The sequence below is a fragment of the Coregonus clupeaformis genome, chromosome 16 (genome assembly GCF_020615455.1).
Source record: "Coregonus clupeaformis isolate EN_2021a chromosome 16, ASM2061545v1, whole genome shotgun sequence".
Taxonomy (NCBI): Eukaryota; Metazoa; Chordata; class Actinopteri; order Salmoniformes; family Salmonidae; genus Coregonus; species Coregonus clupeaformis.
In genome coordinates, this window is record NC_059207.1 from 45189363 (window position 1) to 45261451 (window position 72089).

At 44.6% G+C, this 72089-nt stretch overlaps 1 protein-coding gene across 1 annotated transcript; it reads right to left on the reverse strand.

The window, feature by feature from the left end:
* Nucleotides 1-35186: 35186 nt before the first annotated feature.
* LOC121584998 (alpha-2B adrenergic receptor-like) lies at nt 35187-41799 on the reverse strand. Its single transcript, XM_041901295.2, has one exon. The coding sequence runs from the start codon at nt 40338-40340 to the stop codon at nt 38715-38717; it is 1626 nt and encodes a 541-aa protein (XP_041757229.1). The 5' UTR covers nt 40341-41799; the 3' UTR covers nt 35187-38714.
* Nucleotides 41800-72089: the final 30290 nt, after the last annotated feature.

The window sequence follows — 72089 nt, forward strand, 5'->3', positions numbered from 1 at the left end:
GTCAAATCTGTCAGGAGCCACAGTGTTCACCTCGCTAGATGCAGCTATTGAGTTCTACCAAATCCCTCTACACGAGGAGAGTAGCAAGCTGACTACTTTCATCACCCCTTTTGGGAAAAACCACTTCAAACATCTCCCGTTCGGGATAACCAGTTCCCCCGACATTTTTCAAAGGAAAATGATGGAAAGTCTGCAAGGGCTCTAGGGTGTGGCTCAGTTGGTAGAGCATGGCGTTTGCAACGCCAGGGTTGTGGGTTCGATTCCCACGGGGGGCCAGTATGAAAATGTATGCACTCACAAAAAAAAATATGTAAGTCGCTCTGGATAAGAGTGTCTGCTAAATGACTAAAAATGTAAAAAAATTTATATACATGGACAATGTACTGATCTATGCCAACTCTGAGCAGGAACATGACGAGTGCCTGGGAAATGTGCTCCTAGTCATTGAAGCAACAGGCCTCAAGCTCAACAAGGTCAAGTGTAAGTTCAAACAAAGCCATCTTCGCTTCCTGGGGCACATCATTGACGCAAACAGTGTTAGGCCAGACCCGGAAAAGGTCATGGGGATAAGCAACTTCCACCAGCTCCAGAACGTCAGCGAGCTGAAGCGTTTCACAGGATGGTACAGTATCTGGGGAAATACAGAACCAGTCAAAAGTTTAGATACACCTACTCATTCCAGGGTTTTTCTTTTTCATAATAGTGAAGACATCAAAATTATGAAATAAGACATATGGAATCATGTAGTAACCAAAGAAGTGTTAAACAAATATATTTTATATTTGAGATTCTTCAAAGTAGCCACCCTTTGCCTTGATGACAGCTTTGCACACTCTTGGCATTCTCTCAACCAGCTTCATGAGGTAGTAACCTGGAATGCATTTCAATTAACAGGTGTGCCTTCTTAAAAGTTAATTTATGGAATTTCTTTCCTTCTTAATGCGTTTGAGCCCGTCAGTTGTGTTGTGACAAGGTAGGGGTGGTATACAGAAGATAGCCCTATTTGGTAAAATAACAAATCCATATTATGGCAAGAACAGCTCAATTAAGCAAAGAGAAACTACAGACCATCATTACTTTAAGACATGAAGGTCAGTCAATCCGGAACACTTCAAGAATTTTGAACGTTTCTTCAAGTGCAGTCGCAAAAACCATCAAGCGCTATGATGAAACTGGCTCTCATGAGGACCGCCACAGGAATGGAAGACCCAGAGTTACCTCTGCTGCAGAGGATAAGTTCATTAGAGTTACCAGCCTCCGAAATTGCAGCCCAAATAAATGGTTCACAGAGTTCAAGTCACAGACACATATCAACATCAACTGTTCAGAGGAGACTGCGTGAATCAGGCCTTCATGGTTGAATTTCTGCAAAGAAACCACTACTAAAGGACACCAATAAGAAGAAGAGACTTGCTTGAGCCAAGAAACACGAGAAATTGACATTAGACCGGTGGAAATATGTCCTTTGGTCTGATGAGTCCAAATGTGAGATTTTTGGTTCCAACTGCTGTGTCTTTTTTGAGACGCAGAGTAGGTGAACGGATGATCTCCGCATGTGTGGGGCCCACCGTGAAGCAGGGAGGAGGAGGTGTGATGGTGTGGGGGTGCTTTGCTGGTGACACTGTCTGTGATTTGTTTACAATTCAAGGTACACTTAACCAGCATGGCTACCACAGCATTCTGCAGCGACACACCATCCCATCTGGTTTGTGCTTAGTGGGACTATCATTTTTTTAACAGGACAATGGACAATGACCCAACACACCTCCAGGCTGTGTAAGGGCTATTTGACCAAGAAGGAGAGTGATGGAGTGCCGCCCCTCGCGAAGTCGCGAAACGAAGTCTCCAGGACCTTCGATTTCCGGGATATAAATTTTTCTTTTTTTGGGAAAATTCCTGCAGTACCGGACAGTTCCACAGTGTGGCGATGAGCGTCATATTGCAAATGGACGTTTCATCAGCCAAATGGACTTGGCCGTTTCTCGTAAACGGTACCGACTTTGAAAGCGAAACTCGGTGAGCGGGGGGGCGGCCAGATGTGCTTTTAGCCTGAAGACAAGATGGCGTCGAGGACGCGACGCTCTTCGGGTTAATGCACATTTTCTGGGATTAGATTTCGAAAACGGTCATGCAGCGCTAATTTGACCGCTGCGCGTCAAAGTACACGACCCTACGGAGTAAGGAAAAATGGAACCAGCAATTTAACTGTCGTCGTTTACGAGAGATCGTAAAACGTCACATTGACGTTTTTTTTGTAGAAAACACTTATAGGCCCATTTGAGGCGTGTTAAGGCGTATCCGTTAAGGCAGGTTTCGGAGCTCTATGTGATTTCTGTGATTTTATGTGATTTTCTGGGTAAAATTTGTCCATCTTTAACTAGTTATGTACATTTGCAACACTGATATGTACGTGTCCATTTGCCATTACGTATATTGCCAGTGCCAATATGTTGTAATGCAATTGGACAGTGCCAATATGTTGTAATGCAATTGGACAGTGCCAATATGTTGTAATGCAATTGGACAAACTAACACAAGTACTCTTTTGAGACCCAAAGAACCACCCCAGAAGCCCAGGACACAGAGAAAGCACCCATAGAGACATGCTGTAGCCTGACAAGCGCTCACACTAGCCATCAGACCTCCGAGAAAAACTCACACGCACAGCCAAGCTGGAGTGATACAGTGTGGGGCTTACAGACGCACAGAGCCTGCAATAGTTACCTGAATTGGAACCGTCAAAGAACCGTCAGACCTAGAGCTCTGAAACTTTTAAAAACGGTCCTAGAGCTTAAGCCGGTCCTGCATAGTGAGTTTCGTGGCCGAGAAACAGCCTCGTACATTTGCAATAAGTTCCATTCATTTTTATCATCACGAATATTACGACATTTAGAAAAGTCCCAGAATCACAAGGCTGGGTGCATTGAAACCGGCCCAGCCCATAGAAACGGAACATAAAAGTCTCTGGCCGATAGCTCGTTCAGGGACCCCGTAGCGACCCCTGAAAGAAGTGATTTTTCAGCACTAATTAAGGTCGCTGCGCGGGCTCCGAATGACCTTCAAGCCGAAACTCTGGATTCCGGTTCGCCTCAGCTGGGCCTACACATAATGTCAGAATCGGACCCGCAGCTTGAACGTAACTACGTGTTTTATGTTTTTTTATGGTTTCGAACAGAAGGCGCTATGTGTTTTGGTCCGGCTCTGACATATGTGATAGGTGGCTTCTAAACGAGTTGGACAAAGTGAGTTTGGTGTCAGATTGTATCCGTTTGGTGTCAGTATGACATTTTTTTGGAGTGATGGCTGAGTTGATGGCTGACAGTCCAATTGCAGCAGAAAGTATTGGCAGTGGCAATATGTCATTTGGCAAATGGACACTCTCCATCACCCAAACAGGGAGTTACCATCACCAAGTTGTCATGCTGAAACCATCACTGAAAGGCAAATGGATGGCATCACTGTAGTCTCTAGGCCGTTCCGAGTTCAACGAGGTGCCCCACTTGACCGTAGCTCGCTCGGGCTGACCGCAGCGTCAGTGCAAATAAGTAGGCCCGGAGTGAAGCCTGACTAGTAGTGATTTCAACATGATTGGACATTTTGCGGCCTCTAGGTCTCACAGAGACGCGCCGTTTTCGACTATCTCATCGGGGGGAGGTTGGTGTGGACAAGCCACAGAGTTATTCTAGCTGCGTGCAGCGGTTCATTCAGTCTGACCCATCCGAGTTGTTCCCCCACAGGATAACATGGGTATACATGTAATGCTCTAACTCTGCTCCTGTTTATGCAATTTGCAAAATTCCTTTTGCCACGTGATCAGGGTCACATGTAGCTCCTCTGATATGAATATGAATACAGTACATGGTCCCCTTCATATACTAAAACAGAAGTATGTCCTGGGGTGAAATAAAAAAAACTGGCTTTCTGAAATCAACATTGAGAGGCAAACGGATGGCATCACTGTAATCTCGAGGCCGCTCTGAGTTCAACAAGGTGCCCCACTTGACCGCAGTCGCTCGCTCGGGCTGACCGCAGTGACTGTGCAAAGAAAAAAGGCCCAAAATGAAGCCTTGACCTCAATTTATATGCTTTTGGGCCACAGCGAGAGAACCGTTGAGGCTAGAAACACAATTAAACCACAGGAACGCTCCTAAGGTCCTCCCGATCCGTGCAAGCCTACCCGTGACCATGTGGAATTAACCCTTAACAGTGACAACAGCGTGCATTTATTCACACTCATTTCCCCCCATAGAAATACATTGCCTGCTGCCCTAACTTCAACTTGATGCCTATGTGGGTTTTGATTGCCATATCAAACTGTCTTCTTTGTCAACCCATCAGGCTACTATAAGGATTACCTGTGTTGAGTCTAAGCTTCCTGGAGCAACCGGAAGTGGTAAGATTGACCCTAAACATGGTTTAGATTGACCCAACCTGCAGATTGTGAAAACACTACATTCAACCCTCTGTAAAAAATTCAGTTTTTCTCGGATTGACCTGAAACTCAGGATTATGTATGTGTAATTACAGCTTCCTGTGACAACCGGACGTGCCTTAAAATGGGGTCATAGGTGCAGGTTTCGAAGGGTTAAAAAGGTCACATCCTTCCAAAATGTCACATGTGTGATTAGGCAACCCTCATGAACCGGTAAATTGCAGAAAACCGGGTTTTTATTCATTTTTTTTTGAGAGCACAGCCAACTCTATGGAACTATAGACCTCCAGGCTTCTAGGCCTACACCCCCTGCCCGGTCACTAGGTGCACTCCTGGTAACCCGTCCATCACCAGGTGTACTCCTGGTAACCAGTCCGGTCACCCATGCCTGACAGCATGGATGTGTGTTTTAGTGAGAGTAGTGTGTTTTGGAAATAGAATGCATTTGACTAGAGGCTGACAGCATAGGAGGGGTGACATCATTGGGACTGTTTTTGAAACAGAATGTGTTTGACTAGGAGCTGACAGCAAGGTGAGAGTTGGAGGAGTATTTTAGTGGGAGAAGAGCTTTTTTGAAATAGAATGTGTTTGACTAGAGCCTGACTGCATGGATGTGTGTTTTAGTGAGAGTAGTGTGTTTTGGAAATATATAATGCATTTGACTAGAGGCTGACAATGATGGCCTGCATGGAAGTCAGCAGGGCCACAAGGGTGCAACAGCTTTAACAGAATCCACTGTAACATAATGGCATTGGTAATGTTTCATATGGCAAACGTACAAGTCCATTTGCAATACATTTCAATGGGCATTTATATCACCAATTGGACTTGCTGTAACATGCTGTTAAAAAGCTTAAAAGACACATTTTCAAGATTATTGAAATCGGGCTGGCCAACGAATGATAGTGGAACCTCTCCCTTACTCATTGGTGTTGATTTCAGCATGTCCATTTGGCTGATGATAAAGGCCCATTCAAACATATTGCAAATGTACTTGTACGTTTGCCATATGAAACATTGCCAATGCCAATATGTTATACTGGCATTGGCTGTATTTCATATGGCAAATGGACATTGTACATTTGCCATATGAAACATTGCCAATGCCAACATGTTATACTGGCATTGCCAATATTTCATATGGCAAACGTACAAGTACATTTGGAATATGTTTGAATGGGCCTTTATTATGAGCCAAATGGACATGCTGAAATCAACACCAATGACTAAGGGAGAGGACCCACTATCACTTCTAGGCCATCACAAGTTCAGTGAGCTTTACATTTGGGCAATTCAGCTTTGTAATAACAAATTACAGCAGGTCCAATTCATGATCCATTGTAAGATATTGCTATTAACCATAAATCATTGCCAGTCTTAACATGTTATACTGCTATTGGACAGTGTCCATTTGTCATGTGATGTATTGCCAGTGCCAACATGTCCAGTATAACAGGGATATGAGGGGATTGAGGGAGTGGAACCTAACATACTGATATATATATACAATTTTGTCATTATACAGGCCATTTGGACATGGTTCACTTACTTTGGCTTTGGAACTGACTTCCTATGATCATATCTGGCAAATGGACATGACATGCTGATTTGGTACTTTCAAAACTTACATATGCCATTTGGACATTTAATATGACATTTGGACATTATATATATATAATTTGTATGTTTCATATTCCATTTGGACGTTTCATATGCCATTTGGACATGGTTCTGACTTTTGGGTCCAGAACCCAACTTCCTGTGATCCGATGTGACAAAAGTACACTTTGTCCATTTGCAATATAATGTTTGACAAATGAACAACTTGTCCATTTGGCAGTGTAACATGCCTGATATGGACATTCCATAGGCCTAATGGACAAACCAACATATAATAAAACAAATCTATATCCATACGGTTCTTTAATAATGTATAATTGAGAAAAAATTGAAAAAAAATTGAAAAACTGTCAAAAACGCACTTTCTACAAAGTTTTTAGGAACACTCATTTCCACCCTTAAATTTGACGTAAGAGTACATTTGAAATATGCTCACGAAATATTAATATTGCTTGCCCCCTTCAGGATTTTTGAGTTACTACACTGGCATTTGTCATATGAAATTCGCAATAAGATATATGGCAAATGCCGGCATTTGAGTGGTATTTTTAATTGTCTGTATGTTTCGCCCATTGCCAATAAGATCCCATGTTATTTTGTCCAAAAAACAGGTGTTTTCCCTTCCCTAACCTTAACACATACCTTCACTAATTTCAACTTCAATAGTGTAGGCACTTCCCAAGGATCCCAAAAGATTACCTATCAAAATGCGAGCACTTAATTCATCACAGATAAATAGGGAACCCAGTATCTTTGCAGCATGCTCAAGGTAATAGAAATATAAAAATAAACACCTTCATTTTTTAAATAAGATGATAAACAGAATATATTTGAACATAATAATAAAATATAATATATATTTCGGCACACTAAGTAGGCATAGGCTATATATACAGTGGGGGAAAAAAGTATTTAGTCAGCCACCAATTGTGCAAGTTCTCCCACTTAAAAAGATGAGAGAGGCCTGCAGTGGCGGCTCCTGAAAAAATTCTCAGGGGGGGCAATTTTTCTGATGATTTAGGTGACCTACACACATTTTTAAAAAGATATGTCCAGCAACAACATGAAGACAGGGGCAGCATATAAGTCAATACCAGAAGCATTTATTGACTGATCTCAAAAGTGTTGGCTTACAAAATCAAAATAAGTTATCACAGTAAAAATAATCAAGGGTGTTCTTTCACATTCCTCAACACTGCATAAACAATATGCATTTCCATAAACAAATGAAATATCAGCTGAAAATACAGCATCTTGGTATTTGTTCAGATTGCAGGATCAACAAGAGCTTTTACCACATTTTTTGCCTCATGGTTGAATTGGAAATATGTGCACCTGAGCATAATTCACAACAAGCAAGCAGGAGCTTTTGATAGAGGCTACTGAAAACATTGATGCAAGTTATTGGTAATAAGACATTTTTATAGACTTCCATATTCTGCCCTCTTGTATAGATTTGTGAAAATGAACAGTGATAGACATTTTGCCTGAAAACAGAATTTGAAAGTAATTTCTAGAAAAGGTAAACACAGCTATCTGTATGGCTTTGTAAAAATGAACAACCATATTCTGGCCAATTGTATAGATTTGTAAATATGAACAACCATATTCTGGCCAATTGTATAGATTTGTAAAAATGAACATGAACAGATTATTATTTTTTTTTACTTTTTTTTAATGAAAAATAACTATTTTAAACAACATCAACTGTGAACTGATTTGGGCGTGTGTGTGTTAAAGAGACAGACAGGGAGGGACAAAGAGAGAGAGAGGCTACATTACTTGTACTGAAACTGTTCTCTTCTCTGTTTCAATACAGCAAAGCGTTCAATGACTTTCTCATTGAAATCAGGCATGCTGAGGACTAGTTCCCTCTCCATGGAAAGCATGGCCAGTGCATTCAGACGTTCCTGGCCCATTGAATTTCGCAGGAATGTCTTAACTCGTGTCAAAGTTGAGAAACATCTCTCAGCTTCAGCTGTTGTCATGGGAGTAGTTATGAGGATGTTCAACAGAGTCACAGTCTCAGAGAACGTCTCCTGGAGGTTGTAGCTCATGAGAACCTGGTACAGTGCCAGTGCACCACAGCATCCCTTGAATTCAGGATTCTCATAGATCAGAGATAGTTCTGTCTTGAGCTTTGCCTTGCTCAGCATGGGGTATGCATTCACAGTGGCATTCAGAGCCTCATCAGGAAATGAATGGCAGTACCTTTCAAACATGTCTGCTTGCAGTAAGGTAGCACTCACAAGGTGGCCAAAGAAAGAGAACCTTTCTTTGGTGTGATCCAGGATGGTGTTGCAGACCTCTTCAGACAGCCTCTGCTTCTCCTCTTCTCTCAAAGCTGTTCTGGGTCTTTTGGCTCCTGTTGCTTCTTGCAGCTGCTGTTGAGAGGAGTCCCTGAAGGCAAACAGACCAATGTGTTTGTTGGCTTTGTACAGTATTGTTGTCTATGTGATGCACAGGTATATGCAATGTATCCATGTATAGTACAAATACTTCAGTTCCACTTAAAATGGGCAGGGATGCATAAAGTCTTTAGTGTTTAAGTTAGCCTTTGTGTCTCACATAGCCTGGATGTTCAGCACAGTATACAGTGGTGCTCATAAGCTTATGATCCCATGCTAAAGTTGACTAAAAAGAGGAATAAAAAAGAAAAGAAAATTGGTGTCCTTAAAGGTTGGATTTTCCAACTTTTTTAATTAAGTCATTAAGATCAATTTCCAAAAGATGATTTTTTTATTTTTGTATTCCTCTTTTTAGTCAACTTTAGAATGTGTTCATACACTTATGAGCACCACTGTACAGTACACATAGTATATAAAATAAGCTAGATTACACCACTGGCCATATATAATGAGAATAATGTAATTTCAAACACAAATGCAGTCTCCTTTCATGCATACATTTTCAAATAAAGCTCTGCTTTGAGAAAGATCGAATGATATTGTTTAATCTTACCTTATGGCCTGCACACTGCTTGTGAAGCTGTCGAGGGCACGTTTGATAAAGACAGCATCGATGTCCTTCTTCTGTAGCTTCTGGTACAGAATGTCGACGTGGGGCATGATTTTGTGAAAAAGCCGCAGGAAAAAAATAAAATCTTCATCATGTAGCATCCTCACGTAGCCAGATGCCTCTCTCACGGTGGGCTGGTCAAATGAACCCAATGAACCCGTCCGAATGGCTTCAAAACATTCTATGAGGTCGTCTCGATTCTCGTAGACAGTGTTCACGACTCTGCTTAGTAGAAACCTGTTGAATTATTAAATTTGGTCTGGGAGGTCCTAATTGTTTCGTTGCCAATTTATCTTGATTTGTTCGCCGACAAAAAGGAACTTCTTTCAAAGAGACAATCGAGTTGCACTGAGGGCTAGCCATTTTGACAGTAGTAGTGAATTGATTGATGAGGCTACCCGCTCTTTTCTTAGTTACGTTCATGGTTATGTTACGTATGACGAAAGCGCGTAAGTGCAAGCCCTCAGAAACCCATAGAGATTGTATTGAAAGCTCTGATATTTGAAAAAAATTGATTTTACATTAGAGGCTATGAGAGACTTCTGGGCGATTTTCAACCTGACTGAAATCGCCCCAAAACGGGCGGGGACATTTGAAGCACGACTTTAGCCTGATTGGACATTTAGTGGCAGATCAGACGTCTAGATTAGAACACTGATAACTACTGTTGCCGTGATATAATTGATTAGAAAAAAAATCCCTTCCTTTTCCCGTTTGGCAGTGCGTCGCCCATATCGCCCTAATGAACACACCGCCCCTGGAGGCCTGTAATTTCCATCATAGGTACATGTCAACTATGACAGACAAAATGAGAAAAACAAATCCAGAAAATCACATTGTAGGATTTTTAATGAATTTATTTGCAAATTATGGTGGAAAATAAGTATTTGGTCAATAACAAAAGTTTCTCAATACTTTGTTATATACCCTTTGTTGGCAATGACACAGGTCAAACGTTTTCGGTAAGTCTTCACAAGGTTTTCACACACTGTTGCTGGTATTTTGGCCCATTCCTCCATGCAGATCTCCTCTAGAGCAGTGATGTTTTGGGGCTGTCGCTGGGCAACACGTACTTTCAACTCCCTCCAAAGATTTTCTATGGGGTTGAAATCTGGAGACTGGCTAGGCCACTCCAGGACCTTGAAATGCTTCTTACGAAGCCACTCCTTCGTTGCCCGGGCGGAGTGTTTGGGATCATTGTCATGCTGAAAGACCCAGCCACGTTTCATCTTCAATGCCCTTGCTGATGGAAGGAGGTTTTCACTCAAAATCTCATGATACATGGCCCCATTCATTCTTTCCTTTACACGGATCAGTCGTCCTGGTCCCTTTGCAGAAAAACAGCCCCAAAGCATGATGTTTCCACCCCCATGCTTCACAGTAGGTATGGTGTTCTTTGGATGCAACTCAGCATTCTTTGTCCTCCAAACACGACGAGTTGAGTTTTTACCAAAAGTTCTATTTTGGTTTCATCTGACCATATGACATTCTCCCAATCCTCTTCTGGATCATCCAAATGCACTCTAGCAAACTTCAGACGGGCCTGGACATGTACTGGCTTAAGCAGGGGGACACGTCTGGCACTGCAGGATTTGAGTCCCTGGCGGCGTAGTGTGTTACTGATGGTAGGCTTTGTTACTTTGGTCCCAGCTCTCTGCAGGTCATTCACTAGGTCCCCCCGTGTGGCTCTGGGATTTTTGCTCACCGTTCTTGTGATCATTTTGACCCCACGGGGTGAGATCTTGCGTGGAGCCTCAGATCGAGGGAGATTATCATTGGTCTTGTATGTCTTCCATTTCCTAATAATTGCTCCCACAGTTGATTTCTTCAAACCAAGCTGCTTACCTATTGCAGATTCAGTCTTCCCAGCCTGGTGCAGGTCTACAATTTTGTTTCTGGTGTCCTTTGACAGCTCTTTGGTCTTGGCCATAGTGGAGTTTGGAGTGTGACTGTTTGAGGTTGTGGACAGGTGTCTTTTATACTGATAACAAGTTCAAACAGGTGCCATTAATACAGGTAACGAGTGGAGGACAGAGGAGCCTCTTAAAGAAGAAGTTACAGGTCTGTGAGAGCCAGAAATCTTGCTTGTTTGTAGGTGACCAAATACTTATTTTCCACCATAATTTGCAAATAAATTCATAAAAAATCCTACAATGTGATTTTATTGGAGAAAAAAAATCTCAATTTGTCTGTCATAGTTGACGTGTACCTATGATGAAAATTACAGTCCTCTCTCATCTTTTTAAGTGGGAGAACTTGCACAATTGGTGGCTGACTAAATACTTTTTTTCCCCACTGTATACAGCTGTGGAAAAAATTAAGAGACCACTGCAAAATTATCAGTTACTCTGGTTTTACTATTTATAGGTATGTGTGTCACGCCCTGGCTCTGGGGACTCTTTCATGTTGAGCCAGGGTGTGTAGTGTCTATGTTGTATTTTCTATGTTTCGTTCTAGTTTGTGTTTTCTATGTTGGCCAGGGTGGTTCCCAATCAGAGGCAGTTGATTCTCGTTGTCTCTGATTGGGAACCATACTTAGGCAGCCGGTTGGCACTAGTTCATTGTGGGATCTTGATCTGTATAGGTTTGTGGTGTTTAACCTTTAGACTTCACGTATCGTTTTGTTGTTTTGTTGTTCATGTATTAAGTACTCATTAAAAGATGTACGCCTATCACGCTGCGCCTAGGTCCGCTTCTTATGACGATCGTGACAGAAGATCCCACCAAAGAAGGACCAAGCAGCGTGTTCAGGAGCAAACACCGGGAAAGGAACTGGAGAAGTTGGCGATGTCCCAGGTGGGCGAATGGTGGTCTTGGGAGGACATGTTCGCGGGCAAAGGGCCATGGGCAAAAGTTAAAGGCCTGGCGAGAGAGGAGGTACGGCGCCAACCGTGCCGTCGTCGGACAGGCGAGAGGCAACCCCAAGAAATATTTGGTGGGGGGGGCACACGGCATGGACGACGTGGCTGCTGGAGTTAGCTACAGGGCGAGTTTGTGGACTAGGAGAGGAGGCCACCAGGTTACGGGGGCCATTGGTCATGAGGGGGAAGGAGAGTGTAGAGGCACGGCGAGAGGTACTGGGGTGTGTTACCAGTCCGGTCCAGCCCGTTCCTGATCCAGGCACAAGGCCAGTGGTGTGTGTTCCCAGTACGGTCCGGCCTGTTCCTGCTCCCCGCACCAAGCCAGTGGTGCGTGTCGTCAGCCCGGTCCGGCCTGTTCCTGCTCCCCGCACCAAGCCTGTGGTGCGCGTCGCCAGCCCGGTCCGGCCTGTTCCTGCTCCCCGCACCAAGCCCATGATGCGCGTCGCCAGCCCGGCCCGGCCTGTTCCTGTCCCTCGCACCAAGCCTGTGGTGCGCGTCGCCAGCCCGGCCCGGCCTGTTCCTGCTCCCCGCACCAAGCCAGTGGTGCGCGTCGCCAGCCCGGCCCGGCCTGTTCCTGCCCCTCGCACCAAGCCTGTGGTGCGCGTCGCCAGACCGGCCCAGCCTGTTCCTGCCCCTCGCACCAAGCCGGTGGTGCGCGTCGCCAGCCCGGCCCGGCCTGTTCCTGCCCCTCGCACCAAGCCTGTGGTGCGCGTCGCCAGCCCGGCCCGGCCCGTTCCTGCCCCTCGTACCAAGCCTGTGGTGCGCGTCGCCAGCCCGGCCCGGCCCGTTCCTGCTCCCCGCACCAAGCCAGTGGTGCGCGTCGTCAGCCCGGTCCGGCCCGTTCCTGCTCCCCGCACCAAGCCAGTGGTGCGCGTCGCCAGCCCGGTTCGGCCTGTTCCTGCTCCCCGCACCAAGCCAGTGGTGCACGTCGTCAGCCCGGTCCGGCCCGTTCCTGCTCCCCGCACCAAGCCAGTGGTGCGCGTCGTCAGCCCGGTCCGGCCCGTTCCCGCTCCCCGCACCAAGCCAGTGGTGCACGTCGTCAGTCCGGCACGGTCCGTGCCTGTTCCACCTGTGCCTGGTCCGGCACCGGTCAGCTGCTCCACGCCGGAGCCAGAGCAATCCGCTCCACCGGTGTTCAGTCCAGCTCCGGCCAGCAGGGCCAGATCACGAGGGCGAGAGAGAGAGTGGTGGTCCCGCCCGGAGCCGGATCCGCCTCCGAGGCGGAATGCCCACCCGGCCCCTCCCCTGTTGGGTTTAGTCCGCGCCTTTGGGGGGGGGGGGGTACTGTCACGCCCTGGCTCTGGGGACTCTTTTATGTTGAGCCAGGGTGTTAGTTTCTATGTTGTAGTTTCTATGTGTTTATTCTAGATCGTTTAGATCTATGTTGGCCAGGGTGGTTCCCGATCAGAGGCAGCTGTTGCTCGTTGTCTCTGATTGGGAACCATACTTAGGCAGCCTGTTTTGCACAGTTACTTGTGGGATCTTGTTCTGTATAGGTTTGTGTTGGTGAACCTTTTGACTTCACGTATCGTTTTGTTGTTTTGTTGTTCATGTATTAAGTACTCATTAAAAGATAATATGCCATTTAGCAGACACTTTTATCCAAAGAGACTTACAGTCATGCGTGCATACATTTTTTATTTTTTTTTGTGTATGGGTGGTCCCGGGGATCGAACCAATTACCTTGGCGTTACAAGCGCTGTGCTCTACCAGCTGAGCTACAGAGGACCACAAGATGTACGCCTATCACGCTGCGCCTTGGTCCGCTTCTTATGACGATCGTGACAATGTGTTTGGGTAAAAATAACATTTTTGTTTTATTCTATAAACTACTGACAACATTTCTCCCAAATTCCAAATAAAAATATTGTCATTTAGAGCATTTATTTGCAGAAAATGACAACTGGTCAAAATAACAAAAAAAGATGCAGTGTTGTCAGACCTCGAATAATGCAAAGAAAATAAGTTAATGTTAATTTTTAAACAACACAATAGTAATGTTTTAACTTCAGAAACCAGTGAAGTTCAGAAATCAATATTTGGTGGAATAACCCTGATTTTCAATCACAGCTTTCATGCGTCTTGGCATGCTCTCCACCAGTCTTTCACATTGATGTTGGGTGACTTTCTGCCACTCCTGCCGCAAAGATTCAAGCAGCTCGGCTTTGTTTGATGGCTTGTGACCATCCATCTTCCTCTTGATCACATTCCAGAAGTTTTCAATGGGGTTCAGGTCTGGAGATTGGGCTGGCCATGACCGGGTCTTGATCTGGTGGTCCTCCATCCACACCTTGATTGATGTGGCTGTGTGGCATGGCACATTGTCCTGCTGGAAAAACCAATCCTCAGAGTTGAGGAACAATGTCAGAGCAAAAGGAAGTACGTTTTCTTCCAGGACAACCTTGTACGTGGCTTGATTCATGCCCGATTCCAGCCTTGCTGAAGCACCCCCAGATAATCACCGATCCCCAAACAAATTTCACAGTGGGTGCGAGACACTGTGGCTTGTAGGCCTCTCCAGGTCTCCGTCTAACCATTAGACGACCAGGTGTTGGGCAAAGCTGAAAATTGGACTCATCAGAGAAGATTACCTTACTCCAGTCCTATACGGTCCAATCCTTATGGTCTTTTGCAAACCTCAGCCTGGCTCTTCTTTGCTTCTCATTGATGAAGGGCTTTTTTCTAGCTTTGTACGACTTCAGCCCTGCCCCTAGGAGCCTGTTTCGAACCGTCCTCGCCGTGCACTTCACCCCAGCTGCCGTTTGCCATTCTTTTTGTAGGTCACTTGATGTCATCCTACGGTTGTTGAGTGATATTCGAATGAGTTGGCGGTCATCCCGGTCAGTAGAGAGTCATTTTCGCCCTCTGCCTGTCTGTAGCTTTGTTGTCTCCAATGTCTGCTGCTTGACCTTGTTCTCATGAACCGCCGTCTTTGAAATTTTAAGGATGGAAGCAACCTGACGCTCACTGTATCCCTCTGCCAGTAAAGCCAGAATTGAACCCTTCTTTTCCTCACTCAAAACTTTCCTTTTCAACTCTTTTGGCATGGTCAATAGTTATGTTTTGATTAATATTACTTTTGAGGTACTATTAGCACTGTTTTTGCCATCCAGCTGGTCCTATTGCAAGAGGATAGTGATGACCACAGCAGTGGTTTTTATACTTTTCCTCGTTAAATAAGATTTGGTTCATGTGATCACCTAATCAGTACCTAATTCAGTAGAATGAGGTGTGCCTGTGTTGGAATTCAACAGACACTGGAATGGAATGGCTGTCATACATGTAGAGATGCTGATTTAAGAAATATTTGCAGTGGTCTCTTAATTTTTTCCACAGCTGTATATACCCTGGCCTGTCCTCAAATACAGTAGAGAGGAAGCGATAAAAAAGTTGAGAATGTTCTTCTTGATGAAATCAATGGTTGCCAGTGGGCGTTCATCTGCCATCCATACATACTGTGAATAGGGTATTTAGTGGGCTCACCCAGGCAGGCCAGTGAACAAATTAGATGTCTTACCTCCTACATAAACACACACACACCGTCATCAACAACAACAGCATAATCGCTTTAATTAGAAACACCAATGTTCCAGCATTTGGATCATGCCGTTTGAGTGATTGTAACTTATTATTCGATGTTAGCTCCCCAGGGATTGCCTTGCAGAAGAAATACCAGCCTGCGCAGAGAAGCACGAGAATGAACTTCAGTCGTTTCCCCCGTCAGTTAACACTATCAACGTTTCCCTCTACGGTGGGAATTGTGATCGAAGCAACATAATATTAGTCACTTTCAATGCAACATACCGAAACAAAACTAACTATGCAAGAGATTTTGCAGAGCGCATTGAAGTAGAATTATATTGCCACTGACAGGCACTAGCAGTCCAGTAGATGCGCTTGTTTTGATATCAAAGTGAGAGCTGCATGTAGCCAAGTGTGCACATTATTTTGTTCATATTCTTTGCTAGTTAGTGAGTTAATAGCCCAGTTATAGCTAATTTTTGGTCACCATTGTGGGAGTGATTGCTTCCTACAAGAGCACAAAACGTATACATTTCTAGCCATCTTTGAAAAACAAGTCAGGGTAAAGAGCTTTTTTGTATGTCTTAAAGGGCCAGTGTTGTTTTTTGAGACAGGCTTGAATAAGCTACAGTGGGGAAAAAAAGTATTTAGTCAGCCACCAATTGTGCAAGTTCTCCCACTTAAAAAGATGAGAGAGGCCTGTAATTTTCATCATAGGTACACGTCAACTATGACAGACAAATTGAGCATTTTTTTTCCAGAAAATCACATTGTAGGATTTTTTATGAATTTATTTGCAAATTATGGTGGAAAATAAGTATTTGGTCACCTACAAACAAGCAAGATTTCTGGCTCTCACAGACCTGTAACTTCTTCTTTAAGAGGCTCCTCTGTCCTCCACTAGTTACCTGTATTAATGGCACCTGTTTGAACTTGTTATCAGTATAAAAGACACCTGTCCACAACCTCAAACAGTCACACTCCAAACTCCACTGTGGCCAAGACCAAAGAGCTGTCAAAGGACACCAGAAACAAAATTGTAGATCTGCACCAGGCTGGGAAGACTGAATCTGCAATAGGTAAGCAGCTTGGTTTGAAGAAATCAACTGTGGGAGCAATTATTAGGAAATGGAAGACATACAAGACCACTGATAATCTCCCTCGATCTGGGGCTCCACGCAAGATCTCACCCCGTGGGGTCAAAATGATCACAAGAACGGTGAGCAAAAATCCCAGAACCACACAGGGGGACCTCGTGAATGACCTGCAGAGAGCTGGGACCAAAGTAACAAAGCCTACCATCAGTAACACACTACGCCGCCAGGGACTCAAATCCTGCAGTGCCAGACATGTCCCCCCTGCTTAAGCCAGTACATGTCCAGGCCCGTCTGAAGTTTGCTAGAGTGCATTTGGATGATCCAGAAGAGGATTGGGAGAATGTCATATGGTCAGATGAAACCAAAATAGAACTTTTGGGTAAAAACTCAACTCGTCGTGTTTGGAGGACAAAGAATGCTGAGTTGCATCCAAAGAACACCATACCTACTGTGAAGCATGGGGGTGGAAACATCATGCTTTGGGTCTGTTTTTTCTGCAAAGGGACCAGGACGACTGATCCGTGTAAAGGAAAGAATGAATGGGGCCATGTATCGTGAGATTTTGAGTGAAAACCTCCTTCCATCAGCAAGGGCATTGAAGATGAAACGTGGCTGGGTCTTTCAGCATGACAATGATCCCAAACACACCGCCCGGGCAACGAAGGAGTGGCTTCGTAAGAAGCATTTCAAGGTCCTGGAGTGGCCTAGCCAGTCTCCAGATCTCAACCCCATAGAAAATCTTTGGAGGGAGTTGAAAGTATGTGTTGCCCAGCGACAGCCCCAAAACATCACTGCTCTAGAGGAGATCTGCATGGAGGAATGGGCCAAAATACCAGCAACAGTGTGTGAAAACCTTGTGAAGACTTACAGAAAACGTTTGACCTGTGTCATTGCCAACAAAGGGTATATAACAAAGTATTGAGAAACTTTTGTTATTGACCAAATACTTATTTTCCACCATAATTTGCAAATAAATTCATTAAAAATCCTACAATGTGATTTTCTGGATTATTTTTTCTCATCTTATCTGTCATAGTTGACGTGTACCTATGATGAAAATTACAGGCCTCTCTCATCTTTTTAAGTGGGAGAACTTGCACAATTGGTGGCTGACTAAATACTTTTTTCCCCCACTGTATTTCCATGTTAAAAGGAAATTGCTATGCATTTTCTCTATTGTTTTCTATGGTAGGCCACTCTGATAGGCCTACATTATGATCAAATAGCCACAGTAGTCTACTTGGCCACTGTTAAAAGTTTTAATGTCACATGCACAAGTACAGTGAAATGCCTTTCTTGCAAGCTCTAACCCCAACAATGCAGTAATCAACAACAATGTAATACTAAAAATAACAAGGCAGAATAAAAACACATGAGATATAAAAATAAGAAAGAAGAAGAACACGATAAAGTAAGTAAGCATACTATAAACAGGGTCAGTTCTAGTACCATATTCACAATGTGCAGGGATACTGGATCGATAGAGGTAGATACAGTGGGGAGGACAAGTATTTGATACACTGCCGATTTTGCAGGTTTTCCTACTTAAAAAGCATGTAGAGGTCTGTAATTTTTACCATAAGTACACTTTAACTGTGAGAGACAGAATCTAAAACAAAAATCCAGAAAATCACATTGTATGATTTTTAAGTAATTAATTTGCATTTTATTGCATGACATAAGTATTTGATCACCTACCAACCAGTAAGAATTCCGGCTCTCACAGACCTGTTAGTTTTTCTTTAAGAAGCCCTCCTGTTCTCCACTCATTACCTGTATTAACTGCACCTGTTTGAACTCGTTACCTGTATAAAAGACACCTGTCCACACACTCAATCAAACAGACTCCAACCTCTCCACAATGGCCAAGACCAGAGAGCTGTGTAAGGACATCAGGGATAAAATTGTAGACCTGCACAAGGCTGGGATGGGCTACAGGACAATAGGCAAGCAGCTTGGTGAGAAGGCAACAACTGTTGGCGCAATTATTAGAAAATGGAAGAAGTTCAAGATGACGGTCAATCACCCTCGGTCTGGGGCTCCATGCAAGGAATTGGAGAAGGTCATGTGGTCTGATGAGACAAAAATAGAGCTTTTTGGTCTAAACTCCACTCGCCGTGTTTGGAGGAAGAATAAGGATGAGTACAACCCCATGAACACCATCCCAACCGTGAAGCATGGAGGTGGAAACATCATTATTTGGGGATGCTTTTCTGCTAAGGGGACAGGACAACTGCACCGTATTGAGGGGAGGATGGATGGGGCCATGTATCGCGAGATCTTGGACAACAACCCCCTTCCCTCAGTAAGAGCATTGAAGATGGGTCGTGGCTGGGTCTTCCAGCATGACAACGACCCGAAACACACAGCCAGGGCACCTAAGGAGTGGCTCCGTAAGAAGCATCTCAAGGTCCTGGAGTGGCCTAGCCAGTCTCCAGACCTGAACCCAATAGAAAATCTTTGGAGGGAGCTGAAAGTCTGTATTGCCCAGCGACAGCCCCGAAACCTGAAAGATCTGGAGAAGGTCTGTATGGAGGAGTGGGCCAAAATCCCTGCTGCAGTGTGTGTAAACCTGGTCAAGACCTACAGGAAACGTATGCTCTCTGTAATTGCAAACAAAGGTTTCTGTCCCAAATATTAAGTTCTGCTTTTCTGATGTATCAAATACTTATGTAATGCAATAAAATGCAAATTAATTACTTAAAAATCATACAGTGTGATTTTCTGGATTTTTGTTTTAGATTCCGTCTCTCACAGTTGAAGTGTACCTATGATAAAAATTACAGACCTCTACATGCTTTGTAAGTAGGAAAACCTGCAAAATTGGCAGTGTATCAAACACTTGTTCTCCCCACTGTATGTAGGGGTAAGGTGACTAGGCATCAGGATATATGATAAAACTGGAACTTAAAACGGGTACAGCCTCAGTGTTCACAGTAAAAGCACGCCAGAAGTTGCACAGAATTTTCACAAAGTTCAAGTTTGCGCATTGCCGAAGGGAACATTGGCCATTATCCAACTGGGGATGCTTCAGCATTTAAACCAAACCATGCATCAGACCAGAGTAATTATATCATATTTGTTAGCTTTGTCTCTCTCACTCTCGCACTCTCACACTCACACTCACACTCACACTCACACTCACACTCACACTCACACTCACACTCACACTCACACACACACACACACACACACACATAGTCATCATGACTTGCATTAGAAACATCCCTGTTGCAGTTCGTCAAACCAAACCAGACATTAGAGGAAATGTAATTACAGTCCTTTGTGTGAGCTCTGCTTATCTCTGCCTCCAGCACCATGCTTCAGTAGAGTATCCTGCTTCTGGTGTCCTAATAGAAGAAACATGGCTGATGAACGAAACTAATGCATACCTTCATGAGTAACCTTGCCTGAGATTAACATTTTAGTTCCCAGAGCAAATGTATTGACTATAGATCAGATTAGATTAGATTAGATGAGTTTATTAGTCACATGCACAGGGTCGCAGATGTAATCGCAGGGTACAGTGAAATTCGTATGCTCCGAGCTCCAACAGTGCAGGTAAAAAAAGAGAAGTGAATGAGACAATAATAATAATATGTACACATTTACAACTACAATAATATATAGACATTTACAACTCAGCAGGATCATGCATTCTTGAAGCATGCAAAGACCCGGTTTCGATGGTTGATCACATACTTAGTAATACAGGTGTTTTCCTCAGTGAAGGATGATTAGTAAAGTCGCTGACAGAATGCTAATAGTGTGTGTGTGTGCACACAGATACTGCAGTATTATGCAGTTGTGTGTTTCCATAATTGCACTTTTCTCGCTCTATTGCTCCCATGGCTTTTCCATCCTTCTGTTCAGTGTGTGCATGTAAATCCCGTCCTGGCATATTTAAACCACACCCATATGCACACATACACACACACACAGACAAGTACAAGCACACTCAGAGACTCAGCCTAAAGCCTCGTATGGTATCTTTTTCCGACTAAACCCTCTGCCGTCTCTCCCGTAGAGGATTCATTCCGTCACTCACTCTACACTAAGCTCAAATAAGCTATTTGCAACTGTTTACATATGTGAACTCGTGACACTCATACCTAACCTCTTCTGCCATATTTTTCGCCCTTTCAAACACATACACACACACAGGCCCGTGCACACACACAAACACACACACACACACACACACACACACATCTCTAGTGCCCTCGTCAAGTTATGATACTTCAACCATCAATATTCATGCCTCTCAAACGTCCTGTATTGTACTCAAAATGCTGTGCCGTGCAGAGAGCGCTGAGAGTCTTTGAAAAGTATACACACACACACACACATTCACACACTATGGCAATCTTTTGAAAAGATATGCAGAGAAATCTGTGCACTTGGCACGAGTTCAGTGGCTGTGAAAGTCTGAAATATGCAGCCTGGTGCTACTGACCTTCAGGGACTGTGATAACAGTAAACAAAGACACAGTTTATCACCAACACTTCCTTCTACCAGATTCTCCACCAGACTCTCCTTCCACCTAGGGCTGTGGCGGTCACGAAATTTTGTCAGCCAGTGATTGTCAATCAAATAACTGCCGGTCTCACGGTAATTGACCGTTAATTAACATAAACACATTTAGTATCTCCTGGCTTACACACATAGCATACAAGCCACTGATGCATACCTTTGGAACATCTACATTTAAAAAAGTCAAATAAATCCATTATTTATTTTAGACAGTTCTAAAGAAATATGATATGAAGAAAATGTAGTCTATTTCAGAAGAACAGAATAGCTGAGATGTCCTTATGTTAGGTCTTAATCTGGCTATGCCATATAGCTGTGTGCTACACTAGTTAATTTAGCAGACAAGATTTGCTTAGAATTCCGTGGCATTATTTATAGTATGAAGAATACAATTAAACAAAGTTGAATAAAATAGAACATATATTTTATCCAAGAGTTTTGAGGGTGTGTGCACATGCAGCTATTCTGCGTTGAGCAATTAACAAATAAATATGTACTCCTATATGCTTAATTTAGAGTTATTAATGTAACTTTAGTTGTTCTACAAACGTTGGGCAATATGTTTTGATTTTTAATACATTGTCAGGCTACATGATGCGACTCTAATGATTATTTGAAAAAAGTCGCATGAAAGGCATGAGCTCTGCTTTGTTTTTTTGCGCAGGCTGTACACACTTCATCAGTCTCTCTTTCACAATTTGACAAGCACTTGATAATGCCTCGAATTTCCCAGTGGCATCCCCTTTGTGTGTCCGTAATGCCCCCTAAAAAAATCCATGCCTTTTGCGGCCAGTGGCCGTTGTTCCCTTGGGCTGAACATAATAATTATAATTCCCTTCTCCCTGAGTGCTGCGTGCACCGAAGCACCTCTCACTCACATGGCTCTCCATCAGGTGATCGGTTCTTTCTCACTGGCTACAAGTGAAGACAGACACATCGGGGACGCAACTGTGCAGGTCCTTATCCAATTCCGAGGTGCATATTGGAAGAACAGTCCACATTTACTTTTTGTCAGCCAACAAGATGAGTAGGCCTAACGAACATCAAAAGCACTAGCCTATGTCAATTTACTATCCCCCATATTACAAAAGTTGACCTATTCTATTCTGTGCGATAAATATTCCAAACATAGTCTGGGATAGTTGTGGGATGCGATAGATCCCAAATTAATACAAAAAATCAAAAAACATTGTTTACGTAATGAGGCTGACGCAACAGATCAGAACATTTAGCTTAAAATGTTGATAAACGAAAAGGCTATTTCTTCACATTATAAGCGCAGCAATGAGCACACCGCAGTAGGCTATAAGCGCGAATGTTCCATTAGCGGGAAACCACCATTATTAAAAGTGACCGCAAATGCGATTATAAAGGTGCAATTTTATGGTGAAAATTATCTTCCCCAAACTTGAAACTCACACGCTGCTTATGCATGTCAGTTAGGCTCTACACCCCTTGTAAAGCGGATTAATGTGCTTAATTCTAAGAAGTTATTTGGTCACTTTAGTTGTGATACAAACCTTATAGGCATATGGGCTAGGCTAGATGAGATGTGCGACTATGATTAGAAAAAGTCGCTAAAAAAAGGCATTGTTTCTTGCCTCACGCTGGGCATCATTCACAAGTGATAATATATAATTCACAAGTGATAGGCTAATGTTGTCACCCATCAGACTATTCTTGATTTAATCTTGTCTTTAAATATACTAAATAATATATGTGTGAAATTTGTTTTGATTTAGAATGGACCATTATCCTGTCCCTGTCTTGAAACAGGGGCAGGGGGAAAAATACATAATCTATGCACTTAAATAGCGAATGGAGGATGCTTTTCCCGTGGTTCATTTTCATGCCAGCCAGGTAGGCTATACTCCTGTTGTAAAGAGAAGCAATGTGCTTAATATTAGGAAAGTTGAGAAATAAATATAGTAAGCCTATAGAAAGCTGACATGATCCTCCTATTTTTAATAGAGGCCATGACTGTTTTCTCATACAATTGCATAGCCTATAGAAATGTTGTGTAACATGAGCTCATGGGCTCTCATGAAGTGTTTGATTAGATTTTTGATTACAATAATAAAGAAACAGGGAGAACACTTCTCAAGTACCTGAACATGTGACACTAATAGGATCATGATTAGTCCAGACTGTGAGTGAGGAGGTGCCTAAGGTTGTCGGCGGAGGACACCTAGTGGATCGCTCCGGAACTGCGAAACCCCTCCTGTAACAGTGACCCCCCCTCCCCCCGACGAACGGCCCCTGCCGTTCACCTCGGCGCCTCCAAAAGGAATTTTGTTATCAGCCCTGGGTCCAGAATGTCCTTCTTGGGCACCCAGGACCGCTCCTCAGGCCCATAACCCTCCCAGTCCACCAGAAATTGGAGACCCCTCCCCACTCGCCGGCAGTCCAGGATCCGGTCCACAGAAAAAGCCGGCTGCCCTCCGACGAGGCGCAGCAGGGGAACAAGACGAGGAGGGGGAGCCAGGGGACAGGTGGCGACGGGCTTGAGGAGGGACACATGGAACATGGGATGCACCAGCATGGTAGGGGGAAATTGCAGGCGGTAGGCCACTGGGTTGACTCGCCGGACCACTCTGAATGGCCCGACGAACCGGGGGGACAGTTTCCTGGACTCCACGCGGAGGGGAAGATCCCGCATGGAGAGCCACACCCTCTGTCCCGGGAAAAAAAACGGGGCCGGACGACGCCTGCGGTTGGCCTGATGTTGAGACCTGACCGAGGCCCGCTTAAGCGCCGCCCGTACCTGCCTCCAGGTGCGGCGACAGAAACTGATGTGGGCCTGGACTGACGGGACCGCCGCCTCCTCCTCTTGCTCGGGGAATAGGGGGGGTTGGTACCCGTATTGGCACTGGAAGGGGGACAGGCCAGTGGATGAGCAGAGAAGGGTGTTGTGGGCGTTTTCCGCCCATGCCAGTCGCTGACTCCACGTAGCTGGGTTGCTGGAGGCGTAGCACCTCAGCACCCCCTCCAGATCCTGGTTGATGTGCTCCGTCTGCCCGTTCGACTGGGGATGGAAGCCAGAAGACAAGCTGACGGAGGCGTCGAGGCAGGTGGGGAACGCCTTCCCGAACTTGGAGGCGAACTGTGGGACCCAATCCGAGACCACATCTTGGGGAAGGCCGTGGACCCGGAAAATGTGCTGCACCACCAACTTAGCCGTCTCCCGGGCCGACGGGAGTTTGAGAAGGGGAATGAAGTGGGCAGCCTTCGAAAACCGGTCCACAACGACCAGAATGACTGTGTACCCATCAGAGGGGGGTAGGGCGGAAATGAAATCCAGCGAGATGTGGGACCAGGGGCGCTTGGGGATAGGCAGGGGTCAGAGCAGCCCTGCCGCGGGCTGAAGTGAGCTCTTCGTGCGCACGCACCTCCTACGCAGAAACTCCAACGTCCTGGCACCCCCCAGATGGCTGGTGAGTTTGGACGTGTGCGCCCACTGAAGCAGTCATGAGCGCGCAGCCTTGGGTACATACATCCTCCCCGATGGACCTCCACCCGGATCAGGCTCCCGCCGTAGCGATGCTCTGACCAGCCTATCGATTCCCCAAAATGGGGTCGTCCCTCTCCACCAGGTCCACAAGGTCGAACTGTCGGGAGAGCGCATCAGGCTTGATGTTCTGCGACCCCGGACGGTATGAGATCGTGAACCGGAACCTGGTGAAGAACAACGCCCACCTGGCCTGGCGCGAGTTGAGCCTCTTGGCCCCCTTAATGTAGGCTAAGTTCTTATGGTCAGTCCATACGATGAATGGATGGGCGGCCCCCTCTAGCTAATGCCTCCACTCCCCCAGGGTGAGCTTGACCGCTAACAGGTCACGGTTCCCCACATCGTAATTCCGCTCCGCCGGGGACACCCGACGGGAGAAAAACGTGCATGGGTGAGTCTTACCATCCGTGAGGAACCGCTGGGACAGGATTGCTCCCACCACAACGTCTGAAGAGTCCACATCCACAATGAACGGCAGGGACAGATCAGGATGCCCTAGGACCGGGGCCGATGTAAAGCGTTGTTTCCCGATGACAGGCGAAAGAACGCATGCTCGTCTGAGTGAGGGCTGTCAGGCTAAGGAGCTAAAATTGCAAATAAAATGCCTATGAAAATTAGCAGAGGGAGATTGTGTTTCTTCCATTTGCGAATAATCGCACCAACTGTTGTCACCTTCTCACCAAGCTGCTTGGCGATGGTCTTGTAGCCCATTCCAGCCTTGTGTAGGTCTACAATCTTGTCCCTGACATCCTTGGAGAGCTCTTTGGTCTTGGCCATGGTGGAGAGTTTGGAATCTGATTGTTTGATTGCTTCTGTGGACAGGTGTCTTTTATACAGGTAACAAGCTGAGATTAGGAGCACTCCCTTTAAGAGTGTGCTCCTAATCTCAGCTCGTTACCTGTATAAAAGACACCTGGGAGCCAGAAATCTATCTAACTGAGAGGGGGTCAAATATTTATTTCCCTCATTAAAATGCAAATCAATTTATAACATTTTTGACATGCGTTTTTCTGGATTTTTTGTTGTTGTTATTCTGTCTCTCACTGTTCAAATAAACCTACCATTAAAATTATAGACTGAAATGTTATTTGTCAGTGGGCAAATGTACAAGATCAGCAGGGGATCAAATACTTTTTTCCCTCACTGTAGGTGGTCTGGGACTGTGGTTTGGGCTGATGAGTGGTCGGTGGAGACCGGAACATGACAGGGGCGGAGCCTCCCTCCAGGATGAGCCGCCCCATGGACCAGTCTATCTGGGGTTTGTGGGCGACCAGCCAGGGGTGCCCGAGGATGAGGGGAGTCCACAATGAAAAACTGGATATCCTCCCATAGCCCCCCTGCCACCAGGACACGCACGGGGACAGTGTGCCGGGTGATGAAGCCCGACCCCAACGGCCGGCCGTCCAGGCCCATGACCGGAACCGGCTCGGAGAGGGAGAGGAATGGAACACTCCACCCTTGGGCCAGCCCCGCTCCCATCATGTTTCCCGCGGCCCCAGAATCCACCAGTGCATGCGTCCGAAGCGCAGCGCGGGCCCACTGAACCCTGACAGGGAGAAAGGTCCGGGAGTCTATGGAGTTGGGGTTTCGGTTCCAGCTCGCTAGCACCCCTCCCGATACTAGCGAGCCCTCCTGTTTTCCAGCTTCTCCGGGCATGAGTCGCAGTGGTGACCTGCCTGGCCGCAGTACAGGCAACGTCCCTGGCACAGACGCCTCTGCCTCTCCATCCTGGACAAGCGTGCCGCACCCAGCTGCATAGCCTCCTCCTGAGGTGTCTCCTCCCTGAATCGCCGGAAAGCCTCCGGTCTGATAGGGGGACGCGGAGGCGCGCATTGCGTCATCCCTCTCTCGTGTGCCATCTCACAACGCCGATTGTCTACCCACACCGAGAGGTCGACGAGCACGTCCAGTCGCTCAGGCAGCTCCCTGAAGGAGAGTTTGTCCTTCATCCCCTCCGATAGTAAAGGACAACCAGGGTGGCCTCCTCCCATCCTGCCTCTCGAGCCCGTTTCCGGAACTCCATGGAGTAGTCCGCCACCGAACGGTCACCATGCCGACAGGTCGTGAGCCGCCTCCCAGCCTCGTGCCCCGACACCACCCGAGAGGTGTCGAACACCTTGCGTAGCTCCCGGGTGAATTGGTAGGAGTCGGAGCATGCCGGAGTTTGGCTCTCCCACTCCTCGGTAGCCCAGGAAAGGGCCCGACCCGTCAACAGAGTGATGATGTAGGCCAGGTGATATGCATAGGACTTTATAGAATTTTTCATTGTAATTTCAAAAAATCTCCATAATATATCTGCATTAACAGTGGAATGATACAGTGGCATGTATTCATGGAGCCAAGCCAGGCTTCCCCCAAAAATGTGCCAATATTTTTTTTAATCTTTCTTCTCTCTGTGTTTCATAAATGTCCTTCAGTTCGCCTAGAGGCTGAAGGTATCTCACCAAAGCAAGCATCCAAGCGAGCAAAACAGCACCCCTCTGTCTCAGTATGTGTAGCCCATCTATCTGATGCTGTCTGGTCAAAAAGAGTATGACGTTGTTGGAAGGGAAGCCCGTAGCATTGAATGGAAGGGAAGCCAGAAAGCGTTTGGCCTCCCTTGATAAAAAAAGTATAAAATAATAACCAATCAGTTTTAAGCTACACTGAGTGAGCTCAGCTGTGAATGGTCCTGTCAAGGGAAGCCAGTTTGGATTTGGCTTCACACCAATCACATCACATCAGAAGCCAAACGTCATTGATTATTCTGATCCCACCATAAATTCATACATTGTGCCCCTGGCCTGAGAGGATGGAAGTTCAATATGTAGCTAGATGTAGTAGGCTAATGTTAACTAGCTGGCCTGGCGCATCATTGCCCATGAAAGGAAGTTAGGATAGCGAGCAAGCGTTTTAGCCAGGTAGCCTAGGACAACAAAAACTAAAAGTGTGTACTGTATGACAGAGTCATAGACTGTTTAGGCAACATGAAAGAGGAGGATGGCATTAGCGGCTGTTGCTCTCCGGTTTTGTGATGAAACAAAAGTGTGGTTGAATTTATTCTGTCTTCTTATTGTCTTGGCCTTAGGCCTATATATCGCAGTGTCAAGGCATATGAACTGACGGGTTATAGAGCAAATAATGCAATTAACACAACACATAGGTTGTAATATGGCATTTTTTTCCTGATTTTACCGAAGCACGGCTACTCGAATGATAGTGTTTCACAATATTACACACCCGCTAGTGTTGTGATTGGCTGTGATATTCACCTATCTGTTGTCAAAATGGGAAAGCTGTTTTGACTTTGTGGTTGTGTTATGTAGTGGAAATCAGGTCAAGTGGCCAATGCAGAAATCGCTCTGTCATTTTCTGGTTGCTACAATTCTACACTGTTCACTCAATTTCAGTTTATGTGAGAAAACAAGCACTAAATAGTGTAGGGAATCATTGTATTGCGAGTCTCTGCCATGTTACGGGAAAATGGGATGCAGGGAAGGGGGAGATTTGTTTTGAATGCAGCCTAGTGCTGTTGCAATTCACCTAGCTTCCACATAGGAAATAAATTATGAGGAATTGTAGGTGTAGCACCTTTAATAATTCCATCAATTACATAACACAGGATAATTTAATAGTAATAATACATGGCACTTGGCAGACATTTTTATCCAAAGCGAGTGAGTGTGTACACTGAGTGCATACATTTGTAGTGTGTGATGTATGTGTGTATATACAGTGGGGAAAAAAAGTATTTAGTCAGCCACCAATTGTGCAAGTTCTCCAACTTAAAAAGATGAGAGAGGCCTGTAATTTTCATCATAGGTACACGTCAACTATGACAAACAAAATGAGAATTTTTTTTCCAGAAAATCACATTGTAGGATTTTTAATGAATTTATTTGCAAATTATGGTGGAAAATAAGTATTTGGTCAATAACAAAAGTTTCTCAATACTTTGTTATATACCCTTTGTTGGCAATGACTCAGGTCAAACGTTTTCTGTAAGTCTTCACAAGGTTTTCACACACTGTTGCTGGTATTTTGGCCCATTCCTCCATGCAGATCTCCTCTAGAGCAGTGATGTTTTGGGGCTGTCGCTGGGCAACATGGACTTTCAACTCCCTCCAAAGATATTCTATGGGGTTAAGATCTGGAGACTGGCTAGGCCACTCCAGGACCTTGAAATGCTTCTTACGAAGCCACTCCTTCGTTGCCCGGGCGGTGTGTTTGGGATCATTGTCATGCTGAAAGACCCAGCCACGTTTCATCTTCAATGCCCTTGCTGATGGAAGGAGATTTTCACTCAAAATCTCACGATACATGGCCCCATTCATTCTTTCCTTTACACGGATCAGTCGTCCTGGTCCCTTTGCAGAAAAACAGACCCAAAGCATGATGTTTCCACCCCCATGCTTCACAGTAGGTATGGTGTTCTTTGGATGCAACTCAGCATTCTTTGTCCTCCAAACACGACGAGTTGAGTTTTTACCAAAAAGTTCTATTTTGGTTTCATCTGACCATATGACATTCTCCCAATCCTCTTCTGGATCATCCAAATGCACTCTAGCAAACTTCAGACGGGCCTGGCCATGTACTGGCTTAAGCAGGGGGACACGTCTGGCACTGCAGGATTTGAGTCCCTGGCGGCGTAGTGTGTTACTGATGGTAGGCTTTGTTACTTTGGTCCCAGCTCTCTGCAGGTCAGTCACTAGGTCCCCCCCCGTGTGGTTCTGGGATTTTTGCTCACCGTTCTTGTGATCATTTTGACCCACGGGGTGAGATCTTGCGTGGAGCCCCAGATCGAGGGAGATTATCAGTGTTCTTGTATGTCTTCCATTTCCTAATAATTGCTCCCACAGTTGATTTCTTCAAACCAAGCTGCTTACCTATTGCAGATTCAGTCTTCCCAGCCTGGTGCAGGTCTACAATTTTGTTTCTGGTGTCCTTTGACAGCTCTTTGGTCTTGGCCATAGTGGAGTTTGGAGTGTGACTGTTTGAGGTTGTGGACAGGTGTCTTTTATACTGATAACAAGTTCAAACAGGTGCCATTAATACAGGTAACAAGTGGAGGACAGAGGAGCCTCTTAAAGAAGAAGTTACAGGTCTGTGAGAGCCAGAAATCTTGCTTGTTTGTAGGTGACCAAATACTTATTTTCCACCATACTTTGCAAATAAATTCATTAAAAATCCTACAATGTGATTTTCAGGAAAAATTTTTCTCAATTTGTCTGTCATAGTTGACGTGTACCTATGATGAAAATTACAGTCCTCTCTCATCTTTTTAAGTGGGAGAACTTGCACAATTGGTGGCTGACTAAATACTTTTTTGCCCCACTGTATGCATGCAGCCACGACCAGGAATGACAATAACTATATTATCTACCAAGAAAATCGTTTTAGAAATGTCAACCTCTTAATTCAATAGAGGGTCCAATAATGTTATGTTTTGAACCAACATACCTCCAGCTGAAAGACAAACATGCCCTCTGTTCTGATGGGTCCATATTTATAAATGAATGTGTAAGATGTGATTTTAAAAAATCATCTGATTCCACAGCGAGACACGACAGTCATGTCCCACTCTTAGGACACACACACAAACACACTCCCTGTCCTCTGGGCACTCCCTAAACTGTTTACTGTCGTATGGGTGAACACATCTATTATTTTACGTAATCACAGCCACCGAAAACAGCTCCATCACCAACCAACCCAAACTCCCAAAAAACAAAGTTTTCATCTCAAGTTGTACCAATATAAGTGCATTTTAATGTCTCTACATTGAACAGGGAAAGTGCCAAGTAGTGTTCACTTTCATATTCATCCTGCCTCTCAGGATGTTTTCCAAACCCAAATGATAGAGTGTAGGAAAGCTACCTATTATGAGGCAGAAGAAGATTAGAAATGGAACATCTCAGAGCTGGCGCGCCCTCCAAATATACATATTCATACAACATAGTGTTCCCTCCATCATAAATCTAAACGATAAGTTGAAAATGTGTTAGTGTGCGTGTGCGTGCATGCCCGTGCATACATGTGTGTCTTTATATGTGTTTCTGTGAATGTGAATTTGCGTCCATTAATTAACAAGAAGCGAAAGAGTGTTTGTGTTGTGACACTCAAATACATCCATATCAGCTGATCAGTACTGCTTTAAATTTATAGCGTAGACAGGAGACTGGAGAGGTTGTGCTTTTGTGAATATGTAACACTGTAAAATGCACATCGCTCTGAAAGCCGCTTGGCTACAGTAAGTAATCTGTCCTCCTGCTCCTCTCTCTCCTGCATAGTAACAGTACAGAGGAAATAAAGATGGAAATTAAGATGTTAAAGGAAAATACCACTCAACCTATATTTTGGTATTTGTTTCATTAGTCCACTGGCGATACAGTCCCAAAATGTTTGTTTATGTGTGTGTGTTTGAGAGACAATCAGAGAGAGAGAAAACCCAACACTGCCTCCCTGTCGACAAGTTGACCTCTGCTATAGTAGTGAGGAGGTGGAGTCTATCGTGTCCGGAAGCGACTTCACCATTCATTTTCTGTATTCGGGGTTCACTCAAACACCGTTTTAAGCTTTGTTTTACTATTTACTATTGACAATTACAGCTGATTTTGGGATTGTATTCTCAATTCGCTCACCTTAAATATAAGTTGTCTGATTTAATCAAACATTTCGCCGCCAGATCCTGATATCAGAGCATAAAAACTGCAATCTGTCTCCTGAATTAGCCTAGTGAGCATGTGCCAAACTTAATAAATACTGCACCCTCAACTTCAAAACTCCTTTGGTAGTTATACAATCATGTAACTAAAACACATTATTTTATAAGTGGAAAATCACATGATTTTACATGTAAAATTAACTAAGAAATTCGCTGTAAAGAAACTTTAAAATAATGTATTGTTTTGTTGAATAGTCATGACTAGTTTGAGATATCTGTCATAATACGACGGTGGTGAAGGATATCATTGCTACTTACCGTGAATCCAAGTTCAGTTGAGATCCATTGCTGTCATTGGCGTAGGTTTAGCTGGACGTTTCTGATTGGTCTTGGAACTGTGACAACGGGCAGCCTCTCCCCGCTTGGCTCGATGGGATATGTAGTGATTTTGCTAACACAGCCAGATATGTACACAGTCTTGTACCCTTAACCTTTTTTAAACTGACTATCATATTGGTTGATTAAATTTGACTTTATTAATATAATGAGTAGTCCAGGAATGTCACAAGTTAATTGACACAAGAAAACTAGAGAAAATAGCAACTCTACAGAGCGCAATGACTACAATGAATGGCTAAATTACTTCCAGACACTAAGGGTCCGCGGAGCTCCTCCTCCTCCTCGCCACTCTATGGCAGGCTGTCATGATGGCCATCACACTGTCATAACGAGATTTGGTGTGTGTGTGTGTATGTGTGTGTGTGACACTCAAGGCAAATTGTTAAAAACAGTATGCTGTTCATTTATTCCATGTGGACCATCCCTTATGGAAAAAACACTTGATTTCATAAGTGGAAAATCACATGATTTTACATGTAAAATTTCCACGTGACATTTTATTTCACGTGTGAAATTCCACATGTGAAATCATGCGAAACCATGTGTTTTTGAAACACTTCACATGTGATGATATTTCACATGAAGTTTCACGTGGTTTTTCACGTGATGATATTTCACATTAAGTTTCACATGTTCACATAACCTTTCACATGTAGATAAAAAATTTCACATGAGATTTCCCAGGTGATGCCCAGCAAACAAAAATGTGTTGTTAAGGCAACACACACAAACAGTGCTTTTAACGTACAATGTTTTCCAACTTACATATTTGACACACTCATGATTACATTGTGTTTGTTTATTTATACAGTAATTATTATTTAGCATGTCCTCATTTGGGATTTGAACCAGGTCCTGAGGCAGCAAAGCATCCCCAAACCATCACAACACCACCACCATGCTTGACCTTTGGTATGATGTTCTTACTGTGGAATGCAGTGTTTGGTTTTCGCCAGGCACAATGGGACCCATCTCGTCCAAAAAGTTGACTCAAGTTTGCCAAAAAGCACCTGGATGATCATCAAGACTCTTGGAAGAACGTTCTATGGACAGATGATTCAAAAGTATAACTTTTTGGACGACATGGTTCCAGTAATGCCTGGCGAAAACCAAACTCTGCATTCCACAGTAAGAACATCATACCAATCAAGCATGGTGGTGGTGGTGTGATGGTTTGGGGATGCTTTGCTGCCTCAGGACCTGGATGACTTGCCTTAATAGAAGGAACCATGAATTCTGCTCTGTATCAGAGAATTCTACAGGAGAATGTCAGACCATCCGTCTGTGAGCTGAAGCTGAAGCGCAGCTGGGTCATGCAGCAAGACAATGATCCAAAACACACAATCAAGTCTACATGAAAATTGCTAAAAAGCAACAAATTTGAAGTTTTGGAATGGCCTAGTCAAAGTCCAGACCTAATCCCAATTGAGATGTTGTGGCAGGACTTCAAACGAGCAGTAAATGCTTGAAAACCCACACGTCACTGAGTTAAAGCAGTTCTGCATGGAAGAGTGGGCCAAAATTCCTCCACAGTGATGTGAGAGACTGATCAACAACTACAGGAAGCATTTGGTTGGAGTCATTGCAGCTAAAGGTGGCACAACCAGTTATTGAGTGTAAGGGGGCAATTACTTTTTCACACAGGGGAATTGGGTGTTGCATAACTTTGTTTATGAAATAAATGAAATAAATATGTAATTGTTGTGTTATTTGTTCACTTATGTTCCCTTTATCTAATATTAGGTTTTGGTTGAAGATCTGATAACATTCAGCATCACAAATATGCAAAAGTAGAGAAAATTAGAAAGGGGGCAAATACTTTTTCATAGCACTGTATATTTATCTTAGTGATTCAAGAGTAACATTAAAACAGAATAATATGCCCACCAACATTAGATAACTATACAGACAACCCCTCAAATTGCTGAGAAAAGTAAATTAAATAAATGATGAGTTAATAGTCAGATTAACTGATAACTAAAATAGCAGTGCAGGTGGCACTCTTTTGCTAAGTGCAGAGATGTATTATAGGTAATGAATGAAAGATCAGCGTACCCCAAATCCAGAGGTTGTGAGTTCAAATCCCAGGTGTGTTCAGTACTGAAAAGTCAGTACTTAGTGATCATGTCAAATGTATTCATATTGTCATTGATGAAAGATTTTTACACTATTTTAGCTGAACAGCGTACCACTTACTTTGAAACCCATATATCATTTAATTCCCTTACTTACATTTTTTTTGAAATAGCTGTTTTCACATGTTGAGCTGAAATGTTTACCAAAGAAAGAGACACGTGAGGTCAGTTGTTCACATGTGAAACCATATGTTTACATGTTACATTTAGAGTTCACATATTAACACCCCCTTTTCACATAACATAACATGTTTTCATCTCACGTGAATTGCACATTCAGTTGTGAAATGTGTAGTTTCACGTGAAAAACGTTCACGTGAAATGTTTTGAGTATTACATTTAGAGTTCACATATTAACACCACCTTTTCACAAGTGAGGAGAATAACATGTTATTAACATTGAATTTTCACTTTCACGTGAAAAACTTTCACATGTGAAAATCTAACTCTCACGTGGAATTGCATTTTGTAATTTTGCATCCCCATGTTGTCCAAAAAATGTCACATGAGATAATGTTTTCACATGTGTAGTTTCATTTTATCACATGTTGCTGTTACATCTTGTCACATGCTATTGCATTAACTTCACATAAGATCACATGCGATAAGATCACAAGGGATACAGTAACTGGCAGTGTTTGTGCTGCTTTCAGTATGCCCCACATATATCCATCTGTGATGAACCACTTTAAAATGAAGTCTTCATTACGCTCATGTGTTGGGGTACACAATGTAAGAATTATCCCATAATAAGAAACCAATTATCCCGTAATAAGAATCTAATGTTACACAGTATACTGTGGGCTTTTGGCATCTCTACAATGTTAAAAGTACATTAAAGGGGAAATCTGCAGTTGCTACATCAATTTTTTGACTTTTAAATTAATGATAAATACCCATTGATTCTAGAAGAATATAACTTATAGATGCCTCATGAGCTTAGTTCAACTGTCATACCCCATCAGAACCCAAAATATAAGATTGTTTACTCCTTTCTTTGTAACATTTTAAAATGTAAACACTATGATTTCTATATCATGCATGGTCAGTCCTTGTATCCATAGCTCTGTCCATGAGTTTGTAAGTGGTTACATTTCTCCAGCCCCATCCCTCAGCTGTTTACTAAATTAGTGGCGGGGTAACCGCTTTGTTATTGTTTGAACTGCAGATTTTCCCCATTAAGATTGATCCAGTTAAGTCTGCTATATTTAGAGCCACCCCCAAGAGTCAGTGTGTAATATTCTTCAAACCCCCATGTGGTGGGCTAAGCCTTTTTACTCATGTTCCCTTTAAGACCACAGACAGCAGTACAGTAAAAATGATTTTAAATGATTGATCATGCCATGCTTATTTAAACTGCTTTATTTCCAAATGGAGGGAGAGGGAGAGAGGCCAGGGTCAAACACAGCAGGGGGGAGTCCAGGCAGGTCAGAAGAGCAGGGAGAATGATGATGCGGATGATGATTCACTATACATTGAGTTTTCATGACTGCCCTGTTGGCACCAAAAGTTCAATGACAATCGCATTTTAAAATGCAAGAGAACGTTATTGCCGCAGAGCGATTTGTGCCAACACAGAGGCGGTTATTTGCTGAGCTCCATGGTTCTGCAACCACAGGCTGTTAAAGCGCCACCCATCAGCACGGTGAAGTATTTTACAAACCACCATTGAAACTGTTTAAGAAACAAGTTAAAAAATAATAAATAAATACAAAAATGCTGCAGGAAAATTCAAGGCCACGACCGAGATTTTACCAATATTTCAAAAGATTTGTTCAATTCATGACATTCATCTTCTGCATTGACTGTTTTCCAGTAGAAATGACCCCAACCCCTGCAAACACAGGTCTGCTCCTGAATCATGTTCCTCTGCTGACTTTAAATCAATTAATCTCATTCAACATATTCAGAATTTATACAGTATTTACTCTGTTTCGTTCACATTAGCTTTGCCTTGCTTGGAGTGCACAGTAATTTTTTTCTACAACAAATATGAAACTAACAGGAAACTCAAAATGGCTCTAAATAAATAAATATTACATATAGCTTATCCAATCACAGCCCTTCATTAGAGCATGACAGAGTCACTCTGAGTCTCTGTCCGTGTCAGCTGGTGTCCAGGGCGTCACTAAACAGCCATGCTTGAAAGGACGGAGGTCCACAAAATGCAATTCTCTCTACAAAAAGTAATTGCAACTAACCCTAACCTTGCCTTTGACCTTACCCATATCCTTAACACTAACCAGAACCCTAAAGGAAGAACAAATAGATAATGTACTTGCTTAATAGTTTTGTACATTCTAGCATGGCCATCTAGTGACTAGTGTCCCTCAGGGAGAGAGCTCTTTGGCCAGATTCTCTATCACTACATCTGTTTTCTGTTCTTACCAGTATGTGGAGATCTACAGTATACAATACCAGCCAGAGGAGGCACTGACACAGTTCATGAATACCTCAGACATTTTATATAAGTTTACCAGACACTTGCAGCTGGTACCACTAGAAGTGCATCATTAGCAAACACACACTTATGCAGGCTCTAATCAAACACACACACACAGTCTCTCTCACACACACAAGGGTCAGCAGAAATTGACAACGGGAGATTAGAAGTGTTGTTGCCGACAGCCCTTGTCCCATAGTGTATAGCATTCACAGTTACAGACATAGCTTCTGTGAGGGAGAAAGACACACTGTACATAAAGAGCAACTGTAAAGAGTAGCAGTACCTCTCAGAAATAAAGGAAAGTGCCAGGTAGAAGTCCAGTCAGCCAGTGCAGGTACATTTCCAAATCAATCAATTAATCTATCTATCAAGCCATCAATCAATCATTCATTCATCCATCCCATATTTCCCATTTGGGAGCTTAATAAAGTACTATATTATCTTATGGGATGAATGTCCTTCCAGAAGTAGCTGGGCTTTCAGTATTATAATCAATATCAACTAGAGTGTTCTTAAGACCGTTTGAAGTGTTTGTGTCAGGCCAGCAGTAGCACTCTGGTGGCTGAGTTTCTCCTCTCATAGACATCCACTGTTCTCTTCTGTTCTGTTCAATGGGGAGCAGTGTGTTCGGTAATAGCAATGTCCTTTCAGGCTGAAGTCAGGTGAATCCACTCAAACTAAGCCAGATCGTCACTGTCCAGTGTCTTTGATAGAAGAAAAAAAATGTGGACGACTATACTGCATTCCAAAAAATCCTTAAATGTCCCGAATTTGCGTTCCTTGTCAAGGGATTTGGGAAAGTATTTATCCTCTTAACAATGTAATATGCTTTAAGCACTTGGAATTGTGCTATATAGATCCAATATACAGATTACATTTCCATTTTAGTCATTTAGCAGACGATCTTATCCAGAGCGACTTACAGTAGTGAGTGTATACATTTTCATACTTTAGTACTTTAGATCCAATCCATGTTGATGTTGGTGGAACAGCGTTTAATAAGGAGGAAACATAGGGGTCAACCTTTGCTGTTGTGCTATTCAGGGAGAGGTGGAGCTGTACCTTTAACCATCTCTTTGAGACATTCTGTGAATCCCAAATGGAACCCTATTCCCTACGTAGTGCACTACTTTAGACTAGAGCCCTATGGGCTCTATATATGGAATAGGGTGCCATTTGGGACTCAAATTCTCTTATAGGGGTGTATAACAACAGTGTTAAGTGGTTTCCTCTCCTCATCTTCTTTTAGTTCACCTGCACTGACACAGAGATTGGCAGGTGGAAACAAATGCCTGATCCTTCATATTGCATCCACCTATATCCTTTGTTTTTCAGTGCAGATGAATGAAAAGACACGAGTAGAGGAAGCCACAATAGGCTATTGAGATGCACCTGATGTCCTCACCTTAAAACACAGAGCCAGAGGAAAGGTATGTTTATGGTACAAAGTTGTCTTTCAAAATATAGCCTAAGCCCCACATGAGAGCAGTGGTTGGCATCAGAGTTTGAGAGGGAGTTAGTTGTCTCATGAACAGTAAGAGTCCTGATGTTGTCTCTCTCTCTCTCTCTCTCTCATGTGGATAACATCTCTACAGGAACACATGCTATTCCTGAGGCAGGATAAAAGTAAATATGCAGACCTCGTGGTTCTGCCCTCTGATAAAGAGAAGTGCCTCTGGTTGTGCTTAAACAGGCCAACAGGTCTGGCCTATCATCTCCTCGCGTTGTTCTGTTTTGTTTATCAGTCGGCTGATAAAAGGATATTTGTTTGTTTCATTGCTTTAAAGTCCTTGAATGGCTGTGCTCAAGACTGCTGTGTTTTGATCAGGAGTTCTCAGCGAGCAGTGGTGCATTGGCACACCCAAAAGATTTCTCAATTTTTAATCAAACAGATTTCCCAGACAACCTTAATGTCAGTCAGTCAGTCATATTTTGACGAGAGCATTTTATTTTCCTCCTCCTCTCTTCTCTACGCATACTGTGTGATGCTCATACATCAGAACATCCCTCCTACCTTTTACTAAAATGTCATGATCATGCCCTTGGATTCTTACACAGTATCATTCTAAAGCCCCCCAGAGTAGAATTCACAGAACATATATTGCACATGCTCTCCCCACACTATGTCCTTGGCATGGACCGTCACAGTTCTCCAGGTAAAGGCTGAACGTGTGCAGCTACGCACCAAGGGACTAAAACAACGAGCCCTTAGAGTTTCTTTCTGTTGCAAGGTGAGCCATCCTACAGCTAATCTGATTCAGCGTTCTATTCTGAAGGTCTGTAGCAGTTCACGGTAGAATCGGCAGCCCTTCGTAATATCATCAATTAGAATGTAAAATCAGTCAGAATGTTCTACAAATTTCAGAATATTTGTGCAGTTTTTTACACCTCAAAGAGTTTAGAGAGGACTGAAAAGAAGGGACTGACCTTACAGGTCATCTGTTTAAGGCCTCTTTACGAAAGGAAGGTTGCCATTGTTGTCCTTACAGAGCATTCAGTCTAGAAGAAGGTGCCCTTGGTGTTCTTACAGAGGATCTTCTTGAAGGCCTTTCTGAAGTCCTGGTTAAAGATGGTGTATATGACGGGGTTCAGACAGGAGTTGCAGTAGCCAATCCAGAAGAAGAACTTGAAGAGGGGATCAGGGAGGGAGCAGGTCTCAGGACAGATGGCCTGCAGTGAGTAGGAGAAGAAGAAAGGGAACCAACAGACAACAAACACTCCGATCACCACGGCCAGGACGAACGTGAAGCGCTTCTCTCGGTTCACCATGGCTTTACGACGTGCTGCTCCCGGAGTGCTCTCCGGCTTAGACTTCCTTCCCGCCACCAGCCGAGCCCCCTTAGAGGTGGCGATCATGTCCCTGTACTTCTGGATGGTGGCAGGAGAGTGGATGCCGGCTGAACCAGCCATGCTGGGATTGTTGACTCCCATCCTCCCCCCTTCCCCATGCTCCATGTCACTGTCAGAGCTGTTTGAGCTGTCCCCATTATTGTTATACTTCTTTCCCTTCTTCCCCTTCACCTTCTTCTCCCCATGTTTGGGTTTGGCCAGGGCTGGTGGGGGGAGGGTGGAGTAGGGAGACGGTGAGACCGAGGAGGGAGAGGGACCCAGGGGGGAGGTAGGAGGGGAGGTGGTGGTTGGGGTTGGAGCTAGGGATAGAACCGGAGGATGGAGGAGGTTTTGGGTGGTGGGGGTGGGGGTGGGAGGGGTGGGAGGGGAGGGGGTCTCATTGGCCTGGTTGGGGGACGGTGATGGAGTAACAGCCAGGGTGGGGGGTCTGACACTGGTGGTTTTGTGGGGCATAGCTGGGGTTTCCCCTCCGTCCTCCTTCCCATTGGCTTGGATCCCCCGAGGGGTTTGACTTGGGGTGGCACAGCCCACCCCGTCTTTCCTGGGCTCGCCTGGCGGGTTCTGTGTGCGCTGCTTGGCAATCTGGTAGATCCTCATGTAGACCAGGATCATGATGAGACATGGGGCGAAGAAGGAGCCGACGGTGGAGTAGAGGATGTACCAGCGCTCGTCGTTCAGTTGGCACTGAGGCCCCCTCTCACTCCCCTCCCCACCCGGCTCGCTCTTATTCAGCGACAGAAGAGGAGGGAAGGAGATGATGGCCGAGATGAGCCACACCACCACGATGGAGGCTTTGATACGCATGGGCGTGCGCTGGCGGGAGTAGGTAACCCGGCTGATAGACAGGTAACGGTCCAATGAGATGGCGCACAGGTGAGCTATAGAGGAAGTGCAGAACAGAACGTCCAGCGCCAGGTAGATCTCACACCACAGAGACTTGAAGTACCAGTATCCCAGCAGTTCATTGGCTAGGGAGAATGGGATGATGAGGGTCGCCACCAAAATGTCTGCAGCCGCTAGCGACACTAAAAACAGGTTCTGTGGTCCTCGGAGTGCACGGCTGGTCAGGACGGCAATGATGACGAGGATGTTTCCCACGATGGTGAAGACCACCATGAGGGTGATGGCCGTAGCGAAGAGCGCCGTGGATTCGGGGGAGTAGGGGGCCAGTTGCAGGGAAGAGACACTCTGATTGCAGGGAAGAGAAACACCGCTGGTCGAACCATTAGTGTCGCCCAGCCCCACTGAACATGCACTATCCAAGGGTGAAGCCATGAGTAACACGATGGATGGACTTGATTAAAGTGAGAAATAAAATGTTGTTGTAATGAAGATGCTGTTGGTAACGTTGTTTTATATCAGCTGAGGATGGCTGACATAAAATTATTTCCTAAATGTTGAGGGAAAAAACATTAGGCTATAACTGATCATTATATAGCCAATAAAAAGTATTCATGTTGTGTTATCGCTGTTCATTCTCTCTCCAAGTCCATTCTAAGCAGCGAAACGGTAAACTATGCCCGTGGAGCACGCCAGACTATGGATCAATGGTTTTCTATTAGAGTGCGCTGCCAGAATAAAGCAGAGAGCAATTATATTTCCTGTCTGAAAATAAAACCGTTCAAACAATTCAAAGTTGTCCAGCACATGAAACAGAATTGATTGTAATCTCACAGCTGCTTGATTGTTTGGATATTTTAAAGAAGCGGGAAGTTATGGTCAGGTGGTCACAGAAATAGCCTTAAAATCTCATTTCAGACTATAATACAAGGCAACACAAACGAGATTGGGAACAATTTACAAACACTCATCCCTGGGCAGGATAGCCTACTTCAGATGTTAGTGTGCAGAAACTTATCTCGCTCAAGTCCCCGCTGTCTCTCAAATGGAGATGCACACAGCAGCCCACTTGGCACAGACATCAATTCAACGTCTATTCCACATTGGTTCAACGTAATTTCATTGAAATGACGTGCAAACAACGTTGATTCAACCAGTGTGTGCCCAGTGGGAGGGCTATCTGACCAATGTTAAAGCTGTGTAGATAACTTACAAACAAATCGCCTATCATAATTCTAACAAATATGAAATGGTATACAGTTGTTTTCCTATAAAGACAAGAAAACATTGGTTTGAACAGATTTAGCTCATAAAATGGTCGAGCCTCGACAGACTAACTGGCGCGCGTTACCGAAAGATGTGCCTCACTTTATCTGCATAACCCTGGACATTATTCAAGCAAAATGGATTCCTAAAATAATAAATTGTCTCTGAATGGCACTGTGAAGTTATTCGTTTATGTTGTAACGTGAGCACGTCCTCAGTGTAGCCATAAAAGTTTTGGAATTCATGAAAACAAAACCATGTCCAACATAACTCCAAGTTGCGCATTGAGTCGAAGTTGCGCATTGAGTTCTTCCGTTGTTGTTTCAGTTTCCTGGTGTTTACTTGTTCCAAGACCTCATCTCGGTTTGGGATGAGCGTGTGCGTGCGTTGTTGGGTATATCCAAGCGCAGATAATGCGCAGTCATGCTTTGGCTGGCTCGTAGCCCCTAGTTCGGTCTCTCCATGTCCAGGTGTAGCCTAATGTAGGCTAGGTTATCTCTTCACGCAGCCCTGCTCCTGAGTTCAGCGCCTCGCCGCTTCTCTCCTCGAGCTTATCGGTTGGTCTCGCAGCAACGCGCGCATCTCCAGGAGTGAGCGTGACCGTGAGCCCCGGTCTAATAATGGGAGCGTCTCTCCTCTCCTCCTCTCTCTTTTCCAACCGGAGTGATGCCAATACGGGCGTCATGAGACCATGCCATCTCCCTCTCCCACTGGGCACACTGTTTGAATCAATGTTGTTTCCACGTCATTTCAATGAAATGACGTTGAACCAACGTTGAATTGACGTATGTGCCCAGTGGTCTCTCTCTCTCTCTCTCTCTCTCTCTCTCTCTCTCTCTCTCTCTCTCTCTCTCTCTCTCTCTCTCTCTCTCACTCTCCCTTTTTCTCTACCCACTAACACACTGTCAATCGGTACCCGTTATATTTTTAATGGAAACCTCTGTAGTAAGTAGAACCGCAACGCTTTGGTCAATACAAGAGGCATAGGTCCCCAGCTAAGAGAGTAACACACACTGAAGTCATTTATCTTTCTACAAACATTGTCATCATCATCATCATTATAATCATCATCATCATCATCATTATAATCAACACCCTCCACCTCCTGATCTTCATCATTGTCACCATGATCACAATTGAATTGTTGGTTCCATAATGGCCTATTGGCTACTCAGAAAGATACAACTCTATTATTGTATGCTACCATACTGTATGTTCCCATGCAATTGACCCTGACAGTGACATGGATCAATCATCCCTCACCCAACCAACCCATTTCTCCACTCACGCCTTCATTAAACTGACATACATACAGAGATGCACATTATACAGGATCACGCACACACGCATTCAAACACACAATTTTACCCTCTCACAAGGACTGTACTCTATTTAACTAAGATCAAGTGCCTTATGTTTTGATGTTCAAATAACATCTAAAAAGTGTAAAATGTAATAAATCAACACCCACACAGAGACGTGGATTTAACAGTGGAAAACATGTCCCCATTTATGATCTATAGTGGGAGTTGGTAGTCACACACAAACACACACACACACACACACACACACACACAGCATGCCTCATTTAGGGTGTCCACAGAGGGTGGGTGGTTGTCGTGAGGCCATTATGTTTATTTCCCATTTTGCATCGCCTACCCAATGTCAGATAGGAGTGAGAACCCTGACCATAGAATTAGAATCCTAACTAACTCATTCTGATTCCATGATCCCAACCACTGGCAAATAACCGCTTGCATTCTGTTCCATGCCAAGCGATCTAAATATAAAGAGCGCTTTTAGTAGGAGAGTGCTCTCCAATCAAGTGTTACCGGCGGTAGTGAGTGAACTAAGGTTGGTAAAACATTGAAAGTGGATTCAGGAGGTCATTCAACACAATTTTCAGCTCACACACACACTCCAAACGCATCATAAAGAAAACTCTGCTGTCACGCTTCACTGCAAACTTTGTGTTAAGCTGAATAAATATTATTTTGGGATTTGTGCTTTTGGAATAAACATTAGACTAGAGTCAAACATGTCGACTGCTTGCTTTCTTCTCTCCCAGGAAGTACCAATGGAGTTATGTCACTGATTGGTCAGAGAGCCCACTCACCTGGTGTCTGTCTCATGTCTGAATCAGTCCCTGATTAGAGGGGAAGGATAGAAACCAGCAGCCCGCCCTATAATTGTAATGACTAGTTAGATATCTATGTACAATATATATCTAACCTTTTTGAAACAAAGGATCATCCTTGAGCTTCATTCTATAACTGGTTGATGGTTAGAATGGCTCAGAACAGCATCTCCCAAATGAAGGGAAACCAGCTTGATGCTGGTTGTGACTAGAAACATGGTTTTATTTCAATGGTGATTCACTGGAGAAGGGACTTTAGGGACCCTTTCTGAAATTCTGATCTGGAGGTCAGTACTAGCACTTCTGCCTAGTCTCCCTAGGTAGATGGGTTTCCTCCCACATTAACAAGGTTCCAAGGTTCCAGCATACACGTTTACATACTGTTTTACCCACTTCATATGTATATACTGTATTCTAGTCAAGGCTCATCCTATAATATAACTACTACTGTACACACCTTTTCTATTCATATACCGTCCATAATGTCTATACACACCATCATATACATACACTACCAGTCAAAAGTTTGGACACACCTACTCATTCCAGGGTTTTTCTTTATTTTTACTATTTATTACATTGTAGAATGATAGTGAAGACATCAAAACTATGAAATAACACATATGGAATCATGTAGTAACCAAAAAAGTGTTAAACAAATCAAAATATATTTTATATTTGAGATTCTTCAAATAGCCACCCTTTGCCTTGATGACAGCTTTGCACACTCTTGGCATTTGACTGGTACTGTATACAGACTCATTTTGGGGATTTGTGTGTATTTTTTTGTATTGTTAGGTATTACTGCACTGTTGGAGCTAGAAACATAAACATTTCGCTGTACCTGCAATAACATCTGCAATATCTGTGTACGCGACCAATGAAATTACATTTGATTTGGAGCATAGTGCTGTTGCCCTAGGTCAGGGATTTCATTTGTCTCCTCTAATCAGATTCAGACCAGATTCAGACCTGAATGGGAAACCAGTTGAGTTTAGTCTCTCGCAGTCCTCTGGACCTCAAGGCTCGTATTTGAGTACCCCTGGTTTAGGTGCATCACCGTGCAAGAACGTCTCTGAGAGACCCATCGGTTTAGTGAGAAAGCCTGCCACCTTGTGTGTGTGTGTGGATGAAACCTCAATAGAACCAAGGTGGGTAGGTGCCGGTGGTATTCTTATGTTATTCCAATCACACAAAAGCACCTGTGTATTTGTACTCTAATGCATTTGTGTGTATGTGAGTGTGTGTGTGTGTGTGTGTGTGTGTGTGTGTGTGTGTGTGTGTGTGTGCACGAGTACGACCCTACCTCACACAGGAAGCGGCGCAGGTCCTAATCCAGGCACTTGTCCTCTCCCATCTGGACCACTGCAACTCGCTGTTGGCTGGGCTCCTCGCTTTTGCCATCGAACCCCTGCAACACTGAAGCCCGCCTGGTTTTCAACCTTCCCATGTTCTCTCATGTCACCCCGCTCCTCCGCACACTCAAACCCTATACCCCAACCCGAGCACTCCGTTCTGCCACCTCAGGTCTCATGGCCCTCCCACCCCTACAGGAGGGCAGCTCCCACTCAGGCCAGTCCAAGCTCCTCTCTGTCCTGGCACCCCAATGGTGGAACCAGCTTCCTCACCTCGACCCCCCCCCCCAAAAAAGAAACACTTAACCAGCACTTGCACTTGACAACCTCCCCCCCCACACACACACACCCTTCTAGCTCTGACTCTACTGATAGCTACGTTATTGAGGGAAAATGTACTTTCTCTGCCTGTGATATGTGCTTGTCCCACCTAGCTATCTTAAGATGAATACACTAACTGTAAGTCGCTCTGGATAAGAGCGTCTGCTAAATGACTAAAATGTAAAATGTGCACACATTTTTAACCTCTATCGTTGTCCTGCCAACGTAACAATTTTGAGGAAATCGCCTTAACACTCACACAGTCATCCTCTTTGGGAAGGCTTGTCTGTAATATGTGTATATGTGTGTTCGTGTGAATGTGTGTAGTAACACTAGAACGTAAAACCCCTGCCAGCAATTTTAAAAGTGTTCCTCATTCTGCTAGGCACACGGTGTGTGTGTGTGTTTGTGTGTGCATGTGTCACATTGAATTGGCCATGATTGGCCTGCCAATATTTCACCCTGCACAGTGTAAGCAATATGTACATCTCTGATTGTATTCTCTCTTGCTCTCCCTCTATCTTTCTCCCTCTCTCTTTCTCCATCTCTCTTTCCTTCTGTCCCCCAAACCCATCCATCTCTCATTCTCTCTCTTCAGGGGTCAGAGTATAAATCCTATTTTCCTACTTCATCTCCATCTGTCTGTAACTGCTTACAGTCATTTGTTTACAGGTGTGTGTGTGTGTGTGTGTGTGTGTGTTTGTGTGTACTTAACTGCTTAGAGTGATGCGTGGAGGCAAGACAGACCTAATAATTTCAGACAGTAAATATTAATCTGAATCACTGATTTATTCATAGTTCTTAGTACTAACTGGCTTTAATATTTAAAAACACTCTCCCACTGTCTCTTTCCTTGGCCCAAACACGGCATGTGTGTGTGTGAGAGTGAGAAATATATCCTCCTTAAGCGCTAAAACAACCACAAAAAGGAAGCAAAAGGTGCTGAGTAATAGGAATACATGTGGATATGTATTCCTTATTGTCTCACGTCGGATAGCGGCCGTCTGCACTGACAAGACCTGAACAGAAAATGAAGCAGTCTGTCCTCATATAGGTAGGCTAGTATCCTCATGGGAGCGAGGGGGGAGCTTTTTAGGGTTAGGGGAAGAGGGGGGTGGGGAGACAAAATTAAATGTATCAAGTAATGATACCTCACAGGGAAGCATCAGGGAAATGCTCTGATGTAAGGGAGCCACAGTGAGAAACCTTGTTGATGATGCTGTTGGTGCAGCGGTAGCCTGGAGGTTAGAGAGGCGGGTCAGTAACCGGAGGGTATTGTATATATAAATATTATATTTTATTGTATTGTACCCTGATTGTTAGTTATACAGTTGAGATATTTAGATGGCCTTTTCAAGTTAGAGAGGAATATCAGTTACTCGTCTTTATGATGCTCTTAGGCTTGGTCAGAAAGATGTCTTTCTTTTTACATTAGATTACATGGACAGGTGAGACCTGATCCCCAGAGCACCCGGTGTCACAGGAAGGCCAAGAAGATCATCAAGGACCCCAGCCACCCGAGCCACGGCCTGGTCACCCCGTCACCATTTAGAAGGTGGAGACAGTACAGGTGCATCAAAGCTGAGACCGAGAGACTGATAAACAGCTTCTATCACCAGGCCATCAGACTGTTAAACAGTCACCACTAGCCGGCCTGGATTAAATATTATTTTTTCTCACCCATCAACAGACAATACCCCATAAAGTGAAAACATGTTTTGGAAATGTTCGCAAATTTATTGAAAATGAAATGGAGAAATATCTAATTTACTGCAACTTGGCCACTAAGGAACATTCACTGTCTTCTTGGTAAACAGCTCTTGTGTAGATTTGACCTTGTGTTTTAAGTTATTGTCCTGTTGAAAGGTGAATTCATCTCCCAGTGCCTGGTGGAAAGCAGACTGAACCAGGTTTTCCTCTAGGATTTTGCCTGTGCTTAGCTCCATTCCGTTAATTTTTAATCCTGAAAAACTCCCCAGTCCTTAACTCTTACAAGCATACCCATAATTGGATCTGCCCCAAACATAACACTTTGTATTCAGGACAAAAAAATTTGTTGCTTTGCCACATTTTTTTCAGTATTACTTTAGTGCCTTGTTGCAAAGAGGATGTATGATTTGGAATAATTTTAGTCGGTTCAGGCTTAATTATTTTCACTCTGTCAATTAGGATTTCTGTTACAGTGCTATTTGGGTTGTTAATTTGATTTTTTCCGACATTTCTTGATTTCTTGTTTTTAAAATTGATTATTTGTGTAGCCTACCTGTTTGACATTTTACTGCATTGTCAGGAGCTAGTAACATAAGCATTTTGCTGCACCTGCTATAACATCTGCTAAAATGTGTACACAACCAATAAACTTTGATTTGATCCTCGATCAGCACTCCTAGTCTGATACGCTCGATGACTACGTCCCCAGGGTTAAAATCCCCAGTCTGCCATTTCAAGTGCTTATGCCATCTCTAACCTCTCAGATCGCCCACTCTCTATTTCCTACTTTCTAAATAAATGTCAAAAAGGAATGATGGAATGATTAATCTCCTTCTCAAGAGATTAGATTGGTTTTAGGGAGGACTGGTCCTAGATTGCCATCCACTGGAAATCTAAATATTATCGGAATAATACTAAACCTTGGTGGTCTTCAAAGCTATCACTAGAGGACGCTGTTACGTCATAAATCAGTTCTTCATACAGGCAGGCGATCACTGTGCCTCTTCACTTTATGGCACTGAATGAGGTATGGGCAGCATACGACCCGTGGTCCGGAGGCCATTCTATCTGGCCTGCGGGAGGTTTGAGTATGGGGGGAATGATTCTTATTTTTTTATTTTTTCAAAAAAACGAAATAAACACTCCAGGGCACTCTTGAACATCTATAACTAGATAGAAAGTATGTAGGAATAATGGACCTATACGTTTTCAAATAACTGCCCCTTTTCTGGCCCACAAATTACTTTTGATGAACAAATCGGTCCAGAAATAAATCTGTGCGGCCCTCCCCTGCGCTACAGGCTTGTGCTCCAAGATGCTGGAAAGAGGTAAGGCTGTGGCCAGTTGACTTGAGTTCAACTTTTGACAGACAAAAACAGACAATTGATGAATGCCTATACTATTTCATCCTCACCCAGTGGCGACCAGTCATTTTGAGCCCCACCTGTTTAGCTAAAAAAAAAGATATTAATAATAATATAAATAAAACATTTTTGTTGTTGCTTGTTTTGCATGTTATTTTGGCATTAATACGTGTCACATCAGTTTGCAAACAATGTAAAAATAATAATAATTGAGTTAATAAAGCTGCATACAAACATGGTCTCTTTTTTGCTTTCTTTAGTAAGGCAGCTCCAAAATGCAGGTGTTTCAGCCTAGCTCAGTGCTTTTTGTGGTGGTGGGGCAGCCAGTCTGGGTTTAAGGGTCTCTTTTCCCAGATTAAAATGATAAACTTTCAACACCATGGGCCAGAAAAGGGTGAAGGAACACTTAAACACGTACTAATGAGGGGAATATGAACCAGGTGTGTGTAATTGACAAGACAAGACAAATGGAATGATGAGATATGGAGCGGCAGTGGCTAGAAGGCCGGTGACGACGAACGCCGAAGCCTGCCCGAACAAGGAGGGGAGGCAGCTTCGGAGGAAGTTGTGACAGTACCCCCTACCCGCAACAGGGATCCAGCACCGTTCCTCCGGACCGTACCCCTCCCACTCCACAAGGTACTGAAGGCCCCCACCCGACGCCTCGAATCCAGGATGGAACGGACGGAGTACGCCGGGGCCCCCTCGATGTCCAGAGGAGGCGGAGGGACCTCCCGCACCTCAGACTCCTGGAGTGGACCAGCCACCACTGGCCTGAGGAGAGACACATTAAACGAGGGGTTGATACGGTAATCATGGGGGAGTAATAACCTATAGGTAACCTCGTTGATTCTCCTCAGGACGTTGAACGGCCCCACAAACCGCGGGCTCAGCTTCCGGCAGGGCAGGCGGAGGGGCAGATTCCGGGTCGAGAGCCAGACCCGATCACCCGGTACAAAGACCGGGGCCTCACTGCGGTGGCGGTCAGCGTTGGCCTTCTGACGACGCACAGCGCATTGGAGGTGGACCTGGGCAGTAGGACCTTGGGAGAGGGGAAGATCGGTAAGGAAATCAACACTCAGGTGAGACCATGGTCGTTGTGGAACTGGTAAAGGTTGTAACTTACCCACTGGGAGGTGCCTAGGTGCCTTACTCTGGGCGCACACCGAGCAGGGGGAGACATACACCCTCACGTCCTTAGCCAAGGTAGTACACCAGTACTTTCCAGTCAAGCAGCGCACTGTAAGACCAGAGGAGGGTGACGTGTGTGCCCAGTAGATCAGACGGTCACGGATAAGAGCAGGCATGTACTGCAGCCCAGCTGGAAACTGAGGTGGAGATGGCTCTGTGTGTAACGCCTGCTCTATATCCGCGTCCATTGCCCATACTACTGGCGCCACAATGCAGGAGGCCGGGAGTATGGGGGTGTTGTCTCTGGGCTTCTCCTCTGTGTCATACAGCCGTGACAATGCGTCTGCCTTCATGTTCTTCGTACCAGGGATGTATGATAGTGTGAAATCAAACCGGGTGAAGAAGAGGGCCCACCTGGCCTGGCGCGGATTCAGCCTCCTCGCTGCCCGGATGTACTCCAGGTTACGGTGGTCTGTCCAGACGAGGAAAGGGTGTTTCACCCCTTCGAGCCAATGCCTCCACACGGTCAGGGCTCGGACAACAGCCAACAGCTCCTGATCACCAACGTCGTAGTTCTGCTCCGCCGGGCTGAGCTGCTTAGAGAAGAAGGTACAGGGGTGGAGCTTGGGTGGCGTGCCCGAGTGTTGAGATAGGACAGCGCCTATCCCTACCTCGGACACATTCACCTCCACTACGAACGGTAGTGATGGATCGGGGTGGGCCAGTACCGGGACTGAGGTGAACAGACCCCTCAGGTTACTGAAGGCCCTGTCAGCCTCAGCAGACCAGTGGAGCCGGGATGGCCCACCCTTCAACAGGGAGGTAATGGGAGCTGCGACCTTGCCAAAGCCCCGGATAAACCTTCTTAACCGTGGTTGGAGTCGGCCAATTACGCACGGCTGAAATGCGATCTCCCTCCATCTCCATACCTGAGGTGGAAATGCGGTATCTGAGGAAGGAGACGGACTGCTGGAAAAACAGACACTTTTCTGCCTTGGTCATTTTCCAACAGTCGGGCCAGCACTTTGCGAACCGGGGACACATGCTCGGTGCACGTAGTGGAATACAACAGAATGTAATCGATGTAGACCACTACACCGCGACCAAGCATGTCCCGAAACACCTCGTTTACAAAGGACTGGAAGACGGATGGAGCATTCATCAAACCGTAGGGCATCACCAGGTATATATAATGCCCCGTTGTTGTGCTGAATGCTGTCTTCCACTCATCCCCCTCTCGGACACGCACCAGGTTGTACGCACTCCGGAGATATAATTTGGTGAAGAAGCGCGCCCCATGCATTGACTCGATCACTGAACGAATGAGGGGGAGAGGATAACTAAATCATATCGTATCGTCTCCTTGTTCAGTGATCGATAATCAATGCAAGGGCACAGACCGCCGTCTTTCTTCTTCACAAAAAAGAAACTTGAGGAGGCGGGTGAAGTGGAGGGATGTATAAACCCCTGGCACAGGGACTCGGTGACGTATGTTTCCATAGCCTCCATTTCAGCCTGTGACAGGGGATACACATGACTCCTGGGAGGCACAGTGTCTACCCGGAGGTTTATCGCGCAATCCCCCGCCCGATGAGTTGGTAACTTGGTCGCCTGCGTTTTGGAAAACGCATGCGCCAAATCAAGGTATTCGGGGGGAATGCGCACGGTGGAGATACTGTCTGGACTTTCCACCGTGGTTGCACCAACGGAAACACCGAGACACCTACCGTGACACTCTCGCGACCACCCTGTGAGAACCCTCTGCGGCCATGAGAATGTGGGGTTGTGGAGTGCTAACCAAAGGATTTATTTGACCATGGACTGTATGTTTCTCACACATACAGCCCAGCCAGTGGCAGAGTATGTACAGTATGTATCTACCTTCCATCAGCACAAAATACGGATAAACAGCTATCTGACTTCCTGTTCCTCTCTCCAACACTTCCTTGTAATTCACAGCACATCCCCTCACTGTTTCTCCTCTATTCCTCCCACTGCACTTCCTCTCTCTCCCTCCAGTTCTCTTTCTCTCTTTTCCCCTCCCTTTTCTATGGCGATTTCATACTTGAACCACACACACACTTTGTCATGCTCTCCCACTGCTGAGACTGCACTTATTGTACCACACACACACACACACACACACACACACACACACACACACACACACACACACACACACATCATGCTTGCCAACTGCTGAGCCAGCGCTTACTGACATATAATACAAACACAGTCTGTCACTTTGTTAAGTCAGTGAGCAATGCAACAAAGCAGTGAAATAAAGGGATTGATGCTACCCTCACATGTAGGATGCTGTGACTAATTCGTCGGGGAATGGGCTCTACAAGGTGTCGAAAGTGTTCCACAGGGATGCTGGCCCATGTTGACTCCAATGCTTCCTATCGTTGTGTCGAGTTGACTGGATGTCCTTTGGGTGGGGGACCATTCTTGATACACACAGGAAACTGTTGAGCGTGAAAAACCCAGCAGCGTTGTAGTTCTTGACACAAACTGGTGCGCCTGGCACCTACTACCACAACCTGTTCAAAGGCACTTAAATATTTTGTCTTGCTCATTCACCCTCTGAATGGCACACATGCACAATCCATGTCTGAATTGTTTTAAGGCTTACAAAATCCTTCTTTAATCCATGTCTCCTCCCTTTCATTTACACTGATTGAAGTGGATGTCCAGACGGCATCCCAAGCTGCGTCCTCAGAGCATGTGCAGGCCAACTAGCTAGAGTGTTTACAGATATTTTCAATCTCTCCCTATCCCAGTCTCTTGTCCCCACCTGCTTCAAGATGTCCACCATTGTTCCTGTACCCAAGAAAGCGAAGGTACAGTAACTGAACTAAATGACTATCGCCCTCTAACACTCACTTCTGTCATCATGAAGTGCTTTGAGAGACTAGTTAAGGATCATATCACCTCCACCTTACCCAACACCCTAGACCCAATACAATTTGCATACTGCCCCAACAGATCCACGGATGACGCAATCGCCATCGCACTGCACACTGCAGTTTCAGCGGCAGGGACTGGGAGACTAGTCAGGATCGAGGGAAAGATGAATGGAGCAAACTACAGAGAGATCCTTGATGAAAACCTGCTCCAGAGTGCTCAGGGCCTCAGACTGGGGTGAATGTTCCCCTTTCCAACAAGACAACGACCCTAAGCACACAGCCAAGATAACGCAGGAGTGGCTTCGGGACAAGTCTCGGAATGTCCTTGAGTGGTCCAGCCAGAGCCCGGACTTGAACCCGATCGAACATCTCTGGAGAGACCTGAAAATAGCTGTGCAGCAACGCTCCCCATCCAACCTGACAGACCTTGAGCGGATCTGCAGAGAAGAATGGGAGAAACTCACCAAATACAGGTGTGCCAAGCTTGTAGCGTCATACCCAAGAAGACTCAAGGCTGTAATTGCTGCCAAAGGTGCTTCAACCAAGTACTGAGTAAAGGGTCTGAATACTTATTAAAACGTTTTTTAAACACCTGTTTTTGCTCTGTCATTACGGGGTATTGAATCCCCCATTGAAACTATTGAATCCATTTTTTTTAAAGGCTGTAACGTAACAAAATGTGGAAAAAGTCAACGGGTCTGAATACTTTCCGAATGCACTGTACATACTGTATCTACCTCAATGACCTTGTACTCTTGCCCATCGACTCGGTACTGGTACACTGTGTATATAGCCAAATTATCGTTACTCATTGTATATTTATTCCTCATGTTATTATTTTTCTATAATCTTTTTATTTTTCTCTGAGGAGAGACCTGGGAGTCGGGACAGGTAAATGGTGGTATGGCCTATTCTGTTTCCGAACATCTTTATTTCATCCAATTTCGTGCCTATACTACTGGAGAATTGTAACCCCTGAATGTCCATGCCTCCATCATTGGCTTTGTTATAGTGGTTTAACAGTCCATCGAATCCTCCAAACTTGCTAACTGCTTTCTACAAGTTCTGTAATTAAAACTAGAACTCATATTATGTCATGACAATGAATGGAATGTTCTGAGGGAGCAACACTGTGATGTCACAAACTCTGTGTTCCCTCTTGATTTTGCATAGTTCGATGTAGGCCCAGTGGGTACACATCACCTCTGTTCAGTTTGTGGCTCACTGCTGACACTCAGTGGTGGAAGCTGGGCATGTGCAACGTAGCGTCGCTGTAACTGCTCTCTCAAATACACTAATCTGGCCCAAAGGGTTTTCTACTGTTAAAGCCCTAAGCAGGGTGTTTTCACCTTTACCAGGGCATGACAGTAACACAACTAATAACGTCATAGGCTAACAATGACAGACCGGAGACAAACCATTTAAATGACATAGCTAAGTCTTTATTGGTTGGCTATATCTATCTTTAATCATATCAGAACGGCTGAACGTGGATAAAGCATCAGAATGTAGCCTATGTAATAAACCCAGGCTAAGTCCCAAATAGCACCCTATTCCCTAAAGTGCACAATTTTTGACCAAAGCGCTATGGGCCCTGGTCAAAAGTACTGCACTAATTGGGTGTCATTTAGGATGCAGTCTCAGAGATAACAACCCTTCACCACAACAACCCTGTAACAACTCATTATGACAACACTTTAAATAAAAACCATGTAGCTGTTATAAAACAACTTTGGTATACAAAATGAAATGACTCAATTGTTCATGGTAACAGCAGATATGAAACAATGATTGCAATAATTGATTCGATTTCTTATAAGATTTACTATTGTAGTTACTTATTAGTTACATTCAATTCAACCAATATAGAACAATTCTATGTAAGTTGCAACATTACGTCTTGCTATAATAACAGATACACATGCTCTACTTTTTTGGCAACCAGAATGTGTACATGGCTTTACAATAAACAATGACTGGATTATATATAATGAGAGGAAAGTGACCAAATTCTGTTTCAATCTAATCTATACATGTAGTCAAAAGTGATAACACCAACTGATCAATATTTCATGTATGCACATTTGTCATTGCAAGTTACATGTCAAGACTGAACTTAATTCAACTTAATTCAATAGCAAGTAATAGTAATTGATAATTGGTCTGATGGAATTACCATATGAAGTGATAACTGATGAAGGAGAACGATAAGGCAATCCCAGCAGTCTGTTAGTGATGTGGAGAGAGAGCAGAAGGATCCAGTAGATCTGAGAGAGCAGAGGGACCAAGTGGATCTGAGGTCAGATGAATGAGCTGATCCACCAAGGAGGATCTAATTATACTCCTCTGGAATATAGAGGAACAGAAGGGTTTAGAAAGTTGATAACCTGATGAGAGAGAGAGAAAAATAGCTCTCCTAGACCCACCTTCATACTTGCTGCAAATTAAGTTGTCTCTCCGTCTCCAGCAGACCCACCCACTTCCACTCTCCTCCTGTCTGTATGGCGACCACCCTCCCACCCTCCCACACTCTTCCTACCCTCCCCTGTGACCTGGAGCCCAGTTCTGGTAACATGAAGATTCCCTATCCACCCAGAACCAGAAGTCCAGAGTGCAGGTGTAGTAGAGCCCGAGCCACACATGGGGAGAGGAGGCCCTCTTTGCCTGGAGTCTGACCAAGCGCTGGACACTCTGGTTGGAGATAGTCACCAGGTCCTCATGGGTGTCCAAGCACAACTCCAGGGCTTCTGACCAGGTCTTGTTCTCCTGGACCAGAATCAGGTTGTCTGGAGAGAAGATGGAGAGAAGAGTGTAATTAAACAGCATTGGCACATTGATTGGAACCAGTGCTATGGTCAGATGACATGAAAATAGAGCTATTTGTCCACACACACCAGTGGTGGGTTTTGCGTCGAAAGAAAGATGCATATGCAGAAAAGACCCCCATACCTACTGTAAAATATGGTGGTGGATCTTTGAGGTTATGGGGCTATTTTGCTTCCACTGGTTCTGGGGCCCTTGTTAAGGTCAACGGCATTATGAACTTTACCTAGTACCAGGATATTTTAGCCAAAAATTTGTTTGCCTCTGCCAGGGGGCTGAAACTTGGCCGCAAGTGAATCTTCCAGCAAGACAATAACCGCAATCACACATAAAAATTCACAAATAAATGCATAATTGACCACAGAATCAACATTTTGCAATGATCATCTCAGTTTCCGGACTTTAACCCCATTGAAAACCTGTGGTTTTAATTGAAGAGGGCAGTCCATAAACAATAAACAAAATGTTATTTTCTGAGCAATTGTATTACTATAAAATAATATAATTTACCAAATTTTTTTTACATACAATATAGCTGAGTATTTTTATTATTTATTTTATACAGTCTTTTTTGCTCATCTTTATCAATGGTGCCAATAATTTCGAACCTTACTGTACTTACATTTTACATTTTAGTCATTTAGCAGATGCTCCTATCCAGAGCAACTTAGAGCATCTTAAGATAGCTAGGTGGGACAACCACACATCACAGGCATAGAAAGTAAATTTTTCCTCAATAACGTAGCTGTCTGTAGAGTCAGTGATAGAAGTGGGGGTGGGGTGGGGTGGGGGTGGTCAAGTGCAAGTGCTGGTTAAGTGTTTAAAAAAAAAAGTAAGTGGGAGGATTATTTAAGGTACTGTTTGAAGATGTAGGGTTTCAGATGTTTTCGGAAGATGGGCAGGGACTCTGCTGTCCTAGCTTCAGGGGGAAGCTGGTTCCACCATTGGGGTGCCAGGACAGAAGAGCTTGGACTGGGCTGAGTGGGAGCTGCCCTCCAGTAGGGGTGGGAGGGCCAAGAGACCTGAGGTGGCAGAACGGAGAGCTCGGGTTGGGGTATAGGGTTTGAGCATAGCCTGAAGGTAGGGAGGGGCAGTTCCTCTTGCTTTTCCGTAGGTAAACCCATGGTCTTTTAGTGGATGTGAGCTTAAACTGGATGCGAGCTTAAACCGTCTCCCGAGTGGCGCAGTGGTCTAAGGCACTGCATCGCAGTGCTAACTGTGCCACTAGAGATCCTGGTTCGAATCCAGGCTCTGTCGCAGCCGGCTGCGACCGGGAGACTCATGGGCGGCGCACAATTGGCCCAGTGTCGTCCAGGGTAGGGGAGGGAATGGCCGGCAGGGATGTAGCTCAGTTGATAGAGCATGGCGTTTGCAACGCCAGGGTTGTGGGTTCGATACCCATGGGGGGCCAGTGTATTAAAAAAATATATGTATTCACTAACTGTAAGTCGCTCTGGATAAGAGCGTCTGCTAAATGACTAAAATGTAAATGTAGAAATGTAAACTGGAAGCCAGTGCAGTGTGCAGAGGACCGGGCTGACATGAGAGAACTTGGGAAGGTTGAAAACCAGGCAGGCTGCTGCGTTCTGGATAAGTTGTATTGGTTTGATGGCACAAGCGGGGAGCCCAGCCAACAGCGAGTTGCAGTAGTCCAGATAGGAGAGGACAAGCGCCTGGATTAGAACATGCACCGCTTCCTGTGTGAGGTTGGGTCGTACTTTACGGATGTTGTAGAGCATGAAACTGCAGGAGCGGGTCACTGCTTTGATGTTTGCAGAGAACGACAGGGTGTTGTCCAGGGTCAGGCCAAGGTTCTTTGCACTCTGAGAGGGTGACACTGTGGAGTTATCAACAGCGATGGAGAGATCTTTGAGCGGGCAGGCCTTCCCGGGGAGGAAGAGCAGTTCCGTCTTGTCGAGGTTGAGCTTGAGGTGGTGGGCCGTCATCCAAGTTGAGATATCTGCCAGGCACGCAGTGATGAGTGTTGCCACCTGGGTGTCAGAAGGGGGGAAGGAGAAAGGTAGTTGAGTGTCATCCACATAGCAATGATAGGAGAGACCATGTGAGGATATTACGGCGCCAAGTGACTTGGTGTATAGCGAGAAGAGGAAAGGGCCTAGAAATGAGCCCTGGGGGACACCAGTAGTGAAAGTATGACACATATCCTCTCCATGTCACCTGGTAGGAGCGGCCTGCAAGGTAGGTGCAATCCAAGAGTGTGCATAGCCTGAGATGCCCAGCCCTGAGAGGGTGGAGAGGAGGATCTGATGGTTCACGGTGTCAAAGGCAGCGGATTGATCTAGGAGGATGAGAACAGAGGAGAGAGAGTCAGCTTTGGCAGTGCGGAGAGCATCTGTGACACAGAGAAGAGCAGTCTTTGTTGAGTGACCCGTCTTGAAGCCCGACTGGTTAGGGTTAAGAAGATCGTTCTGAGAGAGATAACGAGAAAGTTGATCAGAGACAGCACGCTCAAGTGTTTTGGAAATAAAAGAAAGAAGGGATACAGGCCAATATTTCTTGACGTCAGATGAGTCGAGTGTTGGTTTCTTTAGGAGGGGAGCAACTCGGGCCATTTTGAAGACAGAGGGGAAGCAGCCAGTGGTCAGGAATGAGTTGATGAGGGAAGTGAGGAATGGGAGAAGGTCTCCAGAGATGGTCTGGAGAAGGAGGGGGTGGGGTAAAGCGGGCAGGTTGTTGGGAGGACATCACTAGTCACAGGATGTCATCTGGAGAGAGAGGGGAGAAAGAGGTCAAGGCACAGGGTAGTTCTGTGTGAGTGAGACCAGTTGACTCAATAGGCTGAGTGAATGAGAAGCGGATGTCGTCAACCTTTTTCTCAAAGTGGTTGACGTAGTCGTCCGCAGAGAGGGAGGATTAAGGAGGGAGGAGAAGGTGGAAAATAGTTTCCTAGGGTTAGCTTGACATTTAGAGTGGTAGAATGTGGCTTTAGCAGCGGATACAGAGGAAGAGAAGGTAGAGAGGAGGGAGTGAAAGGATGATAGGTCCTCCAGAAGTTTAGTTTTCCTCCAATTTCGCTCAGCTGCCCGCTGCCCTGTTCTGTAAGCTCGCAATGAGTCACTCAGCCACGGAGCAGGAGGGGAGGGAAGGGCCGAGCCTGCCGGGAGGAAAGGGGACAGTGCGAGTCATAGGATGTGGAAAGGGAGGAGAATAGGGTCGAAGAGGCAGAATCAGGAGACAGAAGGGAGAAAGATTTAGCTGAAGGGAGAGATGATAGGATAAAAGAGGAGAGAGTAGTGGGAGAGAGAGAGCAAAGATTGCGACGGCGCATGACCATCTGGGTAGGGGCTGAGTGGCTAGGGTTGGAGGAGAGAGAGACAGAAAAGGAAACAAAGTAGTGATCAGAGACCTGGAGGTGGGTTGCAGTGAGATTAGAAGGCGAGCAGGCTCTGTAAAGATGAGGTCAAGTGTATTGCCTGCCTTGTGAGTTGGAGGGGATTGGGAAAGGGTGAGGTCAAAAGAGGCAAGGAGGGGATGAATCGAAGGCAGACGTCGGGAGGTTGAAGTTGCCATGTACGAAGTGCGGTGAGCCATCGTCAAGAAATGAGCTTATCAAGGTGTCAAGCTCATTGAGGAACTCTCCAGGGGCACCTGGTCGGCGATAGATGACAGTAATGTTAAGCTTGAGTGGACAAGTGACAGTGACAGCATGGATTTCAAATGAGGAGATGGACAGGTGAGCAAGGGAGAAAAGAGAAAATCTCCACTTAGGAGAAATGAGTAGACCTGTGCCACCACCGCAACAACCAGATTATTTTGGACTATGAGAGAAAACATAGTCAGATGAAGAAAGAGCAGCTGGAGTAGCAGTGTTCTCTGGGGTGATCCATGTCTCCTTCAGGGCCAAAAAGTCAAGGGACTGAAGGGTAGCATAGGCTGAGATGAAATCAGTGTTCTTGACCGCAGATCGGCAGTTCCAAACGCTGCCAGACACCCGGAATTCCACATGGGTTGTGCGCGCAGAGTACACTAAATTAGAAGGGTTGCAGCCAAGGGGTGGGGAGTGTCTGTAAAGTCTACAGGGAGAGGTGCGAACAGGTATAGAAAACACACACATAGTTGACAAAGCTACAAAAGAGCAAAATGAGATAATCTGTAAATAACTAGGTAAAATACTCAAGTGAGAGAGTGGTGTGTAGCCCTACTCTCTTTCCTTGAATAACTCCGGAGAACAACTCGGCAGACCGGTCTTTGTTTCGGCGACGGTCTCAGTTTTGCGACAAAACCGCCACTGACACGACCGCCGCTTACAGCTGCCGCTGAGAAACCAGGGGAGACTGAAGAACTAACAATAATTGATAATTGCCTAGCAGAGGTGGAGAGCACACCTCCCTGTACTAATTGCTGATTGCCTAGGAGAGTTGAAACCACTCACCCCCCAGTACAGCCACTGATTCCCAAAACAAGTCACAAATTGCCCTGCCCCTTGATCCTGGTTGATGTGTCAACAACTATCTGCAAATTATGAGCAGTCAGCAGTTCACACACCTAGTAGGCCACTGGGAAAACAGGCTGCACTTAAAGTTACTTCTCAGTTTGTGTTGCTTCATGTTATTTAGAGAACACAAAATGATAAGTTATATGTCATGTAATCTGAGTGTGTGTGTGTGTGTGTGTGCGCGCGTGTGTGTGTGTGTGTGTGTGTGTGTGTGTGTGTGTGTGTGCGTGTACAGTCACTGAACAAATTGTTGGCACCATTGATAAAGATGAGCGAAAAAGACTGTATAGAAAAAATAAAACAAATACTAGGGTATAATGTTTGCTCTAAAAATGTGAAAATTATATTATTTTATACTAATACAATTGTTCAGAGAAAAATATTGTTTAACAAGTAATCTTTTTTTCCTCAGAAAGATAACAATAACCTCGTTATATAGCCTCGTTATAACAATAACGAGGCTATATACAGGGGGTACTGGTTCCGAGTCAATGTGCGGGGGTACAGGTTAGTCGAGGTAATTTGTACATGTAGGTAAGGGTAAAGTGACTATGCATAGATATTAAACAGCGAGTAGCAGGAGTGGGTGTCAATGTAAATAGTCCGGGTGGCCATTTGATTAATTGTTCAGCAGTCTTATGGCTTGGGTGTAGAAGCTGTTAAGGAGCCTTTTGGACCTAGACTTGGCGCTCCGGTACTGCTTGCCGTGCAGTAGCAGGGAGAACAGTCTATGACTTGGGTGACTGGAGTCTTTGACCATTTTTTGGGCCTTGCTCTCACACCGCCTAGTCTATAGGTCCTGGATGGCAGGAAGCTTGGCACCAGTGATGTACTGGGCCATACGCACACACTCTGTAGCGCCTTACGGTCGGATGCCAAGCAGTTGCCATACCAGGCGTGATGTAACCGGTCAGCATGCTCTCGATGGTGCAGATGTATAACTTTTTGAGGATCTGGGGACCCATGCCAAATCTTTTCAGTCTCCTGAGGGGGAAAAGGTGTTGTAATGCCCTCTTCACGACTGTCTTGGTGTGTTAGGACAATGATAGTTTGTTGGTGATGTGGACACCAAGGAACTTGAAACTCTTGACCCGCTATACTACAGGCCCATCGATGTGAATGGGGGCGTGTTCGGCCCTCCTTTTCCTGTTGTCCATGATCAGCTCCTTTGTCTTGCTCATGTTGAGGGAGAGGTTGTTGTCCTGGCACCACACTACCAGGTCTCTGACCTCCTCCCTATAGGCTGTCGTCAGCAAACGTAATTATGGTGTTGGAGTCGTGCCTGGCCACGCAGTCATGGGTGAACAGGTAGTACCGGAGGGGACTAAGCATGCACCCCTGAGGGGCCCCCGTGTTGAGGATCAGCGTGGCAGATGTGTTGTTGCCTACCCTTACCACCTGGGGGCGGCCCGTCAGGAAGTCCAGGATCCAGTTGCAGAAGGAGGTGTTTAGTCCCAGGGTCCTTAGCTTAATGATGAGCTTTGTGGGCTCTATGATGTGGAACGCTGAGCTGTAGTCAATGAACAGCATTCTCACATAGGTGTTCCTTTTGTCCAGGAGGGAAAGGGCAGTGTGGAGTGTGATTGCGATTGAGTCATCTGTTGGGGCGGTATGCGAATTGGAGTGGGTCTAGGGTTTCTGGGATGATGGTGTTGATGTGAGCCATGACCAGCCTTTCAAAGCACTTCATGGCTACCGACGTGAGTGCTACGGGGCGGTAGTCATTTAGGTAGGTTACCTTCGCTTTCTTGGGCACAGGGACTATGGTGGTCTGCTTGAAACATGTAGGTATTACAGACTCGGTCAGGGAGAGGTTGAAAATATCAGTGAAGACACTTGCCAGTTGGTTCGCGCATGCTCTGAGTACACGTCCTGGTAATCCGTCTGGCCCCGCTGTCTTGTAAATGTTGACCTGTTTAAAGGTCTTGCTCACATTGGCTATGGAGAGCGTGATCACACAGTGGTCCGGAACAGCTGGTGCTCTCATGCATGCTTCAGTGTTGCTTGCCTCGAAGCGAGCATAAAAGGCATTTAGCTCGTCTGGTAGGCTCGCGTCACTGGGCAGCTCACGGCTGGGTTTCCCTTTGTAGTCCGTAAAAGTTTGCAAACCCTGCCACATCCGACGAGCGTCAGAGCCGGTGTAGTAGGATTCAATCTTAGTCTTTTATTCTCCCCCAGACGAGAACCAATACAGGCCCATCAAGCCCCCTATGTCCCTCCTTTCAAGGGCACTGTCCCACCTATCACTGGAATTGTATATCCTCCCTGTTTCCTTAGTGGAAATTGTATAATCTTATTTGGCCCTCTGCCCTGCCCCCTCCAGCCCTAGCCACTTTCCCCCAATCCTCAGACTCCATACGTGGGGATCGGGACACAGACCAAAGTGGAGGCCTGCCCTGTGTGCCCATACAAGAAAACGGCATCCCTTCATCTATGTTTTCACAGCCTCTAAGGAGCAGCCAAGAGTATTCATTCTGCCCTCTGCCTCCGGTGGCCAACCACACAGTTCGGCCTCCATCCTGCCCTGTACGCCCATTTTCCTACTTCCTTCAGGACAGAACCCAGACTCGGGGGCGGAGGCAGCAGAGGGACTTCCTGGACCCATCTTTGAATTCCCATCTTAGGTGGTCACTGGGATGGGCAACAGTGGGATAAAGGGGAGGTAGATGACACTGATTCAAGTAATGGAACTTCAGACGTCAACATGCCGTCTCCTCCCCAACGACCTGACTCTGTTTTTCCTCCCTTCCTCATTCACCCTGGTGTTTTCATTCCCATCCCAGGAGAAAACATCTCAGATGGAAAAACGGCTGCCAAGATTCAGACCGCACTGATTCAAAGTAGTTTTCCCCAGTTCATCCCACAGATACCCAAAGATCCTCACACAACTCGATCAGACACAACTTGATTGATTATAATGTCTGTTTTATTTGCTTGTGTTTTGTATTGAACTTAGCTGGAGGTTAAACTAAATGACTGTATCACAGGAGGTTGGTGGCACCTTAATTGGGGAGGACAGGCTCGTGGTAAAGGCTGGAGCGGAATAGGTGGAAGGGTACAAAATACATCAAACACATGGTTTCCATGTGTTTGATGCCATTCCATTCGCTTCGTTCTGGACATTATTATGAGCCGTCCTCCCCTCAGCAGCCTCCTGTGGACTGTATACTGCTGACTATTATATAAACATCCACATTGTCAATTGTTGGGTCTTATTATACTTTGTGCATATTTCTGTTTACTATTGGATGTAGAGCAATTATCTGCAATAAATTAGTAAAACTCATATGAAATTGTGTGTTGTGATGTTACAGTGCATCTGTACACACTTTGGGGAAAAATACCACTATTTTATTTCTATCATAAAGATTATACAATGGTATTTTAACGTGCAACGTGATTACGCCTTCTCTGCTTCAGGCAAAATGTGTATTGGTCTATTTGTTTTTCTGTGTTCACTCAAATAAATGGAGTCCCGCCCCCTTGAGGAATGAGGGTGTTCCTTTGGTTTGGTGGTTTGCTGTAATGACTCTTGATAGAATATTGCCCTGGGTCATGAAAGAAGCTTTTCTAAAATTATACAATTGTTTTTCGTTGTTTACACTGGAATTATGGAACCACGAAAACATGTTTACTGGGCTTGTAATGTAGCTTTGTCTTCAAATGACAAATGGTTCATCTGTCGGTGTGTTATTTCTGCTTCTCTCTAATTCAACACAGGATTTAATGTTGAACTTTCCATTCTTAAAATATAGACAAGACTAAGGGGTATACCAGTATTGCCATGGAAATGAGTCAGCAAATGAAGTGAATTATCATAGAGTGACACTTGGTTGATCCCACGCACCAAATCATGCATATAAGCATGCCCCATTCAAATAATGTCTATTGTTCATTCATACATCCTACTTGATGCTATAGTCTTCGTATTAGCATTGGATGTACGGCAGGAACATAAGCTTTCAATTCTTATTCATTGGGACTGTAAACCCTTTCCTTTTTATGCTGAAGACGAGAGGATACTCAACCTAATCAAGGTAATGCTTAGAATAACATAAATTTACTACAAGTCTTTGCCATATAGTGTTGAATGAATTATGTTAAATGATAATGTATTTCAGAAACCTTTGGTTCTCACCAATACTCGTGAAGTTTACTATGTCAAAAATATAACAACAGTTACATTTATTTTACTCTTTCAGAAATGAAGGAAATTAAAGCGGAGATTCTGAGGACCACCCTTTGCTTTTTCTTTGTGGTGACAGTAGCTTATTCAAAACCAGTAAGAGTGGCCCTGTTGTTTTTCCATTATATATTTTCCTATAAATCTGTTATTATTGCACTCTTACTGTGTAAAAAGTGTGCTATGCTATGTTTCTACACTAAAATATGTATTTATATTTGTGAAAACAGGCCAGTCTGCATGGATTCCAGTTCAGAAACCTGATGGCTGACAGCCTGGAATCCTCTGAGTCTTCTGAGTCCAACGAGTCTTCTGAGAACATTGGCGTAGCACCACAGACAGCCAATGGTCAGCCAATGGTCGCTGGCGCTGAGACCGCAATACCAGACACCGAGGAGGAGACCGACCCACCAGACAGCGATGCTATAGCCTCTGAAACAGCCTCAGAAGTTGATGATGCTTTGATCGCTTCACAAACCGCACTTGAAACTGACGCCTCATCAGCAGACTCACTAAATGGGACAGAAACTGAGGCTACCTCACAACATCCAGTCATAATCACAGTGACTGATTCTCCCAGTCTGACTTCTGATGTCATAACCCATGTAAGGTCTATGCTCACGACGGCTCTTCCATCAATCATTGACACAGCCACAATCAGAGAATTCCATGTGGGCACAACTCTTCCCCCGAGCCCATACCCCATACCCATTATGGAGCAGCCAACAACTCCACCAGTCTCTTCAGTACTAGGCCTAACTCCCCAGCAGCCAGTTCCATTGGAAACCACTGATGACATATCTGCTGTGCCAGGTTGTTTTACTGTAGTATACATAACTAGCCCTCAGCCAGTTCCTGCTAGAGGTGATAACATTTAAAGCAGAGAGGAAACTATAATATCTTTGATTAAAGATGGAATCCGCAGTAGGGGGAAACAGCGCCACTGTCCACCCCTCCACCGTTGTTATTGTTTTTGTTGCTGAGCTGAGGAGCGTCGCGCAGCATGTTACAAATATTTGCATGTATTTGCATGTGCTATTATATCACGTGCAATGATGTCCGAGGCGGAAAAAACTGTGTTCTTTGTTTGCAGTAACTTCTTTGTTGTTGTAATATTGCAAACGGACATGGCTGTTTCACCATTAAGGATTCCAGCTTTAAAGGTCCAATGCAGCCTTATTTTATCTCAATATCAAATCATTTCTGGGTAACAATTATATACTTTACTGTCATTGTTTTGCACATCCGCGCTATCTTTGTTGCAGGTGCATGCTAACAGTATAATAAGATGAAAGCTCTGACGAAGGCCTTGAGGCCGATACGTAAAGCTAAATAAAGAGCAGTGATACTAGCAAGAGCAGTGTGTGGGTGTATTCTTTTTTCTCTAATTAAAATGGTCAAAAAGAAACAAAAATATATTCTTAGCAATGAGCAATTTCTCAAGCAAAAATGTTGCTAGGACTGTTTGGGAGTGGTCTGAGTGGGGAGGGGAAAACTGAACATTTGCTGTTATTGGCAAGAAAGGTTTGGAACTTTCTTTCTTATTGGTCTATTAACTAATTTACTGCCTGGTGGCCAAAACTCCATACCATCAAAACAGGCTAAAATGTCAAGCAGTCAAACAGCTCTTAAACTAAAAGGGCATTATCATAATTTTCACTATTTCACAGTATTATTCCAACCTCATAGTGTGGAAATATATATAAAACTCAGGAAAATCATGTTTTTGACTGCACTGGGCCTTACAGACACTGGGCCTCCATTTGTGTAAGTGAGCTTGTGTGCACATTACTGGCACCTAGTGCCTTGTGAGCTGGAGGGCCTGCAACAGGCTAAAACACTCATGAAAATGATTCACTAGTATCTTCTGCACAATATCAGTGATAAAGATGGAGATATACTGTACCTCATATTGCTCAGTGTCTTTCACGAGACAATCTTCAATTTATTTGTATTTTTTCCCATCGTTAAAAAAATATTTTGTCTGATTTGTTTTGAGAGGTGACACAGATTGCTGCCATTAACATTGTCAACAACCTGTTAGTGTACCTGCAAAAGAGGATCCACCATCTGTAAATAAATGCTCTTTACATTTATTGAAAAAGGACAGAGATCAGAGTACTTCCTTTTCGTGTGCTGCAGGATGTGTTTGGGCTTTTGATTATACTATGAAACTTATTACAGGGGATTTGCAGACAATGCCAGCTGTTGTGCATTCTTGGTGACTCCCATTGTGTCCTCAATTATCATTGAATGTTGTCACATTCTAGGTTTAGTTAGCAGCTTTATTTAAATTTGTAATGTAAAGCTTGTCTTGCGTACAATTGAATGTTGGACCCAGAAAGACACAGAGACTCTGGAGCAGATGGTGTTTAACTTCTGGTATGAATGCAATGCAGTAGGTGAACAAGTGGGTGTTGTTGTTTTTTCCCGGTATTGCAGAGACACTTTTGCTGAGAGATAACAAAGCTCATGTCAAGTATGTTTTCCACCATGCAACACACATTGATAATTTACTTGTGACACACAGATACAGAAAAAATATTTTCAAACAGGTTCACTACTTGGACCCCAAGTATAGAACGTCTAGAGAGCATAGACCAATCTGGACCATTACTGTTCAGTCTACCATACGAAAGGCACCAGAAGGTCAATGCATCTACAACGTTGTGTAGATTAAAACCTGCAACCAGGTTAGCCCCCTGTTGTCCTGAGATGATAACAGTCACTAATCCGATTCATTGGGATTGTCCAACTCTTAAGCCGCTCAAAGCCACTTGTGGTGTAAAATGCATACTCATCTGATAATGTGGACAGAGCAGCATATTAACATTAATAGCCTGCTCAGAAATACCCTCTATTTTGCAGATCTTCTTATCTATTGTCCACTCTTTGTATTCCACAGGAAGCACCTATTAGGCACTGTTTATTTATGACACACTGACATGGCTCTCCTGAGCCTGGCAGCTCTATTTAAATGTCACGGCTAGAACAAGTTCAGGTTAAGTCCTTAATTGATTTAATCAGTAGACTGGTATGGGAACATAGGAGAAAAAAGGAAATAAATGATATTGTACCTAGTATACTGTGTCTGGTTCTGTGTAGACCTTTTAATCAGCGAGTCAATAATCTGATATCCTATAAAAAGATTCCTTTGATAAGCCAAGTTATGTCGGACAACAAAATGGCTTTTGAGTTGTTTATGGAATGATATCTCCTCCACAACCACTGTCAGTGCCAGTCTTCTTGTCAGTGATTGCATATATCCATATATAATTATCCTGCAGCACAGGGGTCTCTGTGTCATTAACATTTGACAAAATATTTAGGGGACTTCCGGTAGAGGGCAGTATACAAGATGGCATATTGAATACACAGCGGTAAAAATCACCTCAAGATAAAAACATAATATTCAATACCAGTAAGACTAAATATTAACACTTCATATATTTGAGGGTAATAACATTCAATCTGGATAATAACACAAAACAAATTATAAGGCTAGAGAAATGTATCGACAAATATTACAACAACACGCAACACCCAAACATGACGGAAGATAAACGAGGAGAATCAATCTCCAAGAGAAAACGTGACTCCTCAACTGATACAGATGATTTATGCTTTTCACCACTGGGACTGGTAAGTGTGGAAAGAGACCTGTTGAAGTCGATAAATGAAAAACTGGGCATACTAGAGTTGGTCAGTAATGATGTAAAAGAGTTGAAGGCGAGTCTTGAAATGAGTGACGGAAAAGCTGCGATAATGGAGAGCGATACAAAAATGCTAAAGGGGACAGTCACTAGGATGGAAACGGACGTTAAGGAACTTAAAAAGGAGAACAACTTTCTGAGAGAAGCCTTACTAAACATACAAACTAGATCGATGAGAGAAAATCTAGTACTTATGGGTATCCAGGAAAAAGAGGGCGAGATTACAGAAAAAATTGTGAAGGACTTCTTTCTTACAGCGCTTCAAATTCCACTCGAGGCTGTTGACAAAATCCAACTCGAACGTGTACACCGTTTCGGACAAATAGGACAGAGATACAGTGAGGGAAAAAAGTATTTGATCCCCTGCTGATTTTGTACGTTTGCCCTCTGACAAAGAAATGATCAGTCTATAATTTTAATGGTAGGTTTATTTGAACAGTGAGAGACAGAATAACAACAAAAAGATCCAGAAAAACGTATGTCAAAAATGTTATAAATTGATTGGCATTTTAATGAGGGAAATAAGTATTTGATCCCCTCTCAATCAGAAAGATTTCTTGCTCTCAGGTGTCTTTTATACAGGTAACGAGCTGAAATTAGGAGCACACTCTTAAAGGGAGTGCTCCTAATCTCAGTTTGTTACCTGTATAAAAGACACCTGTCCACAGAAGCAATCAATCAATCAGATTCCAAACTGATTGTAGACCTACACAAGGCTGGATTGGGCTACAAGACCATCGCCAAGCAGCTTGGTGAGAAGGTGACAACAGTTGGTGCGATTATTCGCAAATGGAAGAAACACAAAATAACTTGAAGGACTGAAATCCTGCAGCGCCCGCAAGGTCCCCCTGCTCAAGAAAGCACATATACAGGCCCGTCTGAAGTTTGCCAATGAACATCTGAATGATTCAGAGGAGAACTGGGTGAAAGTGTTGTGGTCAGATGAGACCAAAATCGAGCTCTTTGGCATCAACTCAACTCGCCGTGTTTGGAGGAGGAGGAATGCTGCCTATGACCCCAAGAACACCATCCCCACCGTCAAACATAGAGGTGGAAACATGCTTTGGGGGTGTTTTTCTGCTAAGGGGACAGGACAACTTCCCCGCATCAAAGGGACGATGGACGGGGCCATGTACCGTCAAATCTTGGGTGAGAACCTCCTTCCCTCAGCCAGGGCATTGAAAATGGGTCGTGGATGGGTATTCCAGCATGACAATGACCCACAACATACGGCCAAGGCAACAAAGGAGTGGCTCAAGAAGAAGCACATGAAGGTCCTGGAGTGGCCTAGCCAGTCTCCAGACCTTAATCCCATAGAAAATCTGTGGAGGGAGCTGAAGGTTCGAGTTGCCAAACGTCAGGCTCGAAACCTTAATGACTTGGAGAAGATCTACAAAGGGGAGTGGGACAAAATCCCTCCTGAGATGTGTGCAAACCTGGTGGCCAACTACAAGAAACGTCTGACCTCTGTGATTGCCAACAAGGGTTTTGCCACCAAGTACTAAGTCATGTTTTGCAGAGGGGTCAAATACCTATTTCCCTCATTAAAATGCAAATCAATTTATGACATTTTTGACATGTGTTTTTCTGGATTGTTTTGTTGTTAATTTTGTCTCACTGTTCAAATAAACCTACCATTAAAATTATAGATGATCATGTCTTTGTCAGTGGGCAAACGTACAAAATCAGCAGGGGATCAAACACTTTTTTCCCTCACTGTATGAGCGTCCAATCGTTGCCAAATTTGCATTTTTTAAGGATAAAGTAATGGTTTAAAGGTAAAAGACTAGCTGGCACAAAAATAGGCATGAATGATCAGTTCCCGAGGGAGATTGCAGAACGACGCAAAGTTCTGTACCCAATCTTCAAGGAAAATAGATTAAAAGGGAAGCGTGTTGCTCTTGTTGTCGATAAACTGTATATTGACAACCAAATGTTCCACGACACAAAGACTACTCCATGGCTATTCTGAAAGTTGTAATAGAGGAGTCGAATAATAGAACACCCATTACTAGCCATGGTAGGGATTGTAATAATAAAGCACATTCATAGTAGGTATAGTATTTTATAAAGGGATAAGACGGTATTACAAGAAAAGATAACAAGCAAAATAATACATCTTCAAATACAACTAAATTAGAACACAAGTACTCAATCAACATAGTAGAGATAAAAACATAGCAAACAGAAGACATAGAAGGCACAGTATGTGGGTATGTGTGGATGAATTGTGATGGAAGGTGTGGTGTGCGCTTTTGTGTTTGAATAAGTGTGGCGTTAAGTGAGGGAGAAAGGAAATGGTTGCATATCCCAGAACCAACATGTGTCTGTGTGCAGGGGTTGTGTGAGAGAGCTTTCAATTCTGTGCAGATGAGGGATATACATTTTAAAATATAGTATACATCTAATATCTTTTTTTATTGTCCTATCATGATGGAACGATCCCCAACCCTATATCCTAGATACCCACCTGAGCGACCCATACACCAAAGAGAAGTCCCCATCTGTTTTTTGTACCTGCTGTGAGTTGCCTATATGCAGCCAAAACAGAAAAATAAATGTGGTCAGAGACCTACTTGAGCAGCACCGCCCCCTCAAGATTCTGAGCCTGCCTGGCAGGGTTGATCCTACAAAGCCAGAGCCCCCTGATGGGAGAGCATAATATACAAGGACATTCTCAAAGCTGCTAATGAGAACCTTGACGACCTTGTACCTAGCCGGTGGGGATTCCGGTGGGGTACCCCCACCCAGGTAGTGGCAGTGCTGGCAACACTGGCTGCAGTAACCCATGGGGAGGGGGTCACACTCTGATAATCAGAGAGGGGGCTTATCATTGTGGCCCAGGTGGCACAAAATAATCAAAGGTCTGATTGCACGGAGATGCTTGGGAAAAATGGTTACAACGGGGGACCAGAGAGTTTGTGTCTCAGGTGAAGAGGGTGGATCTGATCTCCATCAACTAGGACTTGACATAGATTAAATAGATTAATCAAATCTCACATTGTTGTCAATTTCTGCTCAATCTTGCATGCTTTCTCAAACAGCTGTAACTGTATATGCATTCGTAAATCAGGTCCTTTCTTGAGTTGGGCTCTGGGATGTAACAACCGTTGAGCATCTGATTTTATAGTTGATTGTGAGGAAAGGGGTTGAGTGTGTTAGAGTATGTGTGTGTGTTTATCCCACATCTGTTGCAAGGGTGTAAGGATGTTAGGGAGAATATAGGATGAAACACAATAATTGTTTGCAAAAATAATAATTGCTCGTCAAAAATGTAATACAATGCCAACCCGGGTTATAGATTAAAATCCTACGGGATGGGGGTGGTATGCCGATCACTGGGATGACGGCCCAACTTGGGATGGGGAGGGGCTTTAGCGGGGGAATTAGTGGAGAACAATTGGAGGGTTACTTAGTAGCAATGCAAATATCATGGTATAGCTATATGGACACTCAATCACTATAGTATTTTTTATTAGTAAATGTACAAACATATATAATGATAAATAGGTCAACATTCACAAGGCCGCAGGGCCAGACGGATTACCAGGACGTGTACTCCGAGCATGTGCTGACCAACTGGCAAGTGTCTTCACTGACATTTTCAACATGTCCCTGACTGAGTCTGTAATACCAACATGTTTTAAGCAGACCACCATAGTCCCCGTGCCCAAGGACTCTAAGATAACCTGCCTAAATGACTACCGACCCGTAGCACTGACGTCTGTAGCCATGAAGTGCTTTGAAAGGCTGGTCATGGCTCACATCAACAGCATTATCCCAGAAACCCTAGACCCACTCCAATTTGCATACCGCCCCAACAGATCCACAGATGATGCAATCTCTATTGCACTCCACACTGCCCTTTCCCACCTGGACAAGAGGAACACCTACGTGAGAATGCTATTCATTGACTACAGCTCAGCATTCAACACCATAGTGCCCTCTAAGCTCATCACTAAGCTAAGGATCCTGGGACTAAACACCTCCCTCTGCAACTGGATCCTGGACTTCCTGACGGGCCGCCCCCAGGTGGTAAGGGTAGGTAACAACACATCTGCCACACTGATCCTCAACACGGGGGCCCCTCAGGGGTGCGTGCTCATTCCCCTCCTGTACTCTCTGTTCACCCATGACTGCATGGCCAGGCACGACTCCAACACCATCATTAAGTTTGCCGACGACACAACAGTGGTAGGCCTGATCACCGACAACGATGAGACAGCCTACAGGGAGGAGGTCAGAGATCTGGCCGTGTGGTGCCAGGACAACAACCTCTCCCTCAACGTGACCAAGACAAAGGAGATGATTGTGGACTACAGGAAAAAAAAGAGGACTGAGCACGCCCCCATTCTCATCGACGGGGCTGTAGTGGAACAGGTTGAGAGCTTCAAGTTCCTTGGTGTCCACATCACCAACGAACTATCATGGTCCAAACACACCAAGACAGTCGTGAAGAGGGCACGACAAAGCCTATTCCCCCTCAGGAGACTGAAAAGATTTGGCATGGGTCCTCAGATCCTCAAAAAATTCTACAGCTGCACCATCGAGAGCATCCTGACTGGTTGCATCACCGCCTGGTATGGCAACTGCTTGGCCTCCGACCGCAAGGCACTACAGAGGGTAGTGCGTACGGCCCAGTACATCACTGGGGCAAAGCTTCCTGCCATCCAGGACCTCTATACCAGGCGGTGTCAGAGGAAGGCCCTCAAAATTGTCAAAGACTCCAGCCACCCTAGTCATAGACTGTTCTCTCTGCTACCGCACGGCAAGCGGTACCGGAGTGCCAAGTCTAGGTCCAAAAGACTTCTCAACA

Bases quoted from the DNA above. Each gene is read 5' to 3' on its own strand.
- LOC121584998 (XM_041901295.2), bottom strand. From the start codon at position 40,340: ATGGCTTCACCCTTGGATAGTGCATGTTCAGTGGGGCTGGGCGACACT.